We start from the raw sequence: 70163 nt of genomic DNA, 5'->3' as shown, positions 1-70163 counted from the left end.
AAAAAAACATATGCACTCTCTTGATTAAATCCGAAGGGATTATTAAACCAAAATCCAACTGGCGTCGTGGCCAAGTAGGAACAGTGCAGAAATGGAACAGGCCGCTTCAGGAATTATGGATATGGAAAGAGAAAGCAATAATTTCCAGACAAGTGTTAAACAAGGCGCTGGGATTACAGAGCTTTTCACTTCACAAATTCACAAGCCTGTAAATTATTCATGGGTCGACGCAATCGTTTAATCGTTTAATACAAGGCTCTTAGTTCTCAGTTTGTGTCAATGCGTGAGCCAGAGTTTTCATTTTTTCATAGAGAAAAGTCAGTTATGTCCATGTGGATTTGTCGAGCTTGGATCGATCCCACACAAACCCAAATGACCTCAGACCAGCGGTTATTTATCACACTCTGCTGCCTGAACGAGCCTTTTTCTACAGAAGGCTGTGAGTGACTGTTACATAAGCGAGGAGAATTATCCAGACACGGTCACGCCCTCTCGCTAAAACAATCTTCTCCCTCTCTTTTCTTAGGACTTTCTCCAGAGAGAGGTTTTCAGGTGTGGAAATGTTGATCGCTTGCATGAAACCCCAGAAGAGAACAAGTCTCACAGAGTCGATGAAATGCACTGTATGCACTCACACTTTATCCAAGCCCTTCAGGATGCTTTTCTGTCTGTCTGGGGTTTTCAGCAGCCACGGTCAATCAATCACACTGTCAACCTGAGGTTACGACAGAACCCTGCTGCCCCAGACCCACTGAAAGGTCTGGTTCCTGGCTCGCACCTCTCTCTCTCTCGCTCAAGTCTCAGGCTCAGGCCCAAACGGGTGCCCTGGATTCAGCTCCGTTCCCCTCCCTGCCAGGAACAACGGACGGCGAGCGCTGGAAACTTTTACCTCTTAATGTTCAATGGCCATTAGTCCAAATGGGACAATGGCAGCAAACAGCTCAGGCTGATTCACGTCAGAGAGCGATGTGGGACGGCTTCTTCAACAGGGCGGAGGACAGTCTGGTGGAGCCCAGGAATGTGATGACAGAGCTGCAAAGCACAGAGAGATTGAAGATGTAGACGTCCCTGCAGGAAGGAGTCATGGGACAACTATGCATAGTAGGAGGTTGATGTGTTGGTGTCGGTGAGAAGAGTGTACAGCTGTGGTTTCAAGCCTAAAAGTACCCTTTGATTGACACTGGTCCAGTTCCAAATTTGATGACTTGAATTGTAGACTGTCGATAAAGATGGACGTCATGACTGCTCTACAAAAGTGAACCCAAAGAGTCTTTATCACCGCCTTGTGGCTGGCTGAAGTATAGGTCACAAGCCCTGTCTCCTCCACGTTAGCAGATGGGACATGAACCAAACTTAGAAATCTAATTACGGGTCAAATACATTTTTCACAAAGGTAGTTTTTGTCATTTTAGGAAGTTCTTACCACACTGACGCATGTTGAAATAAGTTTGATTGCAATTGTAAACGGTCACCCCTGACTCTGGATGTATCGTCTATCTTTATTTACGATCTATGATTTGACCTGAAAACTGAGTGTTACGTTACACTATTAAATACCTTTTTTCTTTTGTATGACATTTTTGATATTAAGGTCAGTTTGTGGTAGAAGCTGAATTCTGACTCTCAACCAGTAGCTGATTATTGGTCAATATCAGTTCAAACATGTATCCACTATTAGCTTTTATTCGATATATCTATGAATTTTTCTTTGCAAACTGAATTTCACTATAGCTCCATGCAGTCTCAATCAAATCAATCTAGTGTCCCTTGCTAATAATCATTGCTGCAGAGGAATTTGTCTGAAGGTTTCTGTGTTTCTTCTCTCTCTCAGCCGCCCAACAGTTATCTCAGAAATGTGGGACAGCAAACGAGGCCTCAAATCCACTCGGTAAAGAATCCAGCATAGGACAAGCACACACTTCCACCACTTATATCCTGACAATGAAAATAAAAAGGACGAGAAAACCAAGCCACATGTGAGTCTCACTAAATTCCTTAAGTTCAACTTCCCAGAAACCGCAACAGCAGAGCTTGTATTTCCTATGAGGTATGTATGTGTTTGCGACACTGTATGTGTGTGTTTGTGTGCGCGTGTGTACTCGTGTTTGTTAGGAGCTTTTCTTTCGGAGGAGAATTTAACTCAGCGACTGAGACTTTTCACCAATATTTTCCTCGCTTCCCTTCCAGAGGTTAAAGAAACTCTATCCTGAGCGAGTTCCATCTTTTTTACGAGTTGTGGAAGAGGAAAATCATTTTTTGGCACACCCAAACTTTTATGCAGAAAAAGTAGGCCACATTTATACAAACCATCATCTTATAAGTGAGGGAGACTTACGGTTGGCAGCGTCTCCTAAATTAAACTACTTCAAGTTTGTGTGCTCAAATTTATGGCTCTGATAAATCTGAGTCTAAATTTGAGCTGTCGTTACTTCTGTCTGTTCCCACAGACTTTCTGCCACATAAGTAGTTTTGATATGGCAAAGTCCCAGAAGGCCTGGAGGTCAGACACAGACAGGCTTCGCCAATATGTGATGATTTACTGTTTACAAAGTGCTTAAATCCATATTGGTTTTTAATGACACATTTTCTTTATTACTGATTCATTCAGTAACTATTCCTAGCGATAATGACACATAATTCAAAAGGTGGCTGGTTCCATTCAAAAGAGTCTGGTCACCATGTGCGTGAAAGGACTCTGTTCACTGAAAACGAAAATGAGTTCACCTCCATATCATGACAGCACCTCGAGGAAAAGGGAGAGATCCCTGGAATGGGACATCCCCCGCTGGCAAACTGTAGTCGATCCTAATCAGTGACAGGAACTTGGATGACAAGTTTGTGGAAAAACAGTAGACTTATCCTCGATATTATTTTGTAGCTTAACTCCTTTATCGACCATAAACAAACTCTAAAGTTGACCCTTTCAAATGTTGATTCTCCAATAGGCATGAGGTATGAATGACTATGTCCATGTCTGTGGCATGAATACACAACCCCCGTATTTGTATCAATTAAATGCACGTGATGATTTTTGTTTTTTATTGTTTCGTGCGCACACAACTCAATGACCCAAAAAGCATCACCTTCCAGATGTTAACCTTGGGAAACACTGACCTCTTCTGGTGATCTGGTAAAGAAGCACAGCACAGTGATCTTAGAGTAGCTATTTAGAATTTGATGTTGTGCTCTGACAAGTTCATGAGGCTTAATTCATCTACTTTACATTGATCAACACACTGAAACACATCATAGAGCTTTAAATGCACAAGTAAATGCACATCTTGTTGACTATCAGCAAAACCTTCTGATTGGATCCAAGCCGAGTTTAGAAAAAATCTATTTTAAAAAGTACTAAATAAGTGTTGATGGCCATCATGCAGTAGAGATGAAAGCTGAGCGTTAGAACTTGGGTAAACTCTGTGGACATGTTTCTCCACATCTAATTTACATACCTCTCCCGATTTGGTAAGAAATGCTAATGGTGGTTAACATCAACATGAATTTGACAAATACATCCAGGATTTGTTATAACACTCAGTTACAGTGGACTTTACTGTCCTCTGAAGGACGTCTTAATCTGTGCTGGTCACTGTTGCATTAGAATATACATTACATGTGAAGTGACAAATGAAGAGATCAAACTCGTACACCTCAAATCATATAATTTTATTATTTTACATCAAAAACATGGACTGCAATAACATTGTCTGATTTCAGTATGAGTCATTCTGACAATGACGCAGCTCACTGAATATCCTCCATGGTCATGTGACAGCTATTATTTGGCTAATAAATAAAAGCCGTGCAAGGCGGCCATTTTTGTGCGCTTTGAAGAGTCTGGTGTTGGACGACAGACCTGGGATTCAAAAAGCACTTGCAAATGATTATTAATTTAGTTTCAACTTGTATGTTTTCAAAATAGAAAGCATTGAATGATGTTAATGCAAATGACAATCTAAAACAATCAGAACACCACCATTGAAACTCTGTAAAACTATGAATTATTTGCAGCGACTATTTGAACCAGGTCCAGTCAGGATGGGAGAGGCCGCCAGGGATGCGCACGGGTTAGATTCTACTTTTTGGCGTTCTGAAGACGCTCAGTCACGTTCTCCCAGTTAATTACATTCCAGATGGCCTTAACATAGTCTGGCCGCACATTTTTGTACTGAAGGTAGTAGGCATGCTCCCATACGTCAATACCGAGGAGAGGGATGAGACCTGAGGGATGGAAAAGAGAATTTTTCATCTGTGACAATAAGAGAGGACAATATAAATACATGTAGAGAGACAGTGTTCATGGCTCTTTTGTCACTGACCTGTCGTCCCCTGCAGAGGATCCTGGTTCGCACAAGCAGCGATGCGAAGTCTTCCGCTCTCCTTGTCGTAGCCCAGCCAGCCCCACCCTGAGCCCTGCACCGCAACGGTAGCAGCGGACATCTTTTCCTTCAACTTCTGGAGGGAGCCAAAGTCCTGATTGATGGCTTGCAATAGCTCCCCTGCAAGAAGTGAACGAGACAAGTACAGTCATATTTAATATTATCAGAAATCAAACATTCTAGTTGTTTACATTTTCTATTTTCCTCAGAAGAGAGCTGCCATGTCAGACTCAATTTACTGAAAATCATCCCTGTTATGAAATGTATTTGTGATACAGAATATTTACTTAAGGGTTTGCCAGACATGTAAATAAGCTTCCTGGATAATCTGTTAAAGGACTTTTAACCTCTAGGGGACTGAAAAACTATATATATACCAAAATATATATATGGTATATATATATATATATATATATATATATATATATATATATATATATATATATATATATGGTATATATATATATATATATATATATATATATATATATATATATATATATATATATATATATATCAGCTTAAGGGTACCAAAATGCTTAGGTACCAGATTTTGGTGGTGAATGAATAGGATTTGGCTGAAATGCCGTTTACCCCTTAAACTCCAAAAGTGTTTTCTGGACGCAAACACTTCACCTACCCCTCCATTGGCATAGTGGTGAGTACATAATGAGTGAATTTTCATTTATGGGTGAACTATTCCTTTAACGATCGGTACATGGTGCCAATACAGGGTCATTTGAGTTCATTGTTTTTACATAAAAAGTGAATGTTAGTTAACTGCACAACAAACCAGTGTAGGTTTAAAGACAAGCTGAACCCCCCGCTGATATGTTTCTACCTCACCCTGTGGCTCGTCTCCACCGTTCGGAGACAGGTTTGTCCAGAAGATGGTGTGATTAATGTGGCCTCCTCCGTTAAATTTCAGAGCAGGCTGGAGGGCGACTTGTGCCGTCACGTCCCCTGAAATATAACACAAATAACAACCAGGTGAATAAAAGGACACGAGATCGAACAGTGGCCACCGGCGGATTTCTTCAGGCTATTAATCGTCCGTACCCTTTGCCAGTGCCTCTTGATACTTCTCCTCCGTGACGTTGAGGTTGTTCACATACGTGGCGTGGTGCTTGCTGTGGTGCAGCTGCATGATCTCTGCACTGACGTGGGGCTCCAGGGCGCCATAGTCGTAGGTCAGGTCAGGCAGGGTGTGCTTGTGCCTGGCTGTGGTGGCCTGGCTTATGGTTTGCCTGAGGCCGGCTGCACACCTGGAAAACAATAATAAAAGGAAACAACTGGAATGACTTGCCAACCACAACATTACCACAGAGGTTTTTAGACTGGTAGACAACACATGATTCCTAGAACTTCTCCAATTAAAGCGAACATTAGTCCTCGCTAGGGTTGCAAAGTTGGAAACTTTCCATGGGAATTAACGGGAATTAACGGAAATATACGGGATTTAACGGGAAAAAACTGGAAATGTTGTGGGTAATTTATACTAACTGTATTACCTTGTCATATACAACATAAATATAAACATTTTGTTTTGTCAGGCTGATTTGAGCCCTGTGGAAACTTTGGGCACTTGACTATATGCTTCTGCATCGTTGTGTCATTCTTAACATAGGTCTTTGCACAGTATTTGCAAATGTACACAGCCTTTCCTTCTACATTGGACGGGGTGAAATGTCTCCACACATGAGATAGTGCACGTGGCATTGTTCTGTAGAATAAGATGAGAAAAAAGTTTGTAAAAAAACACTAATGCAATGCCAGATATAAATAGTTAGTCAAACAATTGGAATAGTCTGTAAACATATTTTACAATTGATGGATAAATGAATGGAAATAGGCTAGATGAACAATCCTCAATAAACATGCTAATATATTTTTACCTGACTAGTCCTGCACACTACAGCAGGCCTCAATAGTGCTGTAGTGTGCAGGATGCTGGGAGTTATCTGCATGTGATGGAAGAATGCACAGTGGAGGGTTGAAATTCAACGTGCAGCGTGTGCTGCATTCTATACATCTTTAAAATAGAGTTTTGAATGATGTTTTTATTGCTCAGAGTCTAATTTGCGTAGTTTTTTTTCTTTCAAAATTCCCACAATTTCTGGGCTTAACTTCCCATGGAAAGTTTCCGGAAATTTACCGGAAACTTTCCGCCCCTTTGCAACCCTAGTCCTCGCACGTGTGTGTCTATCAGCTGAAGGTTTGTTGAGCTTGTGCAATTGTGTGGAAGTGACCTGTGGGTTTCCTCGTGTTGTTGTTAGACAATTTACTAGCTAAATGAGCCTGTGTTAGCATTGTGATCAATGTCAACACGCCACACACACACACACGCCGGTGAATGAATGACTGTGAAATAACAACACAACAACTTTTATTTTGTGCGCCACAGGCTAGCCTAGCCGAGCTGCTGCACCGAGTTAGCATCCTGCCTAGCTAGCTGCTAGCTCTGATAACAACCTGTCAGGAGTGTCATGAGCCACGACAGCTAGCCGGAGTTAGCTGCTCCTTCACTGATGTCAGTAGCTGCTGTGTCGGTGTCAGTTGTTTACCTGCGTATCTGAGCAGCTCTGCAAAGCATGGTGGTGTCAGTGTCAGTGTCCTCAGCACAGACGCGAGGGACGCACGCAAACTACAGATCACTGCCCTTGAACTGAGCTATTTCAACTTGACGGCGCAGTGGACCGTACCATTCTCTTCCAAGCGGGGGTGTTGACGAGAGCGTGCAGGCTTTTCATCAACATCTGCTGCTCCAGCCGAGGCCAGGGCAACTCTCAGAAATATTTAAACATAATGAGTCAATACGAATATAGTGAAAATGCCTTAAAGTGTGAGAATATGATTCAATACAATAGATGATGTTGTTTAAGCCTCCCTCCTTTGTGATATTCTTCGACACATCAGGAAAAGTGCAGCGGGCTGTTATTGTACAGGCGATTGATTTAAAATGATTCAGTGTTTGTGGTTTGAAAGACGCGGAGTTAAAATAATATATATTATATTATAATAAAATATAATATAAGTCGTAATAAATGTTAATGTATTAGCACAAGTTAGTTTTTAAACAAGCAGCAAAGAATCACGTGAACGCCTCTTCTGCCATACAGGAGGTGACGCCAGAGATCGTCTAGGTCGAGGCAAATGAGTCACAACAATAAACCAACGAGAACAGTCCAAAATCCACGACGAATGACGTCAAGCAAAAGTTTATATTCACAACTATTCATCAACTATCAAAATTGATAACGACATTGAATGAAGATATTTTCTGATCTTTTTAGTCTCCCTTTGAACTTATTGAGCAAAGTGTTTTTACAGTACTTTGAAGTATCCTGAAATCATCTATTTTCTACAGTGAAAATCCTGAAATGATCTATTCCACAGTGCAAATGTTGGACTTTAATTTGAAAAATCTCCAAAACTATACGGTAAACATGTTTGATATGCAGTATGTAGGTAGTCAGAGAGGTCCTGAACACAGGCATATCAGTCTCTCTCTGAACTTATTGAGCAAAGTGTTTTTACAGTATTTTGAAGTATCGTGAAATGATCTATTTTTTACAGTGAAAATCCTGAAATGATCTATTCCACAGTGAAAATTTTGGACTTTAGTTTGAAAATCTCCAAATCTATACAGTAAAAATGTTTGATATTCAGTATGTAGGTAGTCAGAGAGGTCCTGGACCCAGGCATATCAGTCTCTCTCTGAACTTATTGAGCAAAGTGTTTTTACAGTACTTTGAAGTATCCTGAAATGATCTATTTTCTACAGTGAAAATCCTGAAATGATCTATTCCACAGTCAAATGTTAGACTTTACTTAGAAAAATCTCCAAATATATAAAGTAACAATGTTTTATATTCAGTATGAAGTTAGTCACAGAGGTCCTGAACACAGGAACATCAGTCTCTTTCTAGGACGTTTCCCCCCTCCTCTCTCGTTGTTTTTTGATATTCTATTTTATACTATTTTATTCAAATGTTTGGTAGTAATTAATTGAGCATTGCTAGAAGAGAGCCTGTGACCCAAGCATTTCATTGCCAGCAACTGTTTAATGTTATTGTTGTGCATTTGATAATAAACTCTTGAATCTTGCCTTCTTGTGCTCAGCAACTCGCCGCGGAGTGAGACCTCCTGTCTGTCCTCGCTGCTGTGGAGGCGGCACTGTGGTGCAGCGGCAGCCGCCTCACAGACTCGATCTGTCCTGACTGCTGAGAGGAGGAGGACAATGGTGGACACGCCGAAGCGAGTCTCTCACGTTTAAACCCGTTTTTTTTTTACCGAAGTCCCGCCAGAAGCCACCGGGCGCCACGGAGTCCACGAAGCGACCCCGTCCTGGTGAGTGTTCCTCCCGCGGGTTCGATGCCGGAGATCTGCACCCGGGGATCCCGCTACTTTCAGGAGAAGCAGCGCAGGGGAGGGGGTCATTTCCTTCACCGCCATTTTGTGATAACAAGGAGCCGAAAACAGAGCAAGGAATCGCACGTTGCCAGGCGGGACATTAAGACGCTATCCCCGGGTAACACGCTAGCTTCGGAACCGCCGTTTGTTCCCCCAACGGATGCTAAATGTTGTTAGCACTCGATAGCTAACGTTAGCGTGCTTATTGTGATAATCCTCCCGATCCTTCGCCGCTGCTCGTCTCCCCAGCTAACACCTCCGGCTCGACAGCTCGTTATAAGCTTCCCATGTTGAAGTTAATTAACGTGTTTATGTCGCTAACTTGGTTGTCTTGCGTGTGTTTATCTGCAGTAGGTGGTTTAGGAAGCTGTTATCTTATGTAGCATTTTTTTTAGCATTAGCTGTCACACCAGTGCGTTGTTGTTTAAAGAAGAAGAAGAAGAAGAAGCAGATTAAACACACGACATCCATCCGACAAATTGCGATTAACGATGTTTTTCCTGTGGTGTTTATCCCCCAGAGTCCACGATGACCAACGAGGAGCCTCTACCCAAAAAGGTGGGAGTCTTTTCTGCTCTCTGCTCCTGGAGTTGTCACGTGTAATGAGCCATTTTCTCTCCTAATGTCGACCAGTCTCTAACCTGCTTTTTGTGTTTTCCCCACACAGGTTCGCCTCAGTGAATCTGACATGAAGACCCTGACCAGAGAGGAGTTATGCACAAGGTAAGATATCTGCCCCCGTTGTCTTGATGTGAATTGAATTGTGGGAAATCTCAACTAAATCTTCTGCACCTTTTTTTGTGTTTTAGGTGGAAACAGCATGAAGCATATGTCCAGGTCCTGGAGGCGAAATATGCTGAGCTGTGTTGTAAGTAAACATTTGCCATTCACCAATGATCCCACGGCACCTCTATATTTGCCTCTAGATTTCTCTTTTGACACGTTTGCTTTCTCTGCCCCCCGTCCACGTCTTAGCCAATGATGTCACCGGCCTGAAGGAGTCGGAGGAGAAGCTCAAGCAGCAGCAGGAGTCTGCACGCAGGGAGAACATCTTGGTCATGCGACTTGCCACCAAGGAGCAGGAGATGCAAGAGTGCACAGTAGGTTTCTCATCATCTCCTCTTTCAATGTTTTTAATATGATGGGTAGAAATGTGCTTTTGGGGGTCTTCCCCCCCCCGCTATGAGTAGTTGGTGCGCTCAGCTCCTCTTTGGACTGAACTCGTGTTCTCCACAGTGAGTGATGCTCTGGCCTTCATAATCCCCTATGAATTATTAATAGTGTGGAAGACGTGACCACTTGTTAATACTAAGTGAAGTGTAGTTTCTCTGAGGCTGCATCCCACCATCACTTCCATTCTTTATGAATCATTTACACGATTAGTATTTTCTAGGTTTTGACTTATTTTGTGTTCACTCCTACTCCTGACAAATGCACACATTCTCTCTCAGTCTGATCAATTAGAAGAAGCTGTCGAAAGTGTCTTGTGGGTAAATACAAAAGGGTAAGCAACAGTTAACCAGCATTGTGTTATAAATACAGCAACTTAAAATGGTAGTCATGTATCCTCATTTAAATTCTGCCCTACGAGTCACCTAATCAATTACCTGACATCCTTCCAGCGCTGTGCTCTACGTAATATTCCTCCATGGGTCGAGGAGGTGCTTTCTCTGCTCTTATCAGAATGACAGATCCGTAGTAGATCACCCTGTAGCTTTACAGCAGCGCGTGTCGTTCTTGTAGGGCAGCTGAGGTGAGCACACACTGCTGGGTAGAGGCTGGAACGATAGTAACCTTGACGCCTGATAGGTATTTTCCTTTTAACCACTGAGCTGTAACATAGCAGGAGATGGTCTGGGACTGAAGTGGTTGTTGACACGTTAGTTGCACCCTTTGCCCAGTGAAATATTGAGGTTAAGGTGACTATTTGTATAACTATGTCTCTGACGGGTGAGTTTTGGTTTGTTTGTTGTTGATTTGAATTTGTCAGCTCTGTGTTCAATCAAAACAAATGGCTGGGTGTGTCCAAGAATGACAACGTACAACATTGTTGCCACAAGTATTGAACAAAATGATACAAAATCTGATTTTGGGTTAATTGCAAATGTCGCTCCGTCGCACAACTTTCTAACACTTGTTTGTTTCATCCCGTAGACCCAGATCCAGTACCTCAAGCAAGTCCAACAACCGAGTGCGGCCCAACTGCGGTCATCCATGGTGGACCCAGCCATCAACTTGTTTTTCCTCAAAATGAAGGCTGAACTGGAACAGACTAAAGACAAACTGGAGCAGGCCCAAAATGAACTGAGTGCCTGGAAATTTACACCTGATAGGTAAAGACAATCAAAATAACCCCCCCCTCCTCCTCCTCCTTGAGACAAAAAAAGTCAAGACTTCCTCACGCCCCTCACTCTCACTGCAGGCATGCAGGAACAATGGTGGGGGGGAAGGCTGACACATGCTGTACTCACCACGAGACTCAGACTTTACAGAAAGCCAGTCACTGCAGAACAGAACTGTTTTTGTACTCTCGCACTGTGCCAGCTACATATCACATAACCATAACGTGAAAAGACAGAATGGTCAGGTGACACTTGTGTTTCAGCTCTCTCCCCTCGCGTCCCCTCACCGTCCCAGGGCCCGAAGGAGTCCGGACTGTTCCTGAAGAGGTGGTCACTCACTTCCCGACATGGATATGCCCTCTCCGCCCCCTCAGCTCAAACCAGACAGTTCCCATATTAAATAGAGGGGTTATGGCGGAGGTTGAGTCAGGCAGGGAGCATCCCTAGCCTTAAACAGCAATTGAACATTCTAAAGACAATCCCTATACTTGGTTTATAAAGACATTTAACCGTGGATTACACCACACACATACCTGCTAGTCTGCCTGAGAACCGTAAAGACTTTTGGACAGTCTAGTCAGATTGCAGTAACATGAGGAAAGTTCTAGGCTTCTAAAAGTAAGACTTTGGGGGGCAGAGCTGCTAGGAATGATGTTGAGACTGTGGTGGAGCCAGATCCTCGGTCCACAGGGGACTATGGCTCAGGCACGAGAGTCCAGTCGCCTAGGCCTCTGAACAGGGGCCCAGTCACGGTAGAGTGTATTTACATGTTTATTTTGTGACTTGTTTCTTTTTTATTGGTATTTATTTTTCTTTCTCTTGTTTCTCTCAAACAAACACTTACTGCAGTGTGTGTGTGTGAATCAAGGTGCTCAATTGGCTTTAATTGTTTACACTTAATGTAAAATTTGCACTTTATTTACAATTTAAACCTTTGCTTAGTTCTTTGGATGCACATTGAAACACACTGCTGTAGGTGAATGAGTCCAGTTTGAAGCTGTGAATGCAAATGTCTTTTTTAACAAGTCATGTTATGAGTTGATGAGAATGTATTAATTGTATTTCTGTGTGTTTTTGTGATTGACCGCACAATTTCTCCCTCAGCCTTTTTCACTTTTAGTTTTTTTTAGATTTCTTACCAGTGTGGCCCAAATCTTTAGCCACTATTTTCAAAATAAGAGCACACAGTGGAATCTCTTACATTTTACAGTTTTTTAAACACTTATTTACACTCAGATCTTTTGGATTTGAGGTGGTAGTGTGTAAACAGCCTGTTGATACATATCTACCCAGCATCTTGGATGATATAAATGGTTTTATAAGTACTAATTGTGGAGACAAGTTGTACAAGCAACTGACTAAAGCTATGTGGGCGCATGATTGCAAATTACAATCAGTAATGTACATACATGGATTTTAACAAGTTTAATATAACCAGTTTAATGACTTCTGCTTTCAGATGATGCAGCTGCTGAATTTTGCCATTATTATTCATGTTTCATCCCAGATGACTTCCGTAGACATTTATAGGTGGCAGTTAACTATGGTTTTAAATTGTTTGCATCTCATTTACGTGTAAATTCAGAAACTTGATGACGGCTCCTTAAAGCTTAATCACAATACTTAAAATTATAATTAAGAGGCATGCTGGACTAAACAGCATGCTCTTATTTAAAGTGATGGTTGTGTATCTCCTATTTTGCTACACGTAGCCGCAGGTCCTCTTTCAAATTACATTTGTAATATTTCATTCAGATATTATTCTGCTTGTGCTTCACTCTCAGTCATGTAGCGGGTCTACTTTTTTGCATTTCAGAACTTGATAGTAACAGAATTGCTACTGGTCTCTTTTTTAACATGTATCCATAATGTAATGGATGTTTTGGTTTTATAGATGTGTGGGTTTAGGTAGCTTGTTTGGGTTGTGAGCCACATTGAGGACCTTAAATTATGAGTATGAATAATAGCGCTTTTGATTTAGTCAGAAAAAGTTAGTTAAGACCATTCACAGTAAGTAATTAACATCTATTTGTATACATGTTCTGTCTGTTGGTAGCTGCTAATTATATATTGCATTTGGAGTCAGGTCAACGTGGAAAACTGTTAAGGTATGGTTTTTTTTGAAGGGTTTGTGCTGACTCTGCAAAGCGGGTCATACAGCTGAAATGTATCAGATGCCATCTCTGCCTTGCGTGTTCGTCCCTTGGTTCACTTTGTGATGTGAGACTTGTTTCCCTTACAGCCAAACGGGGAAGAAACTGATGGCCAAGTGTCGAATGCTGATTCAGGAAAATCAGGAGCTGGGCAGGCAGCTGTCCCAGGGACGCATTGCCCAGCTGGAAGCTGAGCTGGCCCTGCAGAAGAAGTACAGCGAGGAGCTCAAGAGCAGCCAAGACGGTGAGAACAAGAGCAACATCTGCATCTCACACCCGCATCGTTTTTCTTGAATTCTGTTTTGATTTATATGATTTTTGACTTTTGCATGTGTCTGTCGCTGATCGTGGTCAACCCCACAGAGTTGAATGACTTCATCATCCAGCTTGACGAGGAGGTAGAAGGGATGCAAAGCACCATCCTGGTCCTGCAGCAGCAGTTAAAAGAGAGCCGACAGCAGCTGACTCACACTCAAGGAGCCGTGGCCGGACCCAGCAGGACTTCACCCGCTGCTTCCAGCTCATCCACTGAACCGTCCGCCCAGCCCGAGCAGGTGATCGTGCCCTCTGAAGTGGGCAAAGACTACGGGAGGGTCTCCAATGGACCAAGCAACGGCAACTCATCCCAGAGGAGTGAGACCACTACACCCAGCCTGTACCGGGAGGTGAGCAGCACCGAGGAAGACTTTCCCATGTCCCCCATGGTCTGCAGCCCCGGCGAAGCTGAGACCAAACTGTCCAACCACTCAGAGGAGGCGTCAGGGAATCAGACTGCTGCGGGGAGAGTTGGAGGACCTGTGGGTTTCGGGAGCCAGCTGAGTGCAGGATACGAGAGCGTGGACTCTCCGACAGGCAGCGAGACATCATTGACTCAGCACTCCAATGACACAGACTCCACCACCGACCCCCACGAGGACAAGGCTGCCGTGGTGACCAAGGGCACGAGGACTACAGGGTCACGGCACACCCAGAACGGCCTGGACTCCAGCACGAGCGACAGTGCGGTTTTGTAATGTACGTTGACATGTACCTGTCTTTTCCTTTTTAAAATTTCTTTTTATACAATATACAAACAAGGCAACAAATGCATAGTCTGTAACACAGCGCTGCTGTCCGAGACATTTTGTTTTCACCCTCCGCCCCTTTGCCTATCGTGATGCCTCTGTCACATTTGTGTTGCTAAACGGGGGATATAATGGGACAGGGTTAATGTTAGATTTGAATTGCGTGGGTGTATGATTTAAAACTAGTTCCTTTCTCTCTGCTGTTTATTTGAGCACGTCTATGCTGTTCTTGTTTGAGCTCTTCACACTGAAATCAGGCATCTGGTGTCGTAACTCATCGTCAAAAGTCAGTAAAATCACTTAATTACGGTAGCTTCGCAGTATTCAAGGTCATTTTTAGATGTTGGCCTGTGTTCTTTTCTTTTTTTTTAATACAGTTTTAATTTTTCATTGACAAAAAAAAGTTCTGTTCAAAAATTCAGTTGAATTGTGAGTAGTTTATATGCGATGTTCATATTATTCTGACTTCAGTCCTTTTCATGTACTGACCAAATACCAATAAAGATTTTTAATACAGTAGAGTGAAAGCCATTATTACCAGATATCACTACATGTAGTAGTATGAAAACTTGGCGGTACTTTCTATAGACATATAAGCTGCTGTCTTAGCTGAAGAATACAAATGAAAAAGGGTTTGTGGGAAAACCAGCAGTCTGAGCTTATTTTTAAAGAAAAGTAATTATTGGAAGTAATAAACATTTACTGCAACCAAAGAATAATTGATTATATTCAAAAAAATGTCAATGTTTTTTCACCATGGCCTTCATAAAGATGAATCTCAAATAAATACAACATGTCGTGTAAAATAAAAGCAAACTTTCTTTGAAGAGAAATCAAGAGTAACAGCAGCATAAGAGGATCATAGAAATATACAGGAACTGTCGAAAAAATTGTGCAATACTGATATGAAGTAAGAGTGTGTAGTTTTCTGATGCCACAGGAAATATGGTACATTTGAAATAAATATTTTTGTTGTACATTAGTTTGTAAAATAAAATCAAGCATGAATGTGGAAAAATGACATAAAATGAACAATAACGCAGCTTCAAGAATGTGGTCTACTGTGTATGTTTATTTTAACATTTTAAATTTGGCGATAGGAAGGACATATAATATACAAAACAAAGTCATAACCAAGAACTTCATAGAAAGCAACAGAAGGGAGGAAGTCCTCAAAACATGACTAAGATCACACTACTAAAGAACACCTTTGTTTATAAAGGGAAGAGGAACTGACATAAGTAACTATTGGGTTAAAGAAATTATGTAACCTTATATCGATGATTGTGACGAAACAAAGAGACGAAGCTTCCAGGATCAAGAGCAGAAAGCGTGGGATCTAATGGGGGTTTGGGGAATAAGAGACATCAGGAAGACAACTTTATAAAACACACCAGGCTTAGAGGTAGAATTTAAGGGAATGTGTTAAATGACACGATGGCATGTTACACACTCTTTGTACAGTAGGTGGCGGTACGCAGCTATAGATGTTTGCGATCAGCCAGCAAAGCGAGAGAAGGCGAAGAAGACCGTGTCAACAGAGCTCAGTCAGAGGACGGATCCCATCACAACCAGTATCACCACCAGCACCACCAGCAACTGGAACCAGTGACTCCCACCTGCAACCAGCCTCCTGCCAACATGAACCCTGATCCTGTGGTCATCGTCTCCGCCGCCCGGACACCCATCGGTAAATCATCCTGTCCCGTATTAATTCATAATGACAGAAACATCACTTCCGGGTTCATGCTATCCTCTTTTAGCTCGTTGCTCATCAAGCTACGAAAACGTCTCCTCCTGTTTACTTGTGTCCGCAGGAGACGCTTTTAGTTTAATTTCTCTTTTTCTAATTAACTTAAGTGGCCTGAAGTAAACGCGTCAAGTGCGGCTGAGCTCTGATTGGTTCTCGCTGGTGTCCAGAGTATTCTCTGGCTGTTGATTGGCTGGCTGGTCGTAGTGCCACGGCGCACGAGCCTCCTGTCATTGGCTGACTAGAAAACTGCAGTCGCAGAAACAGACTCAAGTAGTTATTCCACTTTCAAAGTAGTTTGTATTCGTATTGAAGGAATAATCAAATGGGTAAAAAAAGATTACAAGTCAAATTATGAATATTAAGCAGAAATATACAATAAAAGGGTTTCTGTGTATAAGTGTAAAGAGCTGCACAGTGTTAAAAAAGACGATGATAAAATGCAAAGAAATTAGATAAAAGAAATGCAAATGTTCACAGAGAATGTTCCCAACATTCAAGTTAGATGTGGTGAGTCATGGTTGTGCAAATGATAAGACTTTACGACCTGATGTGAATCGTGTGCTCTCTGTAATCTGATTCACTTGTTTCTCAATGAAGGCAAATATAGATTTATAGATCTCACTCAACCTGCTTTACAGGATTAAAGAAGCAGGATCAAGTACAGATATGAAGCATGAAACAATTTGAAAAACAGTATTAAATATAAATACAATTGTTTTGACCATTTCTTTCAGTAAAGTCAAAGATTATACATGTAGATAATCACCAATTGGCAAAAAAATCCTACATATTTTTAAGATAATACTCTTTCCTCTTGTATAACCTTTGATTCATAACATTGCTTATTATGTGCTCATGTTACAATATATTCTCCCCACTCAGGGTCTTTTTGCGGCTCCCTGTCCTCGGTGCCTGTGCACGACCTGTGCTCAGTGGTGATCAAAGACGTTCTGACGCGGGCCAGTGTGAAGCCCGAGGAGGTCTCTGAGGTTATCATGGGACATGTCCTAACTGCAGGTAGATAACAGGTCACATTTCGTGATATCATTCGTGTTGAGTAATGTCAACTTTGACCGTGTTTTTTTTTTAAACCTGACTCTTTTCAATCATTGACTTCAGGTCAAGGGCAGAATCCGGCGCGTCAGGCCAGCGTTGGGGCCGGGATCCCGTACCCTGTCCCGGCATGGAGCTGTCAGATGGTGTGTGGCTCTGGGCTGAAGTCTGTGTGTCTGGGAGCTCAGTCCATCCAGGCTGGAGACTCCACTGTGGTGGTGGCAGGAGGCATGGAGAGCATGAGCAGGGTAAGTGCCGAGACAAAAATTGTCAGCGTCTGATATTAAGTTGATGATGGATAAGGCTGCAGGGTTCTGGGATATGGAAGTAATGTGTGACTGACAGTTTACAAGCACCAAAATCAAAAATTAGACATCAACTAATGTTTTATACTTTTTATACCTGATTGGGTTTTCAATAGTTGGTTGTGAAAAAAATATTGTTAGGGTGTCTGTATTAAAAGGTTCAGTGTTATATAGGCAATTGTATTTAAAAAGCAAAAAACTGATGAGTCAGCCTTGAGTGCAAAGGTCCTTACTGCTTCCTTCACCTTCTCAGGCTCCTCACACACTGCACATGCGAGCAGGAGTGAAGATGGGTGATGCTTCCCTGCAGGACTCCATATTGGCCGACGGGCTGACGGACGCCTTTCACAGCTACCACATGGGCATCACAGGTCTGGATTTGTGTGGTACTTCCAACACCGCAGCCAGTGGTTTCTGTTTTTTGTTGACATCATGATAATATGAATTGTTTCTGTTTCATCAGCGGAGAACGTGGCAAAGCAGTGGGCCGTCAGTCGAGAGGAGCAGGACCGGTTTGCTGTCCAGTCCCAGAACAAAGCAGAGGCTGCACAGAAAGGGGGACATTTTGATCAGGAGATTGTCCCCGTCATGGTGCCGTCCAGAAAAGGTTTATATATATTCGTTTGTATTTATAATTAAAGTTATACTTATAGCCCATCAGCCCTGAGCTTTCCACAAAGATGTAGAGCAGCAAGTCATGGGGGTCCGGGGGTAATAATTGGTGTCTTGCAAGTCGACGAGATTTGGCTCACACTTAATAAATGTCTGAATTATTAAACGCACTTATTGTCTCTCGCGTGCCAGTGGAGTTTGATAGGTGACTTGTTATCATCTCAAACATTTAGTAAGGTGCTTATTAAACATCTGGCATCTTTTATTCTCTCCCACACAGTAAAACCTGGCCTATTATACAAATCAAACAGAGGATTAGAATAACGAGCCTTAGTAAAGTAAACCAGGTGGAATTCAGTGAGTCCTCGCTTTTTCGCTGACAGTCATTGCCTGTGGAAATCACTGTGCTTCCGCTTTAGGTCCAGTGGAGGTGAAGGTGGACGAGTTTCCTCGCCACGGCAGCAACATGGACAGCATGTCCAAGCTCAGATCCTGTTTCATCAAGGACAGCAGTGGCACCGTCACCGCTGGAAACGCCTCAGGTTTGAGAGTTGGAGCTTTTGAACTATGATTTACATTGAGATGTCTGGGCTGAAGAGGGCTGGATTCATAATTGACATTAAGATCGTTCTTGCTGTAGGTATAAATGACGGAGCAGCAGCGACCGTCCTAATGCGCCAATCAGAGGCTGAGAGGCGTGGCATCAAACCAATGGCAAGGATTGCATCGTGGGCTCAAGCTGGTCTCGAACCGTCCATCATGGGAACTGGGCCGATACCGGCCATCAGGAAAGCAGTGAGAAGATGGTGGCACTTAAATGTAAAACCAGACTAGACGATGATTATCTGTTCCTAATATTTTTCCCTCATGTTGCGACAGGTTGAGAAAGCCGGTTGGCAGCTGGACCAGGTCGACTTGTACGAGATCAACGAGGCGTTCGCTGCTCAGTCCATCGCTGTGGTCAAAGAGCTCGTCCTGAATGTTGACAAGGTAATTACCTCAGCCAAGAATGTTGTTCTCGCCTGTGGTAGTTTGCACATTTGTTTAGCAGGATTACACAAACACTACATAACCGATGATTTGTGGTGGATGATCTAAGGAACAATCCATTCAATTTTGGTGAAGATCTGAATCAGATCATGTAAAAATCTTATCAAGTACTTGATCTAGTGAATTAAAATGATTCAGTTGCTCTTGTGTGTGTGTCTCTCTCTGGAGTTAATCTACGCATAGCAACACTGAAATTAACTTCAAATCTTTTTGTCCATTCCTCAGGTGAATGTGAACGGTGGGGCCATTGCTCTGGGCCATCCCATCGGCATGTCCGGCTGCAGGGTGCTGGTGACGCTGCTGCACGCGCTGCAGAGGACCGGAGGACAGAAGGGAGTGGCGTCCCTCTGCATCGGAGGGGGGATGGGCATCGCCATGTGTGTGGAGAGGGTCTGAGGGGAATATGTAACGCTGCTATATGGATCGCACTTTTCTCTCATCTTATTTTTAAAAGGACAAAGGGAACATTCATTGTTTACACTACAGGATGAAGGGTTGTGGTTTACATGGGTTCTTCCATTCACTGTACTAGAGGCAGATGTGTTGCAATGATAGATGTTTATTAACAGATCAAAAGCTCACTGTGAATTTTTATTCTCAGGTTTCAGCTGTGAATCTAACTAAGCCGTTTTCAGTTATTAACTGTACAACTAAGACAAACTGTAAAGGCAAAGATTTAGATCATTATGTTTAGCAAACATTGTATTTTCTCTGTAAAGCCTTATTTAATTTTTAACCTGTAATTTATTGATCGACAAGTTTTTAATAGATTTAGCTTGCTCTGAAAAACCTAGTCAACATTCCAGTATCTTCCAGCCTCTTCCTCTGATCAATTGTGCAGCAGCAAGAAGTCAGTCAAGTGCCATAAGGATTAGTACACCAGCCTTTCTTTAACCTAGTGCTTCCTGTACATAACCAGATGTTTGTCTCCTGTCATCTAGCTGTTAAACATATGAATAAACACAAGGAAAAGACATTGTCAAATTATTTTACAAAGTAATCACAACTCAGCCAATATGAATTAACAAATAATCAGTGGTCATTTACAACCATTGAAGCTTTATTGAGTGTCCAAAAACAAATCACTTGACAGTTCCTCTGGGAACGAGCGCAGAGAGACAACAGTAAACAGGCAAAGTGCACGGCCTACACTAGAGCTACAGCCATGAAGAGCTCCTTATGTATAAATACAGGTGTTGAACTTATCAGGACCAATCACAGCCTCTTCAACCATCCAGAGATCCTGATTGCATGGCTTCCTGGTACGACTGCCCGCCCTCCTTCTGCTCTGGGAACAGTTTGATGAGGTCGTCAATGCGGAGGATGGTGATGGCGGCCTCAGTGGCAAACTTGAGGCTCTTTGTCTTGACCATGGTGGGCTCGTACACGCCAGCCTGACGGTTGTCTCTCGGCTTGCCGTTCACCAGGTCCAGACCGATCCTATAGGACACATAACGTTAAATAAGTCAGCCTCCACTTTAGTTGCAAAGTATTAATCTAGGTCCACTTGGCAGTCTTACTTTCCAGCTGCTACCAGCATAAGTAAATAAATGTCATTGTCACAGGATAGACTCCTTGAGATTGGTTCTCGTTTTCAAGGGGCTCACAAGAATCACAGGAGAGACGGCTAAAACTGTGGTCTTTCCAGAAAATGGAAACTATTTAAGGGGAAATTTGTAAACACACATTGTGACTGGGACAAAATACTCACCACTTCAGATTCTTGCGTTCAGGGTTAACTTGAGCCTCGTTGTGGAAAGCGCGAAGCTTGGCCACCAGATCAGTGGAGTCCTGTGCTGCGTTCACAGCCAGCGTCTTAGGGATGACGAGGAGAGAGCGAGCGAACTCAGCGATGGCCAACTGCTCCCGAGAACCCTGAAGAAACAAAGCTGATGAGTTAAATCTCAGCTCAGATAATTTACCTGCTAACAACCGAACAAAGTAAGCACATTTTTATCTCAGCATATACTGAGAGCTCACCATGCTGGTAGCATAGTTCTCCAGGTAGATTGAAAGAGCTGCCTCCACAGCGCCTCCTCCTGGTACTACAGACTTGGACTCCAGAACCCTCTTGACCACGCAGAGAGCATCGTGCAGAGAGCGCTCCATCTCGTCACACATGAAGTCATTGGCCCCGCGCAAGACGATGGAGGCTGATGTGCGTGCTTTCGTACTGAGGAGGAAAAGTAAGGAGAAAACAGAGTCAGCACAGTTAATTCACCAGGTTTTGACATCTGCTGCCAGAACTACAGTTGAGGTGCACTTGTTAGAATTAGTTTTCTCGACATTGCTCAACAGTTCAACACTCTTTACAGCCCAATGTTACATAAGCAAAGAGATACAAGTAGTCGCAATTCTCACTTCTTGATCAGGATGAGCTCATCGTCACAGATACGCTCCTGCACAACCTCCTCAGCCTGGCCGAGCATCGTGGCCTCAAATGACTCCTCGCCCTCCAGGTTGGTCAGGGATGGGCAGACAACAGCTGAGAATGGAAATAACTAAGTATTCAATATCACAACATGACTAGACAGCAAAATACAAATCAAACACATGCTGAGATACAGAGCCCAATCGTTTAAAAACCACAAAACAGAGAGACTGTATGCTCTCCTCTTACCTCCTGTTGCCTTGGCGATGCGTTTGAGGTCCTTCTTGAGGACCCTCCTCACTGCCATGGCTCCTACATCCACAAAGTACTTGAGGCACATGTCATCGATGCCACCCGTGGTCAGTATAACATTGGCACCTGCTGCCAAAATTTTCTGGATCCTCTCCTTGGTGATGTCAGATTCCCTGAAGCAACAAAACATATTTTATGTGTCATCATTGATGTTTAAATATCAGACAGAACAACATAAACACTGGTAAAAGTAAAATTTATGCAGGAAATGTGTCCCGGCCACAAGTCGTCCACCAGCTCAGAGAGAAGCTGCTGACTTGACTCGTGGCTGAGTATGTTTTCTCCCACGCGTATCACTGTGTAAACTATTGAGTCAGCATCACAGCAAATTAAAATGGGAAGATTTCGACAGGTGTGTGTGAGAAGTCAAAACATGAACATTTCACATGGCAAACCTTTGTCTGATCTGGTCGAGCTTCTCGGGGTCGCTGATAATGACTTGAACTCCCATCTTCATTTTGGTTTTCTGAAGACTGAAGTCCAGGCAAGCAATCTTGGCATTAGCAATGCGCTTTACCATGCCTTTGGAAAAATCAGAAAACAGCATGTTTAACGACAGATAACCAAAGAGCAATCATATTTGACTAAGCCACACAAATCAATCAAGTACTGAATCACTTAAGGTGTCCAAACACAAATTGCCTCATTTAAGGTTAACATTCAACTGTCTGGTCAGAAAAGAGGTGCCACAGTAGACAAACTACTGGGACTATTCTTTTCAAAACCAATGTGCTTTCTCCCACGCGTATCGCTGCATACACCATGACAAGACGTAGCAGTAAATGTAAATGGGAGTTTGACCAGTTGCAATTATGTATGAACCATTGCAATGAGGCTTTGGAAAAGAAATCGCACAACTTAAAGTAACATTTGTGAATGTAAGCTGATGACAAACGCACTTTGTGAGCCGACGGTGCAGTTCACAGCATATCCATTAACCAAGAAGCTCTCTTTCTGGCTGCGGCCGTGGGCTTTCAGCACGTTAACAGAGTTGATGGGGTATTTCGCCACACCCCTGCCGTCCACAAACTTCACAGCCAGGGCAGCATCCACCACAATGTTGGCAAAGAAGTCTGAATCACTGAAGGCTCAGAAGTCAAGGTACATACACAGAACAGAGAAACTTACATGTAAGAAAATCCTTGTGAAATTAGGAAAAACAAAAGTAGAAAACCCAGTGAATCTGGAGGTTAAGTCCTGACAAAACATTTCAACCCTGCCGCATACAGACAAAAGGATACACTCCAATGATTTTAGAGGACATAGAAGTCTTGGCTGCATTGATGAGACACTCTCTGCCCAGGTCATCAGTTGCAATAGTGAGGTTCTCATTGATGTAACGCACTGCCTCCCTGGAAGGTAGAGTGAAAAACAAGTTTGCGTGTCAGAAAAACGTGAACAGATCCAACGTACCATGCAAATCAATGAGCGAATGCAAGAGCGGGGCTAAACGTTAGCATCTTACTTGCAAGCCAGACGGTATCCACTGATGACTGACGTCGGGTGGATCTTCTGCTTCACCAGCTCATCGGCACTCTTGAGTAACTCTGCGGCAAGAATCACCTGAAAGAATGCACGTGAAATCAAATAAATGTGTATAGCACATAATCACGAATCATAATTAGTCTCAAAGGACTTAAGGTGGGACATCCTCTGTCCTTAACCCTCAAGAGTAAAGATTTGGTTCATTACATCATCAATAATTGTCTATGTGACGCTGTGATTTCAATCTGTGCCATCTGTGTTTCGTTAGGGTTGGCAGAAATGAGGCTGCACGACCCCTTTCCAACACTAACGGACAGTTCCTCTTTCCTGTTAGCATAGCCACACACCCGTAAGGTCAGCAGATGTATGGTACTAAAACAGGATTATTCTTTTTTCCACAGCAATCGTGGTCATGTGTCAAGCCAGAAATAAGGCAAACTGGATACAGCAACACCCATTCTCCCTGATCTGAAGCAGCCCTTTGAAAAGGGGTATGAATGATGGGAGCAGCTGTTGCCCCTCAGCTCACCACAGAGGTGGTCCCATCTCCGACCTCCTTGTCCTGCAGCTCCGCCAGCTCACACAGGACCTTGGCGGCTGGGTGCTCCACCTCCAGCAGCTTCAGGATGGTTGCTCCATCGTTGGTGATGGTCACGTCCTGTCAATAAAAACACCCTTTTTAAAAAATGTCTGATCATGTCAAAATCAATAAAATATGGATTTAGGAGATTAAATGTTTACCCCGATGTCGTCCACCAACATCTTGTCGAGCCCGACGGGTCCCAGGGAGCTCTTGACGATGTTGGCGATGGAGGATGCGGCCATGACTGGGGATAAAAATCAGGATGCTAATAGTAGCTGCGCAGTTTTTAAAAACACAAACAGCACTTTCTGTTGCAGGTTTAACTTCATGCAACACGTTTAACTTCATGCAACACTGCAGCAGCTGAAATGTCCTGTCAATTTATTGAGTGGGGGGCACAGACACAGCCACCACACCTTCAGACCATGACGGTGTTTTTCAATCTGGCCCATTAGCATAGCCGTTCATTCAGAGAGCTGCGAATGAAAGGTACCAACACGGGCGTGTCAACATGCTACTGCTGCTGTTAGCATCATGAGCTAACTCAATATCCTGAAAGACGATTAAAAGGGGAACGAGTCAAATACAAAGTCCCTCCTCGTTAGCATTAGCATTAGCCACACGTGTGTCGCATGCAGTGAATGAATCGGGGTTTCTCTGCAGCGTTCTCGGACAATGGCGGAGCAGATGTTCGCTTTTTACCAAACTGTGAGAAGAGAAGTAAAGGAACTCACCATTCTGCGTGCGAATGGACTCGCCGCTGGTCCTCTGGCCGAGCACATTTAAGGGACCTTCTAGCATCGACATCTTGGAAACACCACAGAAGCCGAGAAGAAAGGAAGCGGCGCGGTGCACTATGGGTGAGCCGGCGTTAACCGGAAGGTTCGAGAAGGAAAAAAGAATTGAGGAACTGTAAAGTGTTGCTGCGTCACTTGATTACGTAGAGTTCGGGTTTATACGTGTTAGTGAAGTTTTCCTTTAATCAGCTGCTTTGAAGAATCAGAAAATCACTTTTTGTCACGTTTTACATTAAGACTACATCTCCCAGCATGCAACCAAACCCCCGCGCCACCCCCCGTCTTCTTCGTGGTTCTGTGACTGGTCTGTGTAGATTGTGGTTGTTGGTCAGAGCGCCCTCCTCTGCACATTTCGATTTTATTTTATTTATTTATTTATTTCGAACATGTTTATATAGATGAAGAAACAAAACAAAGCAAGAACAAATTAATAAATAAGAGAAAAAATAAATTAACTTTAGAAAAACGAGCAGGGAGAATCAACTACGCTTGTCGAGTCCAGCCCCCAATAATCTACATCAGAGGTCTTCAACAGGGGGTCCGCGGAGGTACTGCAGGGGGGTCGCAAAAATTTGGTTGATAAGACAATTTTTTAAATTTTTTATAAATTATATTTTATTTTTTTCACGAATTTAAATGTCTTTCAATACACATTAACATGCATCCAACATATTGGGAGGCTGATTTGACCCTCTGCCTGACAACCTCCATCCATCCAAGATTAGATAAATTGTGTGCTACCCATCAGGGTCCGACATCTGACTAATGTGGGAGTATGTGTCTTCTACTCATTCAACCACACATTCTTTTGAAGAAATTAGTTCAGCTAAATGTCAATCCTTTCTTAATTTGGTGGTACTATTCTTTTTTATCGAATAGGCCACAGAAGGTTAAGTTTAACTCAGCTTTGTCTGATCTGGCTGTATGCAGCACTGGTGCCCCCCAGGGGTGTGTTAGTTCACCTTTTCTGTACACGTTGTATACCAACGACTGTGTCAGTTCTGAGCCAAATCAATTCACAGTAAAATTTTCTGATGACACTGTCCTACTTAGCCTGCTCACCAAACATACTAATTTGAGTGTTCATCAACTTGCGGTTGACAAGTTTGTCAACTGGTGTGATGCCCACTCGCTGCTCATTAATACAACTAAAACTGTTGAGATGTTGTTGGATCCTAGATCAATGGGAGACCAGAGCCCTGTGGCTGTCCATGGCCAGGACATTGTGCAGGTCAAAACATTCAGGTACCTTGGTGTCCATGTTGACAGCGATTTGAGATGGGGCACACAGGTGGCCAATGTTTGTGCCAAAATTCACCAACGTCTCCATTTCCTACGTAGGCTCAGAGTATTTGGAGTTTGCAAAAATATTATGCTAATTTTTTATAGAGCAGCAATTGAGTCAATACTCCGCTATGGTATCACCAGCTGGTTTGGTAACCTATCTGTTAAATCTAGAGCTGAAATCTCAAGCCTTGTCAAAACTGCTGGCAAGATTATGGGAATAACACCCCCCCTAAATCCACAGGACCTTTTTGAGCAGGAGACGATCAGACAGGCAAATGCCATTTTAACAGATAGTTCTCATGTGCTGAATAGTGAATATACTCTCCTGAACTCTGGAAGGAGATATAGGCTTCCCTTGTGCAGGCACAATCGATACAAACATTCCTTTGTGCCTGTATCAACCAAACTTCTCAACAGCAGGAAATGAATTGCAATGTTTCTGTATATGTATACGAACATAGGCTATGTGTATATGGAAATGAATGTATTATGAGTCAAACTATGGACATACTGTATGTGAGTGAACGGATTAATGTATGCTTGAGGTTATGTGATGCTGATATGAATGTATATTTATGATTACAGTTAGAGTAGCGGTGTGGAAGCATGTGAATGCGTTCACGTCGGCTTGCTGCATGTGAAGGATTGTCCAGTGGTCTGTTTACTCCACCAGACTTTTAACTTGATGTTCTTTTTGTACTGTATGTGTTTTTATGTATGCAACATGTTCCCTGTCTTCACGACAAATTTCTCCCTGGTGGAGACCAATAAACTAACCTAACCTAACCTACATGTATGTTTAAAATAAAAACATGAATCTGTGAATTACTTTATTAGCTCAGTGTTGTATGCAAGATGTACAGTGGGTACGGAAAGTATTCAGACCCCTTTAAATATTTCACTCTTTGTTTAATTGCAGCAATTTGCAAAAATCTAAAAAGTTCATTTTATTTCTTATTAATGTACACTCAGCACCCCATCTTGACAGAAAAAAAACAGAAATGTAGAAATTTTTGCAAATTTATTAAAAAAGAAAAACTGAAATATCACATGGTCATTCAGACCCTTTGCTGTGACACTCATATTTAACTCACATGCTGTCCATTTCTTCTGATCCTCCTTGAGATGATTCTACTCCTTCATTGAAGTCCAGCTGTGTTTAATTAAACTGATTGGACTTGATTAGGAAAGGCACACACCTGTCTATATAAGACCTTAAAGCTCACAGTGCATGTCAGAGCAAATGAGAATCATGAGGTCGAAGGAACTGCCCAAGGAGCTCAGAGACAGAATTGTGGCAAGGCACAGATCTGGCCAAGGTTACAAAAGAATTTCTGCAGCACTCAAGGTTCCTAAGAGCACAGTGGCCTCCATAATCCTTAAATGGAAGAAGTTTGGGACGACCAGAACTCTTCCTAGACCTGGCCGTCCAGCCAAACTGAGCAATCGTGGGAGAAGAGCCTTGGTGAGAGGTAAAGAAGATCCCAAAGATCACTGTGGCTGAGCTCCAGAGATGCAGTAGGGAGATGGGAGAAAGTTCCACGAAGTCAACTATCACTGCAGCCCTCCACCAGTCGGGGCTTTATGGCAGAGTGGCCCGACGGAAGCCTCTCCTCAGTGCAAGACATATGAAAGCCCGCATAGAGTTTGCCAAAAAACACATGAAGGACTCCCAGATTATGAGAAATAAGATTCTCTGGTCTGATGAGACCAAGATTGAACTTGTTGGCATTAATTCTAAGCGGTATGTGTGGAGAAAACCAGGCACTGCTCATCACCTGCCCAATACAATCCCAACAGTGAAACATGGTGGTGGCAGCATCATGCTATGGGGGTGCTATTCAGCTGCAGGGACAGGACGACTGGTTGCAATTGAAGGAAAGATGAATGCGGCCAAGTACAGAGATATCCTCGAAGAAAACCTCTTCCAAAGTGCTCTGGACCGCAGACTGGGCCGAAGGTTCACCTTCCAACAAGGCAATGACCCTAAGCAGACAGCTAAAATAACAAAGGAGTGGCTTTGGAACAACTCTGTGACCATTCTTGACTGGCCAAGCCAGAGCCCTGACCTAAACCCAATTGAGCATCTCTGGAGAGACCTGCAAATGGCTGTCCACCAACGTTCACCATCCAACCTGACGGAATTGGAGAGGATCTGCAAGGAAGAATGGCAGAGGATCCCCAAATCCAGGTGTGAAAAACTTGTTGCATCATTCCCAAGAAGACTCATGGCTGTACTAGCTCAAAAGGGTGCTTCTACTCAATACTGAGCAAAGGGTCTGAATACTTATGACCATGTGATATTTCAGTTTTTCTTTTTTAATAAATTTGCAAAAATGTCCACATTTCTGTTTTTTTTCTGTCAAGATGGGGTGCTGAGTGTACATTGATGAGAAATAAAATGAACTTTTTTAATTTTAGCAAATGGCTGCAATGAAACAGAGTGAAAAATTTAAAGGGGTCTGAATACTTTCCGTACCCATTGTATGTTTACAAATGGCAGTGGCATGGCCACCCTGTACCTTGCACATGTTTAAATTAAAAACATGAATATATGAACCCGTGTAATATTTGAATAGCTTAGTATTGAATGCACAATATCAGTGTAGTTATGTTTATACATGGCACTAGGCCCAGTCCCTGCTCCATCTCTCCACCTGTTTGGGGGTCCTTGGCCTGAAAAACGTTGAAGACCCCTGATCTACATCAATAATTCAATGAATCACATTTCAAAATGACTATACTGATTTGTGAAAAATTAACACATTAAATGTTTTGTATACATATTGTATTCATATGTAGTATATAAAATGTTTAATTTATATGTTTATATTTGATAACCACATGTTCCGATTATTGGACTTTTCAGACTGAACAAGAGGTTTCAGTTCGACCATCTACGAGTTTGTATGACCTTGGTAAATGTAGGTTAGGTCTAGGGCAGGGGTGGGCAAACTTTTTGACTCGCGGGCCACAATGGGTTCTAAAATTTGACAGAGGGGCCGGGCCAGGAACAGATGGATGGAGTGTTTTTCTGAACTAATATAAATGACATGGAAAAATCATTACATGAAAGGATTTGGCCTTAACCAAGTAGCAAAGCACTTATTTGCAAGGCCATTTAACAAAAACCTGCCTTCAGAGAAAGGCTTGCTAGCCTTTGCTATTTCGAATGCCCCCCAAAAAACATGCCTTGGTAGATGACTCTTTAATCCCAGTTTGTCTGTGAAAAAAAATGTTGCTGAGTCTGTAAATTAGTCGCCAACCTCTGAGCTGCAGCCGCCCGTTCTTGCGTTGACTGCTTGCTAGCGTAGTTAGCATGTTTCATAGCAAAGTGACGGCTGATGTTGTACTCCATGAAAACTGCGACAGTTTCTCGGCATATCAGGCATACAGCCTTCGATTGGACATCAGTGAAAAAGTATTTTGTTGCCGACTCCGTGTTAAACACTCGGCACTCATTGTCCACTTTTCGTTTCCTTGATCCTCTCATTTTACAGAAGGGCTCACAGGGCAAAGGGAAAAAGTGAAGGGAGATCATGTGCCCTTTCGAGCCCTATACACCACACTCCCTGGCAAATTTAATTTAGCTGATGCTTTTATCCAAAGCGACTTACAATAAGTGCATTCAACCCCGAGGGTTCAAACCCGGAACAACAAGAATCAAGAAAGTACGATTTCTTCAAAAATAAAGCAAAACTACAAAGTTCTATAAGTACGTGCCATTTAATGCTACAAATTTGTTAGTTTCAAAAAAAAAAAAAAATGGCATTATTTGGACAAGTTCGGCGGGCCGGATTAAAAAGCCAAACGGGCCGTATACGGCCCGCGGGCCGTACTTTGCTCATGTCTGGGATAGGGTCACAGTTAGGGTTAGGGTTGCAATTAGGGTTAGGGTTAGGGTTAATAGCATATAGGCAAAGGAGATATTTTTGAATAACATTTTTTCTGAAGGTGGTAGAGACTTGGAAAGTGGTTTCATCAACAAGAGTAGGGATATTAGACAAGCTGATATTTTGACAAGATGGTGTGAGATCAAGTGATTAGAATCCACCAGGGAACCACGGATATCACTGTAACAATGTACTGTGGGTAACTATGTGTTTGGCCTTAAAGAGAGGGGACTCACGTTCACTTGAGTAAACTGGACCTGTGGTACTGGAGTGACTGGGAGCTCAGCAGTGCACATGTGCAGTAGTTCAGTACAGGAAACATCCAGTTGGTATTGCAGCCTTTTGGACGTAAATGAGTGGAGCTTCCCAGTATAAGCTAAGACATCTGCATAGAATTGTGTTCAAAGACATCACAGAAGTTATGCAACGTTTGATTAGGCCCTTGGAATGACATCACAGCCGAATAACCCGCATTGATAGCATTCCAGCTGCGAGTGTCGGAAACTAGCGTGACAGTTTCATTGTACTCTTTGAAATGACAGTAAATCAATCTCTCAATATATATCTAGCAAAAATAATAGTCACCGACACCAAGCATTATGTGGAAACCTTATGGTTTTTGCATTATATTGAACATTATATAAACCGATATCTTTGTATATGAATTTTATGAGAAAATTGTAGCTAGTCTAAAATGGTAATCTAATAAAATACTTATCACAACTCTACAACTATAATCTTCAGGCTGCTATGTTTGTACTCTGTCTCAGTTCTTCTTGGGATAGTTATCAGTTCATAATGTGATGCTTTTCTCCATTTTCAGTGTGATGACATGTTTATTGAGTAAAAACCAACAGCAACGCAAAGATAAGTTTAATTTGAATTTATTACCTCCAATACATTGTTATGTTGAGCAATGACAACTAGGCAGTTAAAAAAATACAGTACATTTAACTTAAACATTAAAGCATTATAAAGCATACCTATGGCATACAAGAATAACTTTCCTAAAATGTACATCTTTACAAAGTGTTCACAAATAAAACAAATAAAAAAGACAGAAAAGTGCAAAAAAGAGTCAATGACGACTGACCATCCCCACCAGTGAAAGAGGACAAAAATTTACAAAAAGAGAGAAAAAACAAAATCATTCTTCATATTCATAACCTGTGTTTGATGCCAATTCCTGATATGAACAGTAACTTTCCACGGGAATTCTCTGTGTGTGAGTGTGATTTGGAACTGGTAATTAAGCAGTGCGTGGTAGAAAGTTAAATATCCATTTCTGAAAATATTCACAGTATCCGATTCTAATTTTGTGAGTGCCCATAAATGACCATAAAACTATCTTTTATAATAAATATATTTCACTTTAATTTACAACTTGTCTGTGGTTTGAAGTAATTGTGGTAAAGGGCGGTGACATCGTGATGCTTTCAAATAAAACGGGCCACATCGAGTGACCTTTGTGAAGAAAAACAATTTTGAGGGGAGAGAAAACGATTGCGTTGAGTGAACCAGGCTGACGATGAGCTCACTGGGTTGATGCAGTATCAGTAGTGTGACAGTAGGGGGTGCCCCATAACGTAAACAAAGAGTTGACTACCCATTTGAAAAAAATACACCAAATACAGTACTGTAGTCATTTATTTTTGAACAAACACCCTTTCAATATTCTCCTTCGTGGTCCTGCTTGAAAATAAATGTGAAAATAAGCATGATCTATAAAAACAAACATCAACCATATGTTGAGACATGATGACGCCCCCCAGTGACGATTAAACATAAAAACATCTCTGAATTTTGTTCAGAATAAATATGGAGTCCTACGATTTCTTATCGCTGATCTAAAATATCAACATCTCCTGATTTTAAAGCACGATACCCTATTGATGACGCAGGTAGGTAGAGTGAAATGAGCTCAAATAGACTTATTGATCTAAGGCTAGTTTTACTTAACTTATTGGATCTTGTAATAGCCAACGTGTTTTCTTTACAGCTGCATCGGTTTGTTGCTTAAAAGCTGTTAAACATGACAAACTAGCCCGAGGAGCAAATGTGAATGTGTAAAGCAGCTTGTTCAGAACCGTTTGGTAGTGTAAGCACGTTCAAATTAAACACTAGGCGCTGCTGCGATTCCTCTCTCCTCTACAGGTCCAACTAGAACTAATAAAAGGCAGTTAAAATAAACTTAAGAGTAAATCAAAAGACGTCAAAAATCTGACAAGGGACCTGACGCAGGGAGTCAAATATCCGCAGATGACAAATTTCTGATGCTTCTACTCCTTTTGAGATGTTGGGCACAGTAAAGATCCAGTCTTCTACGTGTGGAAACAGATGTCCTGACTTACTGTATCTGTACAACAGTTTATTCCTGCAGAATATGACTCCAGTTTCCTCTAAGAGTCTCTAAAAACATTAAGAACCCATCCAGTTGTACTGAATGCCTGTACAATCCCCTGGTTGTGTCTTGCTAACTCATCCCCACCAGATCACTGCTCTTTGAAACACACCGGAGACGACTGTTTTAAGGTGGAAGTGCTAAGGCGACTCGCATGCATGCTCTGATGTGGCATTAATGATGTCTTTTACTTTGAAGCCCTGTATGAGTATAGGTATTCACAGATGTTTGGTACAAACATGGATAAAATCGCTTCTTATCTAGACATTTGTTTCATTTTTTAAAGTGTATTTGTTTGTGACTATGATGTTAGATTACACAGGGCCTTCAAAGCAAAGCAGCAGCGCCCCCTTTTTGTTTCTATATGCTGTATGTTGATATATAGATTTGGCTTTAGTAACTTTGTAGCTTCAGGCAAAACTACTGGAGCTCAGACAGCGAAACTTCTCCCTCAGAGACTGCACGATGTTGGGTTGGTTCTGCTGCGGCTCGCTCCACAGGTATTTCTCCAACTGCTCCCGGTCCAGAGACCTCAGCAGGTCGCAGGAGCGCACCGGTGTGCACGGCAGACTCTGGGACTGCACAAGGCCACGACTCTGATTGGAGAGAGCGGCCGACCTGTCGTGCTCCTGCTCGCCCTCGTCCTCCGAGCGGATCTCCACGTAGTCGTCGTCATCTTCGCCATTGTCCTTGAAGTTTGCCATGTAGTTCTGGGTGGCGGTGAGTATGCTCAGAGCGGACGCCCGGTTCAAGACGACCACCTGCTGGCCGTCATGTAAGGTGAGGTCCGACTGGCCCTGGGTGGGCCACTCTGGGAGGCTGCTCTGGCGGCCAGCCCGGCCCAGACTCGGGCCATGGAGTCTGTCTGTGGATCGATCCACAGCGGGTCTGTTACATACGAGTCCAGACTGGTCGTTCTTCTCCTGCTCCTGGCTACTTAGCGAGCAGGCCGACTGGCAGTGAGCAGGTGAGGAAGGCTTCGAAGAGGGTAAAGACGGTGCATTAAAGGACGGATGTCTCTTAATGGAACTGTACACGTGCTCCTCTTTCTCGCTCGGTGGCGACATGCAGGAACTCCACCTCTGGGAAGGTGGGGTGGTTGGCGTGGGAGGGAAAGTCTTGAGGGAGGGGATGGAGCAGGCGGCGGTCAGTCTGCGCTGTGGGGTGGAAGAGGCTCGAGCGTCCCCCACTTCGCCCACCGAGGAGACAAAGCTGGCCAGCTCTCCGTTGCTGTATGTGGAGTGGAGCCAGTCGGACTCCAGGGAGGTCTCGGGCATGGATGGGGAGGACGACAGCCCTGGATGGGAGTGGTGAGCGGAGGTCTGACCAGAAGGACTTGGAGGATCCTTGAACATTACCTGGTCGTAGAGCTGCGAGTACTCTGCTATCCTTGCGCCTGAAGATAGAAAACAGAAGTGTGTGTGTAAGTGTGTTTTTCTTAAACCAGCAGGTTTTGTTTCTGGACATTTTAAGGGAGCAGAAACAAGCTGTGAACACAACACTGACTTAGTTATTCCTCAGCATATGGTTGCCTATTTACAAATCCAGCGTCACACAGTCATAAATATTTGATTATAGCTTCTTTGAATATATGAAATCCTGTTTGTCTTATAAGTGAAACCAAATAAACCAATTCAAATAACATACAGTCCTGATGCAACAATGTAATCTGCTAGTTCAGTATTTGCAGTTCCGCTAATCTTATCAGGCATCAGGGTGATATGACTAATCCAGGTTAAATATAGTTGCTCTCGTGATTTAATTATAAAATGTGTTGATGCCTCTCTACTCGGGTGAAAACACTGAAGAATCTCAAATGAGCTCAGGCATAAAACTACTCTCCATTTATAATTACAAAGTAATGATGGTTTAAAAAAGAATAATATCCAATAACTTCCCTGAAGTGTGGAGGTATAAAGATAGAAAAAAGATTTTGGGAAAGGAGAGCACTTCCATCATAGAGGGTTAGTCAGATCAATAAATCTGAGTTGTGACTTGTAATACTAGTTGTTTAAATTTACCTATGGCTGCGCCCCCTTGTTTCTTCTCCTCTAATATTGCTGCCAGGTCCTTCTGCTTCTTCTCAGCTCTGGACCGACCACAGGCGTCTCCAGGGTCCATGCTCCTCATGCGCAGCAGCTGATTGGCCTTCTTGATCTTCTGGCTGTACTGCCGCGCCATCAGGAACACCTTGTTCTTTGATTCATTGGGGAAGTCGACGGACTCGCCCAGCAGGAGTGAGGAGGAGGCCAGGGGGTGGTCCAGACCCGTCAGCTCCCCTGGGAACAAACTGTGGAGGTCCTTGAGAGAGTTCTCCCTCTGAGGAGCGCTGCGCTGAGGGAGCTCCACCAGGTCGTCGTCCTCCAGGCGGAAGCTGCCGCTGCTGAGGCGAGCCAGCCGGTTACGGATGCTCTTCACCGAGCCTGGGGGGGGCTCTGGGGTCACAGGGAAGGGATCGGGACCAGGGCTGTGGTGTTCCTCTTCGGTGGTACCTTCACTTTGAAGATCGGGCAGGTTGATGACTGGAATGGTGAACGATGGGGTGGAGGTGATGGGTGGGGGTTTAGACTGATGTGTGGGGGGGCTCTTGGTTGGTGGGCTGGCTGCATGGACACTAATTACAGGGGGGTTCCTTTTCGGGCTGCTTTTCACCGACGGAGCTTTAGTGGGAGATTCGCTGGAGCTAACTGGGAAGGCAGCAGGAAGCCGATCAGCTTTCTTTTCATTGTTCTTGATGTAGTTCTCTAAGTCGTTCCAGATCTCGTCAACCCGCTCGGACATCTTATCCCCTTTCTGTGAGCGCTGGGAGAAGGTCTCAGACGCAGACGAGGAGGAATAATCCGGCTCGGACGAACCCGGCACAGGATGGGAGGCGTCTGGTCCCTCATCCTCTCCAAAGTGGAGGCTCTCCTCGGATACAAACCCTCTGAGACTCTCCGTCAGGTCCTGTTCAGAAGCCAGCAGACTGTCCCTCTCCTGTTGGAGTTTATTGCCTTCATTCATTCCTCTTAGCTCTGATGATGGCGGTTCCCTGAAACAGATGGTGTCGTAGATGTTCTCCTCCACTATCTTGAGCTCACATGTCCCTAACGGCCTCCCCTCCTGTGTGGAGGACCGGTTGCTCTCTGAAGAACTGTCTGGTTCAATCAGAGGCGCTGTGATCCCTGAAATGTCACTTACTGGCCTCGCTGCCGGGGCCTGGGGACTCTTTGCATCTGTGGACGTCTCCTTCCATGACTGACTTTCCTCTGGGTCTCTCCTGACCAGGCCCATGCTCTTCAGATCCTCGTAGCTGATGTTGTCATAGACATTTTCAATATCGTCTATCGTCAGCTGCTCGGCTGAGGATGATGCAGAGATATCGTTGCTTGACGATTCAGTGTGGATTACTTCCAGGTTGCTGTGACCGGCCTGGTCGTTCTCAGGGCTCTGTCGAGCTTCCGTAGCCTTCTCCCCCGCACTGCTCGCCCTCCGCAGGACTCTGCTTCCACTGGGCGGAGGCTCGACGTGGACCGCGGGCACCTGCTCGACGTGCCAGCTGCAGGGACGAGCTGTCCTGGGCGACGAGGCGGCGTCGGTCCTCTCCGAGGGCGCCTCCGGTTCTGGTGCACTGGGCTCGGTGGGAACAAACATCTGGTAAATGTCCTCATCCTCGTCATCAGGCTGCATGGTTCTCTGGCGGGTGGGGAACATGGCCCGACGAGCCCGATGGTCGGCCCAGATGTTCCTCACCGAGTTATCACTTTCTGTGACTACGACGGAGGGAACAGGGGAGTCCGGGGGTTCCTCTGTGACCCGAGGCGTCCTGAGGAGAGGCGGGTGGTGACTCCCCTCCCTCACCAGGGTTTCTCTTGCTCTCTGAAGGACAGAGGATACAAGTTGTTGTAAATGAGGTTGAGGAAATGGCAGTAGTTTCATTTACCATGGTTCATTTGTGGTTAATACCTGTAAGTCTGAAGGGCTCATGTTGAAGGTTTTCCACTGTTCTATACTGTCCACAGACGCCTGAGGGTTCAGCCTCTTCTTGCTGCTTTTGCCGGGGACTCTCAGCCTCTTTCCACCTCCCTGAATGCACAGTTTCACCATTAGCAACATGTTTGAAGGTGGAAACCTACAAATTGATGCAAAAATGTAATGAATATAATTTGCAACTTTGAACTCACCAGACCACTGTCGTCCTCGTCGTCAGCGTCCTGCGGATGTGGCTCCTCCCCTTCCTCTCGGTCACTGTGGTCGTAGTGATCGCCGGGATCCAGGGATTCTTGCGATTGGTTGATGAGGCTGCGGCTGCGACCGATTGTGCCCAGAGCCAGCTGGGACACCGGGGAGAGCAGGGTGGCACCCAGACTGGTTCTCTGAAGAGGAGACCCGTCACAGGAGTATGAGCACGTTTGTTTGTTTTCACGCTCCTTAAACCTTGAAATGTTCATCATCTCCAGTTGTCACTCACCTTTTCACCATCTGTGTTTGCAGCGTTCTGCTTGGCATTCTTCAGTAATTTGGACAGAGGTTCTGGACACAGACAAGTACATTTAAAGTGAATTCTTGCAGTTGAATAATGCAAAGTGTGTGCTTTCTAAAATTCTGTAAAGTTCTCACCTTTCCTGCGTCCTCTTCTGGGAGTGGGACCGTCCTTGGTTTGAGGGGAATCCTTCTTGTCACCATCAGGGCTGTAATGAAACCCGGGATGATCTGGAGAGAAGAAGGAAAAGATATCACACAAATAGTAAAATAATGCTGTATTAAAATATTATATAATGTGTTTTAAAAACATAAATGTAATAAACTGGCACTTACGCATTGCATCCATTTCCAAAATGGCTTGCTTGGCCTAAAATAGAAGATTTAAATGAGGTTGAGTTCAACAGGTTAAATTAGGGACAAACATATGGTCTGACACTAGGTGGCGCCACAACACAGATTTAAACGTTTCTCAGTGGCCTTCAGCATCAGAAAGAAATCCTTAGTTTCCACAGTAAGAGATGTGCTTGTGTTTGAGTGAAAGTAAATGAGTGAAAAAAATTGGAGCACAGTGAAGAAAAAGCAGAGGTTAGAAAAGATGGGAAAGGGAGAAGTGGGCGAGAGGGAGTGACGTTTTCAACACACCCCACTCAAAGTCTGTATACGCCATCAGCGAACAAAGAGAGAGCTGTCAGGAGGAGAGGTGCTTCGTACCTTCGCAGGGATTTTGGCAGGGTGGTTTTCAAGTATGAGTCTCTTCAGGTGTAAGATCCACATGCGCTTGTCTTGTTGAGATTTGGCCTGAGGGCGTCAAACATCACAGGGAAGATAATATCAGACATGCACTTTAAAAAGCAGGTGAGAGAGGGTTGGGATAAGCCCTTACATTTTTTGGAACAGCTCTTTCTTGCATCACACACACATTATCTTTTCTTTTTCAACGCTTGCCCACAGTGGTTGGGCAACAACAATGGCCACAATTAGCCTCTGAGCACTCGACGTGTCTGAGCAGCTCGGCGTCGTGGAGTCCGGACTCTCGGCAAAATAATCAAACACCTGCAAATTACCGTCACACTTTCTTTGCGCAAAGCCGCTGGTGGCTACAGTTTTAAACGTGTAATTACGCTCACAAAAGCGGCTCTCAGACATGCACTTGAACTTCAGATAATCTCCTGACATTCTGCGGAGCGGCTTGATGTGTGAATGCAAATGTGCGAGTGAGTTCGGGAAAACTCTGAGAACTGTCCGAATGAGCCGAAGACAGAAAACAGCAGTAGATCCTCTGCAGGACTCTTTCTCCGGAGAAAGTCCGAACCCCATTCTGCAGAAATTATCCCGAGTTCATGCCTGAAAGCGGCTAAAGTGTTTGACTTTTTCTGAATGTGTTTTCCTACCTGGACTGTATGCTGCAGTTTGGGATTCTTGTAGTGGAACACACTGAAGCTCAGTGGTTCTTTTGGAATGATTTCCACCAGCATCAGGTTGCAACACTGCAAAGCAGAAATGGGACGTCACGTAAAAAATACTGTCGCTGCGCACAGACATTTGTGTGTTTAGCGTCTCTTTGGGACATGCAGTGCCTGGAGCATCAAGACTGACCAGGATGTGAGCCTTGTACGTAAAGCTTTCTTCTCGCTTCTTGGTGATCAGCAGCAGCTTGTCGAATAGGAAGAGCGTTCTCTCGTTCTTGGCTCGCTGCAGACGAAAGGTTCCTTCGAGAACCAGCTCTCCGTAGCCGATCAGATCGGGGCCCTTCCAGTTGGTCAGCTGGCTCTGGATTTCCTGTGGCGAGCGTACACAGGGTTAAATAATTGTGTTTATTCTAAAACAAACAGGAAACGCAATTGCACAATAGCTGTAAAGAATGGGAGAGTAAAAAATATCTGGAGTCCGAAAAATGAATCTTTGACCTACAATATATAAAAAGTAACATTAAGGCATTTGGTGCAGTAAAAAACGAAATATGAAAATGAGATATTGAAAGAAAAAGATGCTGAAAATTTGTGTCCAAGTGTGTTAAGGTTTGTAAATAAATCATAAATTAATATAATAATAAGTAAATCACAGAAAAGCCGTACTAAAACGTTTTTTTCTGAGAAAGTAAGACGGGAGAAATTGAAACAAACTTAATAGAAGTAAAATAACAATAAAGACTTATAAATTACAAAAAGTTAAAGTTTATATCAATATCTATCATTTCTCTCCAGACACTGAACCCTACCACGCACACATTCCTGCATTCATCGGAGCATTCTGGCTCCCAGCTGATAAAAGAAACAAGCTTCCCTTTTATGTGCCCCCCCCCCTTATGCAAGGTCATCATTAGCCCAGTGGAAAACGCAGTGACTTGCGTAAGACGTGAGGAGGATCAGAGCTTTGGTCGATTCAAACCCAGAGATCACATAACTGTCCTGTGCAACAATAAAAGAAATGGCTCCTGGGAAAAAAAATCGGAAAACTCCTGTGTCTGTTTCAGGCGTATAGGAATAATGAGAGCCGAGCCAAGCGTGTGGTTTTGTCCTGTGTGTGTGTGTATGTGTGTGTGTGTCGTACCTGCAACCTGACGGCATGCTCGTGCTTCCTCTTCATGTCGTTGATGTGCCAGGCCACTCGCTGCATGGTGTCAATGGCTTCCTGCACAACCTCGTAGGTCTCTGTGTCCTTCTCCATGTGGTTGGCTATCTCCTGCACATGCAACACACACACACATCCCTGGGAGTTAGCACATTGACACATGCACGTACGTTCACACATGAACACTTGCAGTACATACACCTATGTGTGTGTTTTTCTGCACAGAGAAACAATAATGCATGCACCGTAATGCAAGCACATACACAGGAACATACTGAGAGCAGCATATGTCGAAACATTTGGCCTCTCCAGTGGAGCCGAGCTAGAGAGCCACAAAGCCATTTGCATTGTAATACATAAAAACATTAGTGTCCTCTCTGTGCTCTTACAAGTGGCTGCCTGCACTTGCATTTCTGCGGGTTATGAGTAATTGTTTTTGTGATACTGTGTGTTTTGGGAGAGAGAGAGAGAGAGACGGAGACTGGAGACAGACAGAGACAACAGACTGACATACGTGCAGCAGTAGGTGGTACTTGAGGATCCTCTGCACTGGCTTGAGCAGGTAGGAGCCCAGGGGCAAGGAGTGCCGCAGAGATTCCTGGCGCTCGCGGAGAAACTTGGCCAACGCCTTGTTCCTCATGCACTCGGTGAGCACCGCCACCGACCTGTGGAGGCAGAACACGGCGAGTGAGATGTCAGCGAGGGGAAGTCAACTGTCATTTGACAACAAAGACTAATGAGACTTTTAATGTATATTCTCACAGACAATAATAAAAGGGGAAAGTTTTCCTATAAAACATAAAAGGGAAAATCAAGCAGTGATGGGGATTAAACTCACGGCTGCCTGTTTATTGAGCTCGCCTTGTAAAGCTAATGCAGTCTGATGATTATTAAAATATTATTCATTTGACTATTTGTATTCTAACTATATGGCAAATGTATGCAAAAATAGTCATTGTGCATCTTGTACCCGCGCCTGTGCACATTAACTGTATTCTTTCAGACATGCATGCAAAATCACCAAAAGACAATTCACTGTGATACGCTGTGTGTATAGTTAATAAGACAATCACTTAATTCAGAGCAATTTGGACTTTACAGTATGATTCCACTGACAGTCGATAGATAATCATATTAAGTAATTGATCATCAAGTCTTGTTTTAGTCTTCAGACAGCAACATTTAATTTTTGGTGCTCAAACCATGAATTTAATAACTTCTAATGAACCTTTACAAATGCGCGTTTTGACCTATTGGTGAAGAAAGAGGCTTTTTCACCGACAAACGGAGGCTGTGTGTGTGTGTGTGTGTGTGTGTGTGTGTGTGTGTGTGAACATATGCAGAGCAGAAAAAAGACAGAGAAAGGCCGTTTTGAGTCGCCCAAAAACGTTCACTCTCTTCTGTGTCAGTGTGTGTGTGTGTATGTGCGTGCGCATGCATGTGCATGTCTGCATTTCTGAATTCCAGTGCAGCTCCACACAGGCCTCACATTGTTCTGGAGGAAACCTGACCTTCGAGCTCAGCATGACCATGATACATCTGCAGCCTCTGCCAGCGTTGGTGCGCAGAGTGTCTCCCTGTGGTTGTGTGTGTGTCGTGTGTGACCTTGGTTGGGGTCACCAGCTGTGGTGTGGATGTGGGCGAGGGTCTATCTCAAACAGCTGACAATGGCCTCCTCACACACAGGCGCGTGCACACGCACACAATCAGCATTCGCCATTAGTCATCATTAACTTGTAAATAGTTCCCCCACGTGCGTTTCCTATCGCGGTTCTTATCTTATGCACGGTTGAATAAAAATGGAAGCCAGAGGAGAGGGTGTGTTTGTGAGGTGCTGTATACCTTGGCATGAAGACTAGCCTCAAGTTTCAGCCTTTTTAAAATCATGCACAATAGACACACTGACAGACAAAAAATAAACTCTGCATTATTCCTCCTCAGCCGCTCATTCAGGTGTCCCACGGGGCCGCGCTCACACAAAGCAGAATAAAACATTAACAGGTTCAGCTATGATAAGGGGACATCTTTAACAGCCCCATCTGTCAGTGCGTGAGCCGTAACTCTGTCAATAGGCCGCACATAAAGGAATGGCATGGGGGGGGGGAGGAGGAGGACGGACCCTGCGGCACAACAGCCAGTAGACACTTTGACTCCTGCCGAGCTGCCGACTATAGAGCGCGTCAGCCTGTCAGTGAGGGAAGAAAGGTAACGCATTGATCCACACGCACAATGAGGCCATGTGAGACGCTGGGAAGACGAGTGCGAGGAGGTGAGATCAGGACGGAACAATGGAGACGAGAAGCTGGGTTTTGTACAGAGGACTGAATAAACACCGTCTCTCTCACACACACACACACACACACACTTTTGCCGCTGTCTTACCGTGGATAGTTGGTGCAGTACTGGGTGTAGATGTGGAATTCTTCACTCTGCGAAAAAAACAGAACAAGGACAAAATGAGTTCAAGTATTTCCGGATCAGGAAGAAGAACAAAAGACGCAGTAATGTCCCGTGATAGTTGTCGGCTTTTGTGTGTGGAGCTGGAAAAATTAGTACGACTTTTAAAACACACTCGGCAAAACAAAGTACAGCTGAGGCGGATCACGACGCCATTTTTCTTTTCGGGACCAAAAATTATGAACTGACCAATCAACAGATGTTAGCATTTTCCAGCCCTGTTGCTCATATGACTTTAAAAAAAGCACTTTGACTTTTTAATCTGGTCCATGTCCCATCGACTTACATGGAGGAGGCAGGGTTTATGGCTTATACTGCAGCCAGCCTCTAGGTGGCGATCAGGACTCTTTGGCTTCACTTTCAGGGAGCAGTCATGTCGTCCATCTTTATAAACAGACTATGTATTGTTTAAAAATCTGACTGACTCTATACAGTGGTGTAAATGCAGTTTAATTTCAGACTGAGATCAAAGTCTGTTTCCCCTTTACAAAAACAACCACTGGTTCAATCCTTTAAAAGGTCAAGATTTATCACCATTGTTTTCATTGTTCATTCTCATGCCTCTGCAGTGGTTTGATGACTGGATTGGTGTTTGCTGCCCACAGACCAGGCTGCTCTCTCCCTTCACTGCTTCTAATTGAGAATCACCAGTGTAGCTTATGATCAGGCTGCATCCTGGCCTTTGAGTCTCTGTTGATCCCCAGCAGCTCCTAGTGCTGGTATTAAATGCCCCCCCCCCCCCTCATTCTTCGATCCCGCCCCTTTGATTGAGATTCTTTCCACCTTGCAGACCTCACATCAAACCACATCAGACGCAGCTGGACTTATCAAAGCTGGGATGAAGTTCTTCCTCTCTGCTCCAAAAATTCTCCACATCATCCACCGGTTTTCCTTGATTTCTATTTCTGCAACACACTCTTCTCTTCCATTGTCGTCCCTTCTCCCTCATTCTCGAAAGCTTTTCTCTTCATCCCTCTTTCACACGTCGCCATCTTGGAGGCCTCAAGATGACCCCCCCTTCGCCTTCCCCCGAGGTTGCATAACGTGAAAATCTAATTGAACTCTATTTGTGTCCATAAACACTGAGGAGGGGTCGCAGGATGAGGACAGCTATCAGGAAGCGACATCGTAAACACACAGGACAGACGACAGACATAATGTATACACACATGTACAGGACATTTTGGACATTCATTCATATGAACGCACTGTATGCATAGTGTAGTAAATGTGGAGTGGATGTATGTGACTGTTATGGTACTACGATAAATATACATTCCTATTCATGCTGAAGAAAACATTCAACCTATTTATATGCAGACAAACAGACTATATGTAGACACACACAGACACACACTAATATACACACAGACACACACACACAGACTCATGATATGTTTTGCCTGAGGTGCTCCGTGAGAACCGTCCTAAATTGAAGAGCACGACTCTCCTCCTCGTCTCCAGAAGTCTGCCGCCACAAAACCAGGACTAAACACAACCAGATGTGCCACCATCGGATTTCTGATGACACACAGCAACACACGCTCCTAATGCACACTCTTAATATCCCTCTGCACTGCGAACGCAAGACCGCAAAATACACAACTGCCTCCGTGGAAGACAGAGTTGTGCAGAGCTTGCATGCGTGCACACGCCGACACGCAGCCGCACGTCTGCGCCCACTCTTTGAACCCGACCGGGAAACCAGCAGACCCTGAAATAACTCATCTGTAATATACTTCCCTCGTAGAAATATATATAAAAGCTATGTTTAATCATATAATCATCATATCCAAACGCTGCATGTGAGAGCTCTGAACTGTGCACGTGAGGGAAATCCAAAATATCATGATACAAATTACATGGAGGGATTTCGACTTTCCATGGAGCTTTGGCCACTAATCACAACACAGTACAAGGAGAAAAAAAGGTCAAGTCGCAGCAGCACCCACTCATCACTTTAACGATGGAGTAATAAAGCAGCAGGTTACGGTGTTGCAGCGTCGAGACCGGACCGGTCACGGTGAGTCATCGGGCAGGCACCGAACCCCAAAGATCACCAGGGGCCAAATAATAAGAGATCTTGTTTTAATTGTGCTCCCTCTGCTTCAGTCAGCGTGTAGCAACCCATAACACCGTGTAAAGGCTTAGTCAACACATAGCGCTGAGAGGACTCAGGCAAACAGAGGGGAACATGAGGAGAGATAGCCAATTATCTGAGAGGGGGGGCAGAGATTTATAACTACATCTGTCTGTTCTTCAAAGAGGGCAGGGGGCGGGGGGGACTCCGGGCCACGCTGATTAGAAACCTATCAGCTGTGTGTCTGTGAGACCATTTCACAGCGGTGAAACAGTGAGAGAAAGATTTGTGGTTTTCTGGGTCTTAGCAACAATGACTAACCTTCACTAACACAACCTCTTTACCAGAAGTCAGCTTCATAAAGCCACACACACACACACGCACACAGACACACACACACGCCCTGTTTCCTCTCTGCTTTCCTCTGCAGCTCTTCCCTGGTTCTATCCATCCGCTGTCAATGAGGAGCGTTGAACTGGGACTTGAGGTCCTTTCAAAACATTGCACTCAGATTGTATTTAATGTAAATAAATCCCACTGTTAACTTAGTTTAACCTCAGTTGACAAGTCACCAGAGTTACTTTTACACACAACAACACACACACACACACACACAGCTGTTTTCCTTGTTAATGAATATTAACGGTCACCGCCTATTCCAGAAAATCTCTGCACCTTAGCACTGTACGTGCCCATAACTCTCTCACTGTATATATTGTTTCGTTTTATATTGTTTTATATATATTGTTTTATATATATTGTTGTTTAATGTCTGATTGTTATTTATGTGCACCAACCACACCAAGGCAATTTCCTGTATGTGCAAATATACTTGGCAATTAAAAGAATTCTGATTCTGATTCTGTTTTTAAGGTGTTCTGTCATTAATTCCAGTAAGTTGTGGTCAGTGATTTGAGTGTTGTACGCCCCCTAGAGTCGCCAAATGGTGGGGCGTGACACGGACACTATCTGTTGACGCTTTATGTTGTGCTAACTGCTCCGTTAATCAGTCAGTTATAGGACGTCAGCATCCAGGCTTGTTTATGGATCCCAGTTAATTATGCAGAGTGGAGCTGTGGGCCGCTATAAACCTGGTTTGTCAACAACAGCTGCATTTAGGGTCTGTGACTGTGACTTGTTGTTTTTTTTATATACATGGTCAGACAGTTGCTCTGTGGTATTGGGTGTAATTGCAGTGGGGGTAGGAAGGGGAATGTAAACTGTTTTAGAGGAAGTGCTGGAATGCAGTGTATTTATCATGGGACATAATCATTTTATGAGGCATGGATGGGTGAGGAGTCAGGCTGGAAGAAAGGTTGGAACACACACACACACACACACACACACACACACACACAGACACACACACGGAGGGAGCAGTGATACGTCGTTCAGCAGAGTTGCAGAGTCTAACTTTTCTTGTGCAGCTATTACCAGTAAAAAAAAAAGAAGAAAAAAAAGTGATTACATATTTTGGCGGTCTTTAAAATTCCTCTGGAGTTGTCCTTCCTCTTGCACTTAACACGGACATTCCTGACACTAAAGTGATGCTACTGGCTACGATAAACTGCAATGACTGTATGCAACGTCTGCATCGGACTTTTGGGAACTGGTCTCTTAAAATAACCCGTTTCTCATTTTCTGTTAGTGCATGTGTGTGTGTGTGTGTGTGTGTGTGTGTGTGTGTGTGTGTGTGTGAGTGTGTGTGTGTGTGTGTGTGTGTTTGTGTGTCAGCCAGCTGTTTGGACAGGTTTCAACAAGCAACGGAAAGGAGTTTGCATGTGGACACAGAGACAGACAGTAGTACAGAGGAAATGCTCAGAACGGTTAAAAATCCTCCATTACAAGTAAAGTTCTGCTTTCAAAATCCCACTGGAATAGTTTCAAAAGAATCTGTAATAAATCACATTATAAACAAGGCACAATAGTGATAGTGCGGAGTTGTCATGTGCTCCCCAGGTCAGCGTGGGTTTTATCCAGCTTCCTCCCACAGTCCACAGACACTTGGTTTGGGGTTCGGTTGATTGGAGACTAAACTGACCAGCGGTGTAAATGTGAGCATGAATGGTTATTTGTGTGTTAGCATCCTGCCTCCCACCCAAAATCAACTGGGATTGGCTCCAGCTCCCCCCCGAAGGATATGGATAATGAGTGGTATGGATAATGGATGGATGGATAATACATTTTTTTATTGTAATGCTTTAAGGTGTAAGAAGCAGTTTATTATTATATTTGCTCGAGGAGAAGCTAGTTTTAAATATTAGATATAAACAAAGGTAATGTACATTCGTAGATCGGAATGAAAAGGTCACGTGATTAATATGAGGGGGTTGTAAAATGATTCATGTGGAAAAAAAGAAGGAAAAATCTCTCTGATAAGACTCAAGTAAACTGATACTGCACATGTGCTTCAGTTTCAGTGTGTGTCACATTGTGAGTCTGTGGCATCAGTTACTTTCCCTCAGTGGAGACAAAGAGACGGAGGAGGCGTTGGACATTTTTTTACCTTGGATACGAAGCACTCTGCGATGGCCACTGGGTCGGCGTCACACTTCTCCAGATCGTGAAGAAGGTCCCTGAAATCAAAGGAAATCAGAGAGATCAGACTTTGATGTGAACCCACACATTTTCGACTTCTCTTAACAGTAAACAGATTGTGTTTCCCCTCTTCCCACCATTCTTTGTTGGCAACAATCACAGCGAATTTCAGGAGAAAGAGTCACGCTGGGAGCGCGAATGAGGCCTCAGGGCGCTCGGCTCTGAACAAACGGGAAACTTCCATGAATTCAAACTGGTGCTCCTGTATGTGGCTGTGTGTGTGTGTGTGTGTGTGTGTGTGTGTGTGTGTGTGTGTGTGTGTGTAACACAACTGCTGGAGTGATTGTTTCATGGCTGAAGCATGAGGTCACTGTGACTGCTTTAAACTGCTTTTACATGCTTCCTTTTACTGGCCAGGTTTTCTGCCACACAGCAGCTGAGAAATGAAGAGGTGGGAGACAAGAGTGTGATGCCAGACCACCAGGGCTGATGCTCAGCTAGCCATCTCGTCTGGATACAACACACACACAACACACACACAACACACACACGCACACGCACACGCACACACACACACATACTTCAGAACGGTGCCGGAGGAGACAAATATGCAGACGTGGACTGATTACACAGACACGCACACAGACACACACACACAGACACACACACACACACACACACAGACACACACACAGCTACAACAACGCCCTTCCAAGAAATCAACAGGTGCCTCGGCCCAGTTTCACTATCAACAGGTCATTGTTTGTTGAGCCTGGCAGAGACGAGAGTCTGTCGGTGTATTAATATGTCGTCAGACATTTTGGGGCCAAGTCCAAGTTGAGTCTCAGGCGACTGAGGCCAAGTTGAGTTTGAAGCTAGATTATATTTCACTGTAACTTAATGATTTGGTTATGGCTTTGTAAGATTGTGAGTGGGACTCACCCAAGACTTTAAAATAGCTGTCACAAGGCGCTAGAGTTCAATAAGATAATTAATTCATACAACTAGTCCATTACTTGGGATTTGTTAACAACCACAAACATCGTTATGTGTAAACATTTCTTGTTTAAACTTATTCTCCTCGGGGACATGTCAGTATTTGCCTCAGAATATAAAGTCATGAGACACCATATATAATAAAATATGATCTGTGAAAAACACTATATTCAGATTGAAAGCAAAATCATCCTTTTCTAAAAAGTACTGGAATGTCTTAATTGTTACTTTGTCACATCACCATCTTTGTCTGAGGGCTCATATTTGTGACGAAGGTCTGTGGTGAACTGCCACTGTCTCCATGTTGTACCTGTTGAAGTGGTAGATGTCCTGGATGTTGCCGAATAGTGAACCTTTGTCCTCGGAGCTCAGGGCCAGTCGCGACTGGTTACTGATACACTCCAGGTAGTCCTGCACAGGAGGAGAGAGAGAGAGAGAGAGAGAGAGAGAGAGAGAGAGAGAGAGAGAGAGAGAGAGAGAGAGAGAGAGAGAGAGAGAGAGAGAAGTCATGTTAGAGCTGGACGGCTGTAGACGTCTGTTTTTTTTTGTTTGATTATCTGAGAATAGACAAACAGCAGGTAGTTGTACATTCTGCTGTTCAATGCACAACCTTCACCTAAAACTAGAACCGCAGATCGAAGGAATTTCCACTGTAGAAACAGAAACAGAATAATACCCCCCCGCACTCTGTTTCTGTTCTACTGAAGGGGAAAAATCATCATCATCATTTTTATACTTTCTTTAATTTTCCTGTGAACACATAATTATGCGACTCATCATTCAGCATGGCCTCCTCTGTTCTTTAAGTTGTAATAGCAACACCGATTAAAACACCCATGGTATAAATAATTTTTTATTTCATTTAAATTCTCTAATTTGATTTGAAGTGGTATATAAGACGTTAAGTTATGTAATCGCGCTGCTTGATCCCCTGTGGCTCTGTTGTGTGTAAACATCCTGATCGGGGAGATAAGGCTGATCATCGGGTTCGAGTCCCACCACAGCCACACTACCAAGCTGCAGGAAACACAGGTTCAACATGTTGGAAAACAGGTATAAATCTGCTCAGGCTGATTTAACACCAACGTCTCTTATCACTGGCTCCATCAGTGCCGTCAGCGCTGTAACGACTCGACACTCAGTCTGCCCCGGAGACAGAAAGTGAGAGGCGGGGTGGGGGGGAACACACACCACAAGTCACCGTTGGTTTCTGTTGCATCAAATCCCTGACATTTATTTGTCGTTACATTCTCGTGTGTGTTGTTTGTATTGTGTAATCACAACCATGAGTCGGATCAGAACTCAGAAAACCCACAGGAGCCGTGAGAGTCGCTGTGTCTGTGTCTCTGAAGCGCCTCTTGCTCGTCCGTCTCTCTGACAAATGAGCTCTGATAATATCTTTTCCTGCAGGCTGCTGAAAGATGGGAGTCAAACCCGAAACACAACTACACGTAAAGAACACATAACACACAGGTGCACACACACACACACGCAGACACACACACACAGCTGTGGGACAGCCGGTCAGTAGGAGGAAGTATCGACCACAGTCGGTAACTGGGCAGGACACACACCCACTGATTACAGCACACACACTGCCCTGATCACCTGCTTTTATCTGTTGAATTTACAGCCTGCTGCTGTGCTTTATCTTCTCTGTTAATGTTATAACAGCAGCAGTCCTACAGAGGAGGCATTTCAAAAGAGAGTCTCAGCTAAAACAACATGATTCAAACCTGAAGGGAGAGTCATTTGAATGTTTAAAGGTGATGAAAGAGGCGGTGGTTTCTGTCGGGAGGATTTGATGGTTAGAGGTCACGTCAGGAGGTCATGTTTGGATTTAGTTGACTATCGAAGGTAATGTGTAAGGTGATGCTTTATTAGCCACGGGTCGCAGATCTGACCCGGCCTGACCCGTTCACTCAACACCCTCAGCCTGGCTGATTCTTAACAATGGGCAGCAGTCACACACACACTCATATACACAAACACACACAAACACACACACACACACACACCTTAAGGAACACTCCCCGCTAGGCAGCAGACATAACATGTACAGACTTGATACTTTCTCCTGTTAACTATTAACCACCACAAGTACACACTTCTTTCCTCTGCACCAATCACATCCCGTCACAGTCGGAAGTCATTCCTCAAAATAATGTCGAGTGCCGACGTTCAAATCTCATTCATTGAAACAACTTGTCACTTTTCATTTGAAATGCCCAGACAACTTCTAATGGCCTGGCAGTGGGAAATCCAATCAGAGCTTTGTTGTGGGAACGTGAAGTTGCAGAGCGAGCTCGACAGGCTGCATCGTACAAAAGAAAAGCACAAGCAAATACATTAAACAAAAGCAAATGGGGGGGAAAACATGTTCGCCCTTTTGACAACACATGCACATTAAGGAAAAAACACTCAGGACACAACCAGATGCATAAACTTCTGCAGAACACAAAAGAAATGACTTGCAGACATTTCCAGGGAAACAAAGCTTGACAAGCTTGTTTATCACTTTTTAGTGTCTCCAGGAAACGTATTGTTTACTAAATCATTTTTATCGAGTTCTGCGAGAAGACTTGACGTTTGACGTTTGTTGTTCTGGCAGCACGCTTGTGCATCTGGTTGTGTTGTCCAATCCTGCAGAACTTTTTTGGAGGCATATTAGGGTTTCTGTTTTTTGCAGCAGTGTTTGGTGTTTGGTGTGTTGACAAATCCTTTCTCATTTCTCTTCCGTTCTTTGGCTGCATGGTTTTCAGGGCCACCATAGACATGAATTAATTCCCGGACCAACTGACAAACCGCTCAGTACTTTCACTTGTACTGTAACTGATCTAAATTAAAACATACGGTTTACACACAAGCTCGCACAGTGTGTGTGTGTCTGTGTGTGTGTGTGTGTGTGTGCAGACCAACACACCACTGCTGACTGATGGGACACAGGTGAGCCCAAGGGAGTCTGGGTAAATATTTGTGTTTGAGGCTTTACCCCACCCTCTTCCCCTGCAGAAAGCAGCGCGGGCAGAGGGATTATGGGATGATACCTCGGGACCAGCTCACACAGGACAGTGCTGATAATAGATGGCTTGATGCTGTCCAGTGGTCTTCTCTTCCCGATAAGCAAACCATCATGTTAAAAGCTCTATTCACACAGAAGCAGCCACGGCAATCCATCTTCTGTGCACCCACTGGAACCGGCATTAAAACGGGTGAAGAAAGGCAAAATGCGTGCGTCGCTTCCAAAGTGCTGGGCCAGGGCTGGGTGGTCCGACACACTAATGGAGGTAGGTGATGTGCAGGAGAGCGGCAGTGGAGGGTTATTAAGTGCTGCTCCTAAGCTCTGTTCAGTGTTTTCCTAACCTACTTTGGACAGTGTTATCTCAGACCTAAATCCCTTCCTACCTTCCTCTCTGTCTCCCCCCTTTTCCTCACCTCCTGAAGGGGGGGAGGAAAGGAAGGAGGAGCAGCAGAGGGTGGGACATTGATCAGGGGTGACTGGCCAAAGCCACAACATCTAAAACCGCACTCCCTCTACTTATCCTGTCTCTCGGGAATATGAATATCCTGCCTTCTTTTTCCCTCGTATGAACCTTTTCAACCCTATACAACAAACGCACACAAACACACACACACACGCGCACACACACAACCCTTAACCCAGGAGCGCATAGTTGGGAAGGACAGATGTGGAAAAATGTGGACGAGGCTCCGACACATGCATCTTACACCACAAACAACTCATATTTAGCTGCAGGGCACGAATACAAAACACATGTCACATGTGTGCTGCACATTCGAGCATGCACAATATCATTTGTTATGTTCCACAGAACCATAAAGAGCTGAACGGAGAAAGAAAAGAAGAAGAAGAAGAAGAAGAAGAAGAGTGAAAGGAGAGCAACCTTTGGTACAAGCCACTGCACCCAGGCTTAAACAAAGCCTCTGAAGTCCTGACTGGAGGCAATGTGTATCCTCGCAGTTCAAAGCCAACTTTGACAAAGGGAGTGTATTTGAGTGTGTGTGCATACAGTATGTGTGTGTGTGTGCTTTTAAAAAAAAGAAAAGAGTTGTGTGGTTCCGTGTGTGGGTGGTTGTGTGTGTGTGTGTGTGTGTGTGTGTGTGTGCCTTTGCCCACAGCACAAAAGCTGTGGTGTCGTGTAACTCGGTCCAAACCCCGCCTGCAAACACAGGTGACCTTATTGTATTGAAGGTTCGCTGCAGGCAACGAGCTGCATGTGTCACGTTTGTGTGTGTGTGTGTGTGTGTGAGGGAAAACCACAAAGATATAAAGGATGATTGTTATCTGGTAAATTAAAGCCCCATATTCCTCCCGAAGAGGCCGAGGTCAAGGCAGGCGCTGGACTGCAGCACGTTTATGACGTCCCACTGCTGCTCAGATCCGAACTGGGTCAGTGAGGAAATATCTCTGTTCAGTCACTGTTTTGCCTGGAAAAGATGGGACCTTCTAAAAATTCAAAACCATTTGATCTTGTTTGAATTTCTGCCTCTTACGAGAAAATGAAAAACATGTTTCTTCAGACTATTCTATGTTAATGTTTTCATTTTTTCTCCCTTTTTTTGATTATACTGAATAGCTGTTTGTATGGATCAAAACCTTAACTATAGTTAAGATCACACAAAATCCTAAAGATAAATTGATTGACCCGTCCTGGGGGAGAGCGGAGAGGTCACATTTGGAGCTGATATAATCTGAGTAACCTTGAGTTTGTCCAAAGCCTCACATCTGATCTGCTGCCAAAAGCGCTATACCTTTGATATCTTATACCCGTCCCATGTGTAGGATCCTTCTGCTTCTCATTTCTTGCAGAGGTTATGTTATGTTTTGTTTTTTCTGTCCCTTACCTCTACGATGCTTCGCAGGTCCTGGACGTATGTTCTCTCTGTATCCAGTATCTCCTGCACCACTCGGTCCACGTATGTCCTGGGTCCCTGCCCCGTCCGCTCACCTCCCACAGGACCCAGCTCTGGCTCTGAATGTTCTGTCGGAGTCTGTTGGCTGCCCTGTCTCCCTTGCCCCCTCCCTGTGTCCATCCCTCTATCATTTCTGTCCTCTTCCTCCCCGCATCCCAGCTGCCGAGCCGGGACCAGCTCCAACCGAATGGCCCCGGAGTCCCGGTCCGAGGCCACCGGGTTACAGTGAGGGGCAGGGACGAGGGTGGAGCGGCTGCCCAGGGAGCAGTGACTGTCCCGGGAGGAGGCCGACGACGAGGTGGAGCTGTAGCTGATCGGCCTTTCGGCGCTGTCGGGAGACGAGTCCATGCTGAGGGCGGAGCAGTAGCGCGAGGAGGCGTGGCGGAAGGCCGGGTTGCGGAGGCAGCGGGCCGGGATGTCGCCCGAGCTCAGGACAGAGCCAGAGTCCGGGACTTCAGGAAGGGGCGGCAACACATCAGGCAGGTAGTGGTAATCATCTGGAGAGAAAACCAGACAAAGACATACGTCAGATTTATGGCCAAATATGTTATATAATATTATTATTAAGGTCAAGTTGCCTAAGGCAGTTTTCCGACAAACAGATCTGGGGAAATAAAAACACCAGCTGGCTCATTCATCTCAGTGAGACCAACACAATGCCATGGCGGGGGTGTTGTTACAGGCAGCTCCACCCAAATAAGCAGTTCAGCAAAAAAGGTTAACATGACTCACGACTGAACAAGGCACAATAACGGCCAATCACACAGAAGCAAAAGTTGAATGGCCTCTAAATTTCACCTTTGGGCACATACAGACTTCTTGTCCCAGTGTTTCTAAATAAAAGGCTGCACATAGAATACATGATGTTGTCCGGACCAATGATGCTACCACTCTTTTTGGGGCCTTTCACTGTCAAACTTTGCAAAAAAAACATCAAAGTTTTGGCTTTATTTGGACTAGAAAGTGCCCAATACCTTGCATTTGCATATGTGGTTGTGTGACAAGTAAAATCGGTAACATTTTATTTGTAGCTCTCAAATATCACGTTTGTCTATGAACAACCTTGGAGGCCATCTGAGGGCAAAGGCCAACATTTGGGCCAAGACTCCATCTTCTGTTCACTGTTAAGTTTCTTGTCACAAACGTGTCCAACATGCAGGTAAAGCAAAGCCTGCCCAAACATGATTGGTCAAACTTGAAACAGAAAGCCCTAAGTCTTGTCCCTCGCCCTAAATATTCTGCACATTCACACGATGAATGTGTTTATAGAGATTCAACATGTGACCTCCTCAAATTAAAACCAAACAAAGAGCAACAGAGGAGCAAGTATGCAACTTACGATTCAGCACTTTAATATTCTTACCGCCAAACTCTCAAAATGACCAGCAGTCAGATGAGGACCACTGACTCACAGTTGTCCTCAGTTCCCCCAAAATGTTTCATATACAAGGAGCTGGTGAAAACTCCCAACACACACGAGAAACGTAAACTTTAGATTGCGAATTGTGTGTGCGTGCATGTTTGTGTTTCAGCATTTTTCCAGCGGAGTACAGAAAGAGCTTGAGTTTAATGACAAGCTTAGTGTAATACAGAGGGCACTCCACACTGAGGCCATGAAAGAGAGCCCTATTCCACACACAAGTTTGTGTGTTTGTGTGTGTGTGTGTGCGACTACAGGAGTCTATTTGGCGTACCGCGGTGCCAAACTGGCTCTCAACCTTGGGTCTGTGGAGAGATCCGTTGAGATATGATTACTGACTCCCGAGGCCCCACAGTGAGGCCGGCTGAAGTGAAACCACACATGCAGCGTATCGGACAGAAGCTCTCCAAGTTTCCCTCAACGGTTTCCAGGGTCTCGCTTCAAAGGGCAGCTTTGACGGGAAGTGCAGGGAGCAAGTAAACACAGTGTCCAGGCGAGGGGAGGACAAGATGAGAGAGCCTCAGCCCGTCTCAGTGGGAGTTTGACACCGGTCTTTATAATCAAAGCCCGCTACACCAGAAAGCCCGGCAGCACCGGTGTTGTGGCAACACTGATCTCCAGAGCCCTATAGGACAGTGTCACTCTCTCTCTCTCTGGCTCTCTCTCTCTCTTTCTTTCTTTATGCCAGCAGCACCAGCTCAGCTTTAAAACCTGTCTCACTTCAAAGCTCCGGAGATCACACGCTCACGTTCAAAAACATGAAACGTGAAACTGAGGTACAAGCTCAAAGAATCCTTGGTACATACCCACTCTCTCACCTTTCAAATAGGCACCTTGGAGGTCTCTCTGCTACGGTGACACCTCTTTAGAGAGCAGCAGACGTGCTGGTTAGACTGGTCTGTGACCGAGAAGATCACAGGGCTGAGTTTGAAAACTACCAACGCAAAGATACCCGGCTAAGGAAGGACACCGGTGTGTTTCTCTTGTGAGTTAGAATTTAAATAAGCCCTAGCGGATATCTGACATATTTGTTTTGGCCAAGTTGGCCGAATTTAAAGAGGCAATCTTAAAGATTTCTGTCCTGGTTAATTTGGCGACACCTGCGGTTACTGGTGGTAACTCCAAATGAGGCTAAAGACTAAAGGTCACAGAATTCTTCGGGTATAAAAACAAGCAACCTCCCGAAGTGCTTTACAGTACAAGTCACAATCAACCATCCATACTCACATTCATGCAGCGCTACTACATTTAGGATTTTAACTTAAACACCATTTATTTTCTGTCGGCACAGCCATGAGAAGCAATTTGGGCCTCAGTATCTTCCCCAAAGACACATCCACATATAGACTGGAGGAAGCAGGAATCAAACCACCGACATTCTGATTAATGGAGGACCCGCTTTATTTTCTGAGCCACAGCCGCCCTCGTCTGGCCCTGATCATGAATAGTCTCTTGATCCATTACGACTAACAAAATATTGACGAGTGCAGCTTACGAGTCCAAAAATCACAAATATCTCTTTGCCAGATCCAGGCCCTCGAGTCTGTCCGTCTGTACTGAACCATTACAAACATGTTTTTCAGAGGATGATCAAATTAAGCCAAAACCTGGTTATATTGTTTCGTGGATGTAAAATCAACAGTATTGAATTACACCTTTGAAAAAACAACAACAATGGGGTGAGACTCCTGCTGAATCACAGCTTTCGCTTCAACTTTGCTCCTCTGGTGTGCCAAGAAAAGCCGGGGGGGAACTGGAGCGTCCAAAAGCTGGAGTGGCATGAAACAGTGTTTTCCTCAGACAGGCCTGGACGCTGATTGACTGTGCGTCTTTCAAATGTGCGTGTGCGTCCATCCAAATACTCACATTCCCCCAGTCTGACCCACTTTTTAACAATTACAGATCAGAGAGTCCAGTGGGTGAAAACATTACACACACACACACACACACACACACACACACAAACACATAAACCAACATCCCTGGCTTGTTGATAGCCAGCACACGGCTATTGAGTCATCATACACACAATACACAAAGAGTTTTATTACATTACACACTGTGGCATTAATGGGTAACTGTGTGTAACTTTGCCCTTTGACTAATCTGTGATTTATCCGTCCTTATCACAACAGTGACTATGTCAATCTATCCCGTGTGCGTTTCACTCTAAATGCATTAGGTTTATCACTGAAGATTACGCTACCTGAAGAAATGACCTAATGGTCCTCACATCAGTTAGATATGGGCAGGGTGCACGTGCGACACACACACACACACACACACACACAAACACACAGGCTTCAAGAGCAAATACAGAGAAAACCATGTGTTTCCGTTTGCAGTGAAACCCAAACATCTCGGAGAGAGAGATTGCTCCATCCCTTGTTTGCCCAGCCCCTCCTTCCCAGCTCCGGGCTTCGTGTTTGGGGCTCGCTGTGGCCGTCTCCTGGGTGAACTGGCTCTTGAACACACACACACACACACACACACACACCAATAAGCTGCACACCCTACTCAAAACACACAGACACAAACACACACGCAGATGGAGAGGGAGCGTAGAAGATGGACAGGCTTTGCTTAGCTCCTGTCCAGATTACGTTCAACCCGATCCTTGTAAGCGATCTCTAATTATAGTGCCGAAGCATGCAGGTTAGGACCGTTTCTCCTGTGTGTGTGAGTTTGTGTCTGTGTGTGTGTGTGTTTGTGTTGTATGTCCGTGTTTGTGTTGTATGTCTCTGTGTGTTTGTTTGTGTTGTATGTCCCTGTGTATGCCAGATGAGACAGAGGGTGATTCACAGAGAGGCTGCAAAACCTGTCTTCAATCTCTGGCTTTCATTTAACTTGAAAACGAAAGCCCCCAAAGAGCCGAGGCCGCTTCCCTCAGAAGTTTAATATGTTGATGACCGAGCTCGTCTGGAGGGAAAACAGCGAGAACCAGGAGGAACCAGACTGAGAAGAGAGCAGGCCATAAACACAGATGGTAAAAATACTGCCAATGTGCTGCGAGTCTATTATTAACAATTTGTGCTATATTTCTAGAACAAGCAAATCCCTGTAAATATTTGTGTGTTTATTCTGAATGCTTAAAAGAGGATGACAAATTGATTAAAACCTGTATTGGCAGTAGATCATTTATAGATTCGTGCAGAATGCATCTACACTTTTCTTCTCAGTTCAGATTATGGGATGCATCTATGGAGGTGAGGGCAAACTCATTAACTCGTAAACCTGCACTTATCTTTGCACCACGGCACAAAACAACCCTGGATGGACCAGATTTAACAAGCAAAAGCTTCTTTCAGATACACACTGAAGCCATTTTCATGAAAATGTCCAGATGTGTGACAGCAAATGTCCGAGTCAGTTCCTCCAGACGTATTCCAGGAAACTTTTCTTTCCAGTCCCCCCGTTAAATATCGGGAAAATGAGTGAGCCCATGTGAGGTCACAGCAGGACGATTTTCGACAAATTCACAGCGAGCGAGTGGGCGTGTTGATGATGATTCACATCACAGACACGAAACTGAGGTGTAAGAAACGTAGAAGAGGCCAACAAAGATTTAAAATTGGACAGATGACGAGATTTGGGAGGTTTTTGTGGCCGACGCTGGTGTTGATGTGCTGAAAACAAAAACACGTGCTTTCTGCAGCAGGATTTTCATCTCCTGCCTCCTGCGTGCTCTAAAAGCAAATAGATAAAGTTTGATTGATTGAATTTAACGTAAGAACTAAAGATAAGATTGAATCAAGACCATTTAATCTATACATTTAATCTTTGGTCAGTGGTGTGTTCACAATACACAAACACTAAACAATACACGCACTACATATACAGCACATACCCCACCGCAGGGTTATAAACTGATTCTAGCCATTGTGCTGTACATCCACATACATGACCACTTGCTACAACTGACACCTGATCATTCCTCTCCATCCCCTCAGTCAGTGCAACAGGTTGGTGAAGCCCCTCTGCCCCTCTAGCCCAGTTTAATGACTCATGCTACACTTAACTTCTCCAGTTTCCACCGCACGCTTTACGGCCACCTGAAGAGCCCTTGATCCTGAAAGTGGTCAGCAAACAGCTGTGAGGACCCGGGTCCCTTTACGGCCCTGATGAGCCTCACAAGTGCCTCAGACAGGTCAAACAGCCCTATGAGTGCTTTATAATGGGCACGTGAACATCCTATCAATCCTGAGTATTATGTCATCTGCAGATGTTGGATACAGAGCAGCTGCAAAAAAGACCTTGTGTTTATTTTGAACCTACATAGTGTCCCTATAATCACTGGGTTTAAAACACAAGTAACGTGTGGAGGTGGCTGGTTCCAGGGAGAATCCCTCGGCAATAAAACAAAGTCCGAGGAAAATCAAAGAGGGGAATTAAGAAGATACCCACTTGGTTTGGCTGACTCGGAGACGAGAGGTCAGTGTTGGTAAAGAGTCCTGAGAATCGTTATAGTGACCACTACATGGACAGATCCAAGGTCCCTAGCAACTATTTGGGACCCGATAACAACACTTACACTTCATGCATCTTTCAAGCTACACAAATCCCAAAAAGTATAAATTGGCTTTAACTCTTTAAACCTATGATGTGAAGCATTACGCACAAATAGCCTATTATGAAATGACCACAAACTAAATTTGATCTTAAAATCTAAATTTGCAGCACCAGTATTTAGGACAACAAAATGTGTTTTTTGGACGATATTTTTCGTCTGTATCTCATTGGTGATCGCTGAACCTTTGCCCCCTTCACATTTATTTTGCCACCAACCAATGGGAGCAACCGCACGATCCACTGTATCACCAGCCACTAACCTGAATGAAAGAAGTTAACTGTGGAACTTTCTGGTGCGACTGAAGAGCTGAAGGTAGAGAGAACAGCACCCTGACATCAGTGAGGAGAGATCAGCGCAACAAGCTGTCACTCACTCCTCCATCTTTCTTTGTTTTTCCTCCTTCCTTTCATCGCCTCTACTCCCATTTCCCTTCCTGCCAATTGCAACAGATCCTATCAGATGTAAATCCTGCCATCATCTCGATCCCTGCTATTTTCTTTTTCTTCCATCTTCCTATTACACATACAAACGCAGATAATGTTCAGCTGGTCGGCCAAGTACGCTGTGTCCATGTGAGCACCGCAGGACATTCCTCCGGGCTCAGACCATCCCTCGCCAGGCGTATACTTTACTATGTAAAAACACACACAGGCCGGCTTGTGTATGCGGCTACAGACCACCAAGGCTCATATTTGCATTAGGAGCACATGTGTTCAGAACACTCCCTTTTACTGAGACTCTTCTGAACGCAGTTCTGTGACTGTACAGTCCCACAAGAGGATATCACAACAGTTGTTCATTGTCAATATAGATAGTAGACAAAGTAATTCAGAGAGTTTTAAATATTTTTAGTTAGTTTAGTTGCCTCACATAAGAAATAAGTTTTGAGAGTGAAAATACACCCGATGAAATCTTGCATTTTACCAGCTACATGCCAATGTTTGGTGTCTTCCTTTTCAGCAAAACACATGACCAGAGAATATATGCTTTACTGTGACATGAAATCATCACATCGGACCCCAAAATAACCACAAGAAACATCACTCAGTGGGGTCAATTTCTAGGAGTAGATTCAGATCTTAAGACCTTGTATAAAAGTTGAAATTAAGGTATTGGGAAGATCCAGTGACAAATGAGCTAATTAAAGACAACAACAATTTAACAGTTAGCTCCAAGTAAACTTGCAAGTGTGATGTCATGGAGGCTGGAAATGATCTTGCCAAGGCACGAGTATAAACAACCCACAGAATAGATGTTTTAACAAATCCATGGTGATCAGTAAAATCCATGTTCACCTTTCGGCCACAGACCAGTTGGAGTTTAACAGCTGTGATATTTATCCTGAAAAGACCTAAAACTTGGCGTGAATTACCGAGGCTTTATTCCCAGAGAGGAGTGAGTTAACCAGACAGGATCTTGACCACACACTCTGCTCACCGGCCCTTTAATCAAGCATGTTTGCTTGTGTGTGTGTGTGTTTTCTGTGTTTATGCTGCGACCAGATGGCAGCCGAGCTCAGTGCCATGCAGCTTATTGCTGACTTTGCAGACCCGTGACAGGCAACAGCCCTGAAAAAAGTCCAGACGCTGATAATAACCTGATGAATGATGGGTCCTGTAAGTACAAGACAGAAATGAAAATGTTTGTTTTCGTCTTCGCCAGCTTCTTGGTTGAGGAAGGAGGATGTGAGAAGAGGACATGTGGGAGAAATGAGAAGGAGCGGACCCGAAGGAATGGAAGTAGGAAGAAAAGATGAGAGGAAAAGCCAGAGGTCACACACCACCCACTCCCTTGCTTCTTTCTTCTTTCCCATCTCCCACTCGCTCTGTCTCATTTTGAATCCTGCTTGTTGTCAAACTTTAACCCTGCTAAAGTGACGTTAGTGGCACTTTAAAAATGTTTACCCAAACTCTTGTATTCACTCGTGCACCCACACGGTCATATTTGAAAGTGGCCGAGACAATTTTCCGAGACTTTGTTTGTTCCCTGCAGCCGCCGCCGATCCTCCGTGGCGCGATGACGCAATCTGAAAGTCTTCGCTGTCCGTTTAGCCACGGCCTCACGTCTCCCACCGTGGCCACTTAAGGTCACTTCTGATAGAGACGCAGGCTTGATCTCAACTGACGCTAAGGACCTTAAAATGTCACTCAAGATTTCACAGCGCGGCCGAACAACTGCGGAGGAGCAGAGGCGGAAGAAAGGGACGGAGATGGGGAGGATGGAGCTGAAAACAGAGGGCGGGGAATGTGACAAAGACCTGGACGTTCTTTATAATGCAGATGTTTCGGAGGACGAACGGAGAAAGACGAACGGTAAAAGGAAAGAAATAGCATCCTTCCTTTATGATATAGCTGCACAAGCTGCAACAATCATGTCAACACACGTCACGAGTGATACAGACAGAAGTTTAAACACGACGTGTGACTTAATAGACTCTTGTGGCTTTCACAGCCTCACAAAACATGATGTGTGTAACCGCACACACGGCCGGGGAGGCTAATTAGCAACAAATGGCTTTTGGCGCCGCGGTAAAGTTTTTTTAATGATTAAACGCCATTTAACAATCTCTCTTATCGGCAGGTCGTGTTAATGGGATGGTAGGAGAAGTCTCAGGCGGAGATTCTCTCTGTTTGTTATTGACACTGTGGACATCAGTGAGGAATGTGCTGCGTAGTGGCCTCTGTGGGAAAAAAAGAAATGTCCACCCCTCGAGCTCACACCCCCCTATTTACAGACACACACACACATATAGGCTTTCACACCCACCCATGGGACACCCATGCGACCCTCCACGCACACACCCTGGCTCCCCCTCCGAGGGCGACACACTAGCCTCGTTCTCTGACCTGATTGGATTTCAACTCAGAGGAAAAAGCTGAAAACTCTCTGCATCCACCTCCGCCTGCACGCCACCGTCTCACACTACACAGCCTCTACATGCAACGTTCTGGAGGAAGGTGAAGCGTGAGATTGAGATGGGGAAAACTATTGATTTGTTTTATAGATTACTCCAACAGGACCTGGCCCCGCCCACCAGCCATGCAGCATCTGTGGAGATGCAGGTTTCTGGGTGGGGTGGGGGGGCAGATGTCCTCCCACAGGACTGGCCGAGCTACGAGGATGTAAGGAGGAGGACGGACGGGTCCATTGTCTCCAGCACCTCTAAACCAAAGAGTTTGCTCTAAACAGTAATTATTCCCTCCTCCTCCTCCTCCTCCTCTTATTCTCTCCTCTCTCCTCTCCCCCCCCCCAACTGCTGCCCTCAAGGCTCTAATTTGGGTCACAGGCTGCAGAATGGCATCTCACCACCGAGTCAAACCAACACCCAGCATGAGGAAACTGACACGTGCTGGCTTCAGCAGATATGAAGGGATAGAAAACTAAAGTACAGCAGAGTGGAAAGGTGTTTTATTTTTATTTTATACTTAATCTGTTTGTTTTGGAAACAGGAAGAGAGGGTTTGTGACAGATTTGGCTGCTCGTGAGTTTCCATTCTCAGTTCCTGAAAAAACACAGAGGCAGAAACACACACCTTGCATTTCCACCGTTGAACCCACCTTCAATTTGATCTTTTAGTGCCAGAAAAGTAAAATGTATAAAAGCATAAGGCTCATGAGAGAAAAGCACAAAGCTCTGTACGTCGTCACCTCAGCATCATTTGGGAATTGAACCTGCGACGGTTTGCACGAAAGCAAACACGCTCCCTTCGACACCAGGGGTGAGAAAACAAACCAGGAGGACGCTGTTCATACAGCAGCTCTGCTGAGAGACGCACGCTGCAGAGACACTTCACACAGCGCTGTCAGCTGAGGGAGAAAATATCACACACACCAAAGACACAACGCCAAACCATCAAAGACGCGTGAGTGGATCTGATATTTACACGCTGTTGTCTGATGTTTGGCCACTAGAAAATAACCACTTTCCAAACTCGTCATTCAGTAACAAATGTGCATGGTTTATTTCTCCACATAAAAAATCAGGGTTTGGTTCTGAAATGCAACATCTTTGATGCCAAAATAAAATCCCACAACATCCCAGATTCATTTCAAACTTGTCTGATTGTCTCTAATTGATGCTGGAAAACATTTGTTGTATACGCCTGAGAAATAAAGATGTAAGTTGAACAGCTGGTGCTTACCGGTTGGCATCGTGGCTGGTTAGTCTCTCCTTCAAAGAGATGAGAGCGACAGAGGGAGAGTTTGTGAAAAAGAGCAGATCTGTGTAGAAAGAGGATTTCCTGGGCACCTCACATTATCCAAAAAGTATTCCAGATAATATTCCCAGTGAAAACAAATTCCCTTAGATCTCCCAAAGTCTCTCAGTCATTATGTGTCCTCTCTCCCAGGAGTAGACGTTCAGTCCACTCCTCCAGAATATCAACAGGACCATACGCTCTCCCTCTCTCTCAGGCTGACTTCCTCCTGGACACACACAAACACTCCTCCGGCTGATATGTTCCCTTCTTCTCTTCCCTCTCACTTCGCTGAGGATCTCCTCTCTCCGCGCGTCTCTCCCTCCCTCTATCCTGTTGCAACAACTGTGTGCATGTGTGTGAGTGTTTGCTTGAATGTGTGTGTGTGTCCGTGTGTGTGTGTGTGTCAGAGTGAATGGCCTCTGCTCCCTCCCTGCTGGGTATTCCCCTCCCCCTGACTCCTCCTCCCGCTCCCCCAGCAGCAAATTACAAGGAGCTGGGAGTTCCACATCAAGTGCCTCCTCTCCTCCTACCCCTCCTTCTTTCCCTTCTTCTTTTTTCATCTTTGTCAATTTCTTCTTCTCCTCTTATTCCCTCATTCCAAAATCAAACTTTCAGCTTGGGGTGTGACGCTTCGACGAGGGCCGGCGAAAACCCTTTTGTGTGCGTTTGTGCGTCTGCTGCACGCTCAGCAGGCGCACAGCTCCAGAGATCACACACACGTACACACACTTTACAAGGCCAGGCGAGGGATCTGTGTGTGGGTGTGTGTGTGTGAGTGTGTGTGTGGAGGGGGTTACGGCTGATCAATAGGCCGGGAGCCAGCTCAAACAAAAGCTCCTCGTTCAGTGCGAGACACTGCACCGCTCATTGTGTCCCACATCAGAGAGACAGGCTGGACAGAACGAGCGTGTACACAACTGTCTGCAGTGGGAGCGTTAGAAGGGGACCGAGCAATTCTCAACCAGAGTCAAGATGGACATCAGAGAAAATGGGCAGAGAGGAGATCCACTCTTTACGACAGGGGGTCCCGAGTTTTGGGGGTTTGCAACCACTTGTAGGCTGATTGTTCAAATGTTTTATTACTGGTGCTAACACAAAATATATGTCAGAACTTTGTGTGCCTAACTGGGGGCGTGGCTTATGGGCTCCAGTTAAAGATGCTATAGAGTTGTATAATGATAATTGAAGGGACGTTTTTGACATATTCGTGCTTTCCTAGAGGACAATTCATTGATCTTGATTAGAATCCTCTAAAAGTGTATGAACCTTGGTGCAGCTTGATTGTTATCCAGGGGACTGTTGGGTCTTGGCGGAGGTGTGTGCTCCACTGACTCATACTACTGAGTCAAAGTCAAGTCATATCTTGTCATGTGGGCAGGATAGCACAAAACCTACTAATCATATTTTCCTGCAATGTTGTGGAGGTGTCGGAAATGTCCCATGAGAGAATACAGTTAGATTAACAGCCGGGGAGAGGATTGCACTGTCCTGAGCACTCGTCTAGTTTTGAATATGTCCCTTGTGAGTTAAGCAACTTTCCGAAAACGCGATTTTTAATTGCTAGAACATCCGTTTAATCTGGCTTAAACACAGAAAGACGAAAAAGAGCTTTGGCGGAATAAAAGACAGCAGAAAATAGTGAATCACAGACCATACTTACTTCTGATACGTCTGTATTTGTCTTCCATCATCACCTTCTGTATTTGCGTACTAGTTGTGACAATTTTAACCAAAGTCTTCATTTTTAACTTCTTTTTAAACCTTTAAAAATTATCTAATAATTCATCAGTAGATGGCAAAGCAAACACTTAAACTTTGTCACGTCAGAAACTGCTGCTCCTGGGTCTATAAGTCATAACTCAGGACAGGCCATGTGTCCCATAAGGAGGACACACGAGAGACAATAGACCCTCAGTCTCACACACTAAAGCCAATGTGTTGACTATTTGTCGTCCCCCTTTTAAGACAGGGACTGGTCCCATCAGCATGGGGTCCTGCTCACACCACCCCCTTCTCCTCAGCACTACAAAAACAGAGACCCCCTGGACTACACCCTCACACAAGCACACGCAGACCAGATCCCGAGAAGCGTGACCCCTCTCCCTAATGGTCTGAGGGTCCGCTGACCCGCGACGCCCCTAAACCTCCAAACCTCCTGTCCGAATCTAATCACTGTACACCCCCCCGCCACCAGAACCTCTCTGTCGCACACACAACAATGAACACCTTTAGTTTGGCAAACACACAGAGGCAGCGTCTGAACTCCTCGGTTCAGCCAAGCACGACCTGTTGATGACAGAAACCTACAGCGGCAGTCGGGCTTATCTGATGAACTCTGCTCCGACAGCCTCCACTCGCCCCCCCGCACCACATCCACAACACGTCTTTTACAGGATATTACAACCACTGTATGAGCTGCTACACAAGCAGACACGCTGCTTTAAACGAGGGATTAAAGGGGAGACAGGAAGACTGAGGTTATTGATAAAAATCTAAGATTACCTCAATGTTTTGTCTGTGGTTTTGATCCAGTGAAAGAAAAGTCAAGCAGACTGTGTGAAACATCCAGAGAAAGAGGCTTCCAGCAGCTTGTGGTGTGTGCTACAGAGATGATCATTTGCACTGTTGAATTATTTGTTGATGAGCCCGAGGTGTCATCTTCACACAGCTTGTTTCGTCCAACTCTTAAAATCCAGAAGATAGTCAAATTCCAGTTTGTCCCGCATGGATGCATGAACCACAGAAATCAGCAGGCAGTTTATGAAATATGCTCATTTGCTCTCCTGCCAAGACGAGATGTTAGATGAGAAGATCGATAACCGCTCTCGTGCAAACTCAATATGCAGCTCGATCCAAGACAACGTCCATCAAGGCGAGTCACGCCACTCGGCAGCGATGTTGGCAACGTCCCCAGTTTTCTTTCAATCCATTTTCCTCTCTCTTACACCGTCTCTGGCCAACGTTAGCCGAGCTTAGCATAGAGACTGCACTGTTTTGCTGTCAGATGAAATTATATATAGGATTACTTCTTTAAACCACAAATTGTTGCTTTCACATTTATGTTCTTCCCTCCATCCATTAGCTACACCGCTAATCCTTCGAGGGTCAGGGGGAGGCAGGAGCCATTTTGGCGTGTGGCGGGGAGGGGGTGCACCCGGGACAGGTCGCAAGCGTGTCACAGCGCTGACGCACAGAGACAATCAACCATTTAACCAGGGTATTCAGATCTTTCTTGCTGTGTTTTAAACAGTGCCAACCGCTGCACTCGTATGTTGTGTTTATGCTCTATGCTAATCTATGCTCTATGCTAATTACGATTCTAAAATATTAAAATTCACAAAATCCTATGATATTTTTTGTTGAGTGGTGGGACAAAACAACCTTAACATTTTAGAGTAGATCCAGATTAACAGGAAAATAATATTTTTAGCTGAGATAGATGGAGATATGAACTTTCTGAGCGACCGTCTAGTTTCATATCAAAAGCACTTTTTCTTTACAGTTCTCTACCTTTACTTTTTTCGATATGCTTCTTCCCAAATTTTCTACTAAATTGTGAGAACCAATCTAGTCGACACATTTTTCAGTCAAAGGACTTTAATGAATCAAACGATAATTTCACTATTTGCAGTCAAGTCCCAAAAAATTGACGTCAATGCTTTTTTCCAACACTCCACACCTCACTCCCTCTCCACACCACCGCCCTCGCTCGGCCCCTCTCCAGTGTCATTTCCCTTGTCACCCCTCTCCGCTCGGAGAGATTACCCAACAGACGTCCCCTCCTTTTCAACAGCAACCAGCTACAGCCAGAGTTACACATCCAGCACAGAGGCAATCACCGGCTCCAGTTCCCTTCATGCAGAAGCGGAGTTGGAATTGAGGGTTTGAGAGTTTGCAGGGTTGCCAAGATGACCGGGGCCCGCAGTGCTGTGGTGGTCACTATGACGACAGCGGGGCATTCATCTCTAAGGCCGAGCGGCATGTGGAAAGAGAGAGAGAGACAGAGGGAAAGAGAGGGAAAGAAGGATGGAGAGAGGGAAGAAAATGCTTATTGTCAATAAACCACTCACTCCATTCCTCATAACACTCAGGCGGTGCAAACACAGAGGCAGGGCAAAGGGTTCATACACACTCTATTCAACTTTTACTGATGCGTGTGCACACACACACACACACACACACATCATTTGTTTTCCAACAGGATTGTAAACACCAACTTAAAACACTGCAGCCTCTTGAAAATATGTGTGTGTGTGTGTGGTTGTGTGTGTAATCAGAAATAAAACCTGTCCCCAATCGCTTCAGCATGACTTGTAGGGAGGAGGGCTGCAGACGGAGAGAGGTGGAGAACTAATTTGATTGTTGTTATTGGGGTTGACCGAGTGCGTGTGTGTCTGTGTGAGTGTGTGTGTGTGTCTGTGTGTGCGTTTGTGTCGCGTCCACTCTCCAGCTCCAGACAGCCTGACAGCTTCTTCATTTTCTCAGCTGTCCACAGTCTGAAGCAGGGCCTGTGTGTTTCTGTGGAAACGTCTGCAGCACATGACTATACGCCGAGAGAATACAGAGAGAAATACACTCAGAGGCTGAAAGAGACTGTGACTAATGACAAGAGTTTGTGGGTGGAGGGGTCATTCATATACAGTTTCCCCCTCCCTCTGTGACCCTGTCTCTCTTTGTCGATGGCGAGATGGATCATCTGCGGACACGCTCTCTTTCTTTTTCCCCTCACACGGACTCTTGAAGTGTCACCAGCGTTAAAAGCTTTTCTTGTTGCCGCCTGAGCTCTTTATCAAACTCTTAACTGTCCCTTTTCCCCCTTTAAGTAACTTTAACGTTAGACAAATCCATCCTCGCTGTCTGACAGTATCAGATCTATATCAAGTTATGCCAGCTCGTCTTTGAAGCTTAAATATTAAGACAAGAAGTATATATCCCCAATTGGTATGCTAAGATGATATCAACAGTGACTTTACGCAGATACCAATGGACTCAAAAATTATAGAAACAAAAAGAAAACAAATATCTAAGGGGAAAAAGCTGTGTCATACACCAAGATGACACAGAACACGTTGTCTAGAGAGTTTGCGTTGAAAATGGCTATAATGTCTTCTACTGAATATGTTGGAATATTGCTATAAACGTAGTCAGTGTCTGGTGTTGGGCCTTCAACAAACAGGGTCATACTAAACTGAGATAAGGGATAGGTCTATATACTGGACATGTTGCTAAAGCAGGTAATTTTGGCTTAAATTCCATGTAGCTGCTCCTGGTTCATTGTCACAGTCATTGGTTGACACTTTTCACACAACATTTTCCCTCTATGATTAATGCCTGTTCAGAACTACAGAACAAAGCTATGTAAAGATGAAACTTTTGGTTGAACAGTGTGAGCTTGTAATCGTGGACCCACTTGCAAGTCTGTGGGGTGCAAGGGGTTAAATAACGTAATTTGGTCTCAGTGAATAGAAATGACCTACATGTTTATTTGCATATACAGCAGGAAAGACAGATCTGATCACAAGTGTTCACCGGAGACTGGTGTGAACTGACGTTCTTTAGACCATCCTCTTGTGATCTGATCTCACAGGACGGATGTTCAGGCCTGAACGGGCCAAAAGATCTTGGGCCAATAACAACCGAGAAGAAACTTCCAAAATTTCGAATTCTGAGGCCAATTTCAGAGTAAAATCTACGTTACTGATCAACTCTGTAATTTCCCCGTATTGATTTTCCTTTTCCCAGACAAGGTTTACAGATTCCTGGATTGTATTCCCTCAGGCCACAGCGGTCTGCTCACAGCGCCAGGACAAGTCCAGGAATTTCCGACTCTCGCTGGCCAGCAGTTTTACTGAAGCACCAGTGAGATCTTATATAAGCGCAAGGAATCCCTCAAAATTGGCCCAAGTCATCCAGGGAACCAGGGGGAGCGTCCGTGAAAACAAGGAGCGTCTTCGCCATTCCAGCAGACTAAACAACAACAGCGACACAGAAATAACTACAGCTGCTAACAGCAAGGTCAGCAGCGACAGCCGATGCTAATGATAGAGCAGGGTGGCACCGCGGCCATGAAAAGTATTTACGATAGCAGCTAATGTCAGTATTCAGCTACGCAGCGAGTTGGTGTTTGTATTGACATATGAAGATAAAGCAAAGGAGCTGATCAGCAGGAGGAGGAAATGGAGAGAGACGGGGGCGAAGACGAAGGAAAACAGGTGGTGTAAAGGAATGACTTTCATTTCCAATAACTGAATAGCAATAGCTGTGATTGTAGGACATGCATTTATACACTATAACAATCTATATAACCTAATGTATTATTATTGTCTACTAGTTAGATGAGAGACAAAAGAGAAAAGTGTGTGTGTGAGAAAAGTTACTGTGTGTTGAGTGAGTACATGAGCATGTGTGGCGGATACATGGAGGAAGCTGTGTTTGGCCTCAGATTAAAATGCAGGACGAGGGTCCCGCTCCAGGAAAAGAGACCAGCAGAGCGGAGACACAGGGACTTTTCTTCCATTAGGGAAACATGTGACACAGGGAAAACAATTATATCAATAAAGCACTCATACCATAATTTATAGTTCTATGAAATATGGTTGATGCTGTTTAATTTGTCTGATAGGTAGCAGCATTACGCAAAATCTACAACACAGATTAGCATTGACCCAAACCACTTCATGAATGGATGTGGCACGGGTCAGCAAAGAATCCAAAACATTTTTGGTGCACACTGGGATCAGGGGGCGGATTGAGAATTTTTTTTAAACATTGCAAGATGTTTGACATTTTCATTATTTCAACAACAAATGTTGCAGAAATCTTTATGAAAAATGATCAGGAATATGTGTTTTTTCATATATCTATGAACAAGTGAAACTGCAAGCAGTATATTGTACAGTATATATATATATATATATATATATATATATATATATATATATATATATATATATATATATATATATATATATATATATATATATATATATATATATATATATATATATATATATATATATAATATAAACGCATCATGTATATGCAATATAGTGATAAAGTGGTCAATCAATCTTGGCGGAGGATGCGCTCTCTTCTAGGTACTTATAAAAATAAAGTACAAACGGACATATATAATAATATTATTAATAATAATGCCAAATACTAAACACTTTTTAAGAATGGATAAGAACAGACGGGTCACTTATAACTTATGTTTATGAAGACTGCTCATCGGCCACACTTCTTTACCAATGAGCTTATTACTGTGAAATAGTATCCATCTCATACATGATACAGATGTTATGGAAAGTGGTTTCTGCAGCTGTTTAATCAGGTCATCTGATCCAAGACAGTCTGGCTTTGAACCACAGAGAACAAGGTTCCATGAGCACAGATCAATAAATATAGAGTAGAGCTTAATGAAATCTTAATGATTAAAAGTGTCACATGACAACAAGAAAAACAAGTGAATCTCAATCTGTCGTTAAATCTGTGTCCCTTCGGAAGCTGGGCGCTCCAGTTAGGGCTCCCAGAATGAGGACACACCACAGAGGAGATCACAAGACAGACGCACACACACAGACACACACAGACACACAAACACACACACACAGACACACAAACGCGCACACACACACACTTAGACCCTTAGGTACGAATGTCAGGTGAATAAAAACCATTA

The 70163-nt window shown here is 44.2% G+C and overlaps 5 protein-coding genes across 6 annotated transcripts; 2 read left to right on the top strand and 3 right to left on the bottom strand.

Annotated features, from left to right (window-relative positions):
* Nucleotides 1-3651: 3651 nt before the first annotated feature.
* Nucleotides 3652-7028, bottom strand: sod2 (superoxide dismutase 2, mitochondrial). The gene is made up of 5 exons (XM_061091202.1): nt 6944-7028; nt 5439-5644; nt 5226-5342; nt 4320-4499; nt 3652-4221 (listed from the first exon to the last, which is right to left on the bottom strand). Exons 1-5 carry the CDS (start codon nt 6970-6972, stop codon nt 4076-4078), a joined length of 678 nt encoding a protein of 225 aa, XP_060947185.1. The 5' UTR covers nt 6973-7028; the 3' UTR covers nt 3652-4075.
* Nucleotides 7029-8586: 1558 nt separating this feature from the next.
* wtap (WT1 associated protein) lies at nt 8587-14870 on the top strand. Of its 2 annotated transcripts, none has more exons than XM_061091198.1 (8): nt 8587-8729; nt 9313-9350; nt 9460-9515; nt 9602-9660; nt 9768-9892; nt 10947-11125; nt 13377-13531; nt 13651-14870. In XM_061091198.1, exons 2-8 carry the CDS (start codon nt 9321-9323, stop codon nt 14298-14300), a joined length of 1254 nt encoding a protein of 417 aa, XP_060947181.1. In that variant the 5' UTR covers nt 8587-8729; nt 9313-9320; the 3' UTR covers nt 14301-14870. The 2 variants fall into 2 exon arrangements, with proteins under 2 accessions (XP_060947181.1, XP_060947182.1); XM_061091199.1 differs by lacking the exon at nt 8587-8729 and adding an exon at nt 8847-8910.
* Nucleotides 14871-15838: 968 nt separating this feature from the next.
* acat2 (acetyl-CoA acetyltransferase 2) lies at nt 15839-20098 on the top strand. The gene is made up of 9 exons (XM_061091201.1): nt 15839-16041; nt 16987-17121; nt 17224-17405; nt 17716-17833; nt 17926-18069; nt 18494-18616; nt 18715-18869; nt 18954-19064; nt 19350-20098. The coding sequence occupies exons 1-9, from the start codon at nt 15993-15995 to the stop codon at nt 19518-19520; spliced, it is 1188 nt and encodes a 395-aa protein (XP_060947184.1). The 5' UTR covers nt 15839-15992; the 3' UTR covers nt 19521-20098.
* A 43-nt stretch (nt 20099-20141) lies between these two features.
* Nucleotides 20142-24705, bottom strand: tcp1 (t-complex 1). Its single transcript, XM_061091197.1, has 12 exons — nt 24610-24705; nt 24034-24119; nt 23822-23950; nt 23273-23370; nt 23049-23159; nt 22707-22888; nt 22203-22329; nt 21745-21920; nt 21486-21609; nt 21105-21297; nt 20836-20999; nt 20142-20564 (listed from the first exon to the last, which is right to left on the bottom strand). Exons 1-12 carry the CDS (start codon nt 24680-24682, stop codon nt 20351-20353), a joined length of 1677 nt encoding a protein of 558 aa, XP_060947180.1. The 5' UTR covers nt 24683-24705; the 3' UTR covers nt 20142-20350.
* Nucleotides 24706-30749: 6044 nt separating this feature from the next.
* LOC133024722 (pleckstrin homology domain-containing family G member 1) lies at nt 30750-62435 on the bottom strand. The gene is made up of 17 exons (XM_061091891.1): nt 62426-62435; nt 52226-52791; nt 47670-47770; nt 46332-46401; nt 41671-41717; nt 39803-39953; nt 39268-39399; nt 38314-38496; nt 38109-38204; nt 37429-37515; nt 37051-37084; nt 36853-36945; nt 36704-36765; nt 36417-36608; nt 36199-36318; nt 34275-36111; nt 30750-33649 (listed from the first exon to the last, which is right to left on the bottom strand). Exons 1-17 carry the CDS (start codon nt 62433-62435, stop codon nt 32664-32666), a joined length of 4767 nt encoding a protein of 1588 aa, XP_060947874.1. The 3' UTR covers nt 30750-32663.
* Between the last annotated feature and the right edge of the window lie 7728 nt (nt 62436-70163).

Source organism: Limanda limanda, chromosome 18 (genome assembly GCF_963576545.1).
Source record: "Limanda limanda chromosome 18, fLimLim1.1, whole genome shotgun sequence".
Lineage (NCBI taxonomy): Eukaryota > Metazoa > Chordata > Actinopteri > Pleuronectiformes > Pleuronectidae > Limanda > Limanda limanda.
The sequence above is the reverse complement of the archived record's forward strand: the minus strand, read 5'-3'. Positions and strand labels throughout refer to the sequence as shown.

What these genes read in the sequence shown, in the direction of transcription:
- sod2 (XM_061091202.1), bottom strand. Translation starts at nt 6,972, where the DNA reads ATGCTTTGCAGAGCTGCTCAGATACGCAG. An exon ending in AGAGCTGCTCAGATACGCAG is followed by an intron (nt 5,645 to 6,943) that starts GTAAACAACTGA and finishes ATTGTTTTCCAG; the next exon opens with GTGTGCAGCCGGCCTCAGGC. An exon ending in TCAAGAGGCACTGGCAAAGG is followed by an intron (nt 5,343 to 5,438) that starts GTACGGACGATT and finishes GTTATATTTCAG; the next exon opens with GGGACGTGACGGCACAAGTC.
- wtap (XM_061091198.1), top strand. Translation starts at nt 9,321, where the DNA reads ATGACCAACGAGGAGCCTCTACCCAAAAAG. An exon ending in AGAGAGGAGTTATGCACAAG is followed by an intron (nt 9,516 to 9,601) that starts GTAAGATATCTG and finishes TTTGTGTTTTAG; the next exon opens with GTGGAAACAGCATGAAGCAT. An exon ending in TGGAAATTTACACCTGATAG is followed by an intron (nt 11,126 to 13,376) that starts GTAAAGACAATC and finishes TTTCCCTTACAG; the next exon opens with CCAAACGGGGAAGAAACTGA.
- acat2 (XM_061091201.1), top strand. Translation starts at nt 15,993, where the DNA reads ATGAACCCTGATCCTGTGGTCATCGTCTCCGCCGCCCGGACACCCATC. An exon ending in GGGACATGTCCTAACTGCAG is followed by an intron (nt 17,122 to 17,223) that starts GTAGATAACAGG and finishes CATTGACTTCAG; the next exon opens with GTCAAGGGCAGAATCCGGCG. An exon ending in GCATGGAGAGCATGAGCAGG is followed by an intron (nt 17,406 to 17,715) that starts GTAAGTGCCGAG and finishes TCACCTTCTCAG; the next exon opens with GCTCCTCACACACTGCACAT.
- tcp1 (XM_061091197.1), bottom strand. Translation starts at nt 24,682, where the DNA reads ATGTCGATGCTAGAAGGTCCCTTAAATGTGCTCGGCCAGAGGACCAGC. An exon ending in AGAACTATGCTACCAGCATG is followed by an intron (nt 21,000 to 21,104) that starts GTGAGCTCTCAG and finishes TTGTTTCTTCAG; the next exon opens with GGTTCTCGGGAGCAGTTGGC. An exon ending in GAACGCAAGAATCTGAAGTG is followed by an intron (nt 20,565 to 20,835) that starts GTGAGTATTTTG and finishes TGTGTCCTATAG; the next exon opens with GATCGGTCTGGACCTGGTGA.
- LOC133024722 (XM_061091891.1), bottom strand. An exon ending in AGCATGCCGTCAGGTTGCAG is followed by an intron (nt 38,497 to 39,267) that starts GTACGACACACA and finishes CGCTCGCCACAG; the next exon opens with GAAATCCAGAGCCAGCTGAC. An exon ending in ACAAGGGGGCGCAGCCATAG is followed by an intron (nt 33,650 to 34,274) that starts GTAAATTTAAAC and finishes TTCTATCTTCAG; the next exon opens with GCGCAAGGATAGCAGAGTAC.